General features: G+C 33.0%; 7 protein-coding genes, 1 long non-coding RNA gene, 1 other non-coding gene and 1 pseudogene across 16 annotated transcripts in view; 6 read left to right on the forward strand and 4 right to left on the reverse strand.

The window, feature by feature from the left end:
- Positions 1–5,502: 5,502 nt before the first annotated feature.
- Positions 5,503–10,244, forward strand: LOC129284585 (probable polyamine transporter At1g31830). Of its 3 annotated transcripts, XM_054920104.1 has the most exons (3): positions 5,575–5,713; positions 6,539–6,791; positions 8,343–10,244. In XM_054920104.1, the coding sequence occupies exons 2-3, from the start codon at positions 6,771–6,773 to the stop codon at positions 9,792–9,794; spliced, it is 1,473 nt and encodes a 490-aa protein (XP_054776079.1). In that variant the 5' UTR covers positions 5,575–5,713; positions 6,539–6,770; the 3' UTR covers positions 9,795–10,244. The 3 variants fall into 3 exon arrangements, with proteins under 3 accessions (XP_054776078.1, XP_054776079.1, XP_054776080.1); XM_054920103.1 differs by lacking the exon at positions 6,539–6,791 and having other exon boundaries at positions 5,503–5,713; XM_054920105.1 differs by lacking the exons at positions 5,575–5,713; positions 6,539–6,791 and adding an exon at positions 6,843–7,469.
- Positions 10,245–11,983: 1,739 nt separating this feature from the next.
- LOC129321614 (uncharacterized) lies at positions 11,984–14,455 on the forward strand. The gene is made up of 2 exons (XM_054967446.1): positions 11,984–12,313; positions 13,657–14,455. Exons 1-2 carry the CDS (start codon positions 12,177–12,179, stop codon positions 14,258–14,260), a joined length of 741 nt encoding a protein of 246 aa, XP_054823421.1. The 5' UTR covers positions 11,984–12,176; the 3' UTR covers positions 14,261–14,455.
- A 2,648-nt stretch (positions 14,456–17,103) lies between these two features.
- Positions 17,104–18,965, reverse strand: LOC129321329 (uncharacterized). The gene is made up of 2 exons (XR_008595978.1): positions 18,520–18,965; positions 17,104–17,385 (listed from the first exon to the last, which is right to left on the reverse strand). It is a non-coding gene; the product is annotated as an uncharacterized LOC129321329 (long non-coding RNA).
- On the reverse strand, positions 18,010–18,170 carry LOC129284708 (small nucleolar RNA snoR143). Its single transcript, XR_008586949.1, has one exon. It is a non-coding gene; the product is annotated as a small nucleolar RNA snoR143 (small nucleolar RNA).
- A 1,848-nt stretch (positions 18,966–20,813) lies between the features above and the next one.
- On the reverse strand, positions 20,814–25,313 carry LOC129321241 (protein NPG1-like). The gene is made up of 6 exons (XM_054966951.1): positions 24,947–25,313; positions 24,304–24,475; positions 23,852–24,104; positions 22,538–23,748; positions 21,852–21,999; positions 20,814–21,483 (listed from the first exon to the last, which is right to left on the reverse strand). Exons 2-6 carry the CDS (start codon positions 24,454–24,456, stop codon positions 21,164–21,166), a joined length of 2,085 nt encoding a protein of 694 aa, XP_054822926.1. The 5' UTR covers positions 24,457–24,475; positions 24,947–25,313; the 3' UTR covers positions 20,814–21,163.
- Positions 25,314–30,072: 4,759 nt separating this feature from the next.
- Positions 30,073–33,453, forward strand: LOC129323177 (ATP-dependent Clp protease proteolytic subunit 4, chloroplastic-like; annotated as a pseudogene).
- Positions 33,454–39,580: 6,127 nt separating this feature from the next.
- LOC129322311 (protein CYCLOPS-like) lies at positions 39,581–44,709 on the forward strand. Of its 2 annotated transcripts, XM_054968569.1 has the most exons (11): positions 39,586–40,237; positions 40,669–40,715; positions 40,951–41,091; positions 41,445–41,493; positions 41,584–41,636; positions 41,856–42,541; positions 42,698–42,741; positions 42,859–42,904; positions 43,229–43,277; positions 44,029–44,157; positions 44,361–44,709. In XM_054968569.1, exons 1-11 carry the CDS (start codon positions 40,052–40,054, stop codon positions 44,482–44,484), a joined length of 1,554 nt encoding a protein of 517 aa, XP_054824544.1. In that variant the 5' UTR covers positions 39,586–40,051; the 3' UTR covers positions 44,485–44,709. The 2 variants fall into 2 exon arrangements, 1 of the variants encoding a protein (XP_054824544.1); XR_008596248.1 differs by lacking the exon at positions 43,229–43,277 and having other exon boundaries at positions 39,581–40,237; positions 44,361–44,499.
- A 538-nt stretch (positions 44,710–45,247) lies between these two features.
- LOC129322312 (uncharacterized) lies at positions 45,248–49,805 on the reverse strand. Of its 3 annotated transcripts, none has more exons than XM_054968572.1 (5): positions 49,433–49,805; positions 47,407–47,537; positions 47,082–47,225; positions 46,796–46,923; positions 45,248–45,737 (listed from the first exon to the last, which is right to left on the reverse strand). In XM_054968572.1, the coding sequence occupies exons 1-5, from the start codon at positions 49,623–49,625 to the stop codon at positions 45,581–45,583; spliced, it is 753 nt and encodes a 250-aa protein (XP_054824547.1). In that variant the 5' UTR covers positions 49,626–49,805; the 3' UTR covers positions 45,248–45,580. The 3 variants fall into 3 exon arrangements, with proteins under 3 accessions (XP_054824547.1, XP_054824545.1, XP_054824546.1); XM_054968570.1 differs by having other exon boundaries at positions 49,415–49,803; XM_054968571.1 differs by having other exon boundaries at positions 47,082–47,207; positions 49,415–49,800.
- A 13,325-nt stretch (positions 49,806–63,130) lies between these two features.
- Positions 63,131–67,168, forward strand: LOC129321733 (replication protein A 70 kDa DNA-binding subunit A-like). Of its 2 annotated transcripts, XM_054967623.1 has the most exons (3): positions 63,563–63,606; positions 64,096–64,144; positions 64,398–67,168. In XM_054967623.1, the coding sequence occupies exon 3, from the start codon at positions 64,423–64,425 to the stop codon at positions 66,706–66,708; it is 2,286 nt and encodes a 761-aa protein (XP_054823598.1). In that variant the 5' UTR covers positions 63,563–63,606; positions 64,096–64,144; positions 64,398–64,422; the 3' UTR covers positions 66,709–67,168. The 2 variants fall into 2 exon arrangements, with proteins under 2 accessions (XP_054823597.1, XP_054823598.1); XM_054967622.1 differs by lacking the exon at positions 64,096–64,144 and having other exon boundaries at positions 63,131–63,606.
- Positions 67,169–69,157: 1,989 nt separating this feature from the next.
- Positions 69,158–70,272, forward strand: part of LOC129321634 (uncharacterized) — a 2,393-nt gene continuing 1,278 nt past the window's right edge. The window contains exons 1-3 of one of the 2 annotated variants that reach the window (XM_054967474.1): positions 69,158–69,314; positions 69,904–70,065; positions 70,164–70,272. The exon at positions 70,164–70,272 is cut by the window's right edge and continues 182 nt beyond it. In XM_054967474.1, coding sequence (XP_054823449.1) covers positions 69,928–70,065; positions 70,164–70,272 — 247 coding nt within the window. In that variant the 5' untranslated portion in view covers positions 69,158–69,314; positions 69,904–69,927. Of the gene's footprint in view, positions 69,315–69,357; positions 69,552–69,903; positions 70,066–70,163 lie in introns of those variants that run through there. The other variant, XM_054967475.1, reaches the window with a different exon arrangement.

The following is a 70,272-nucleotide window of genomic DNA, read 5'->3' on the forward strand; positions in this document are numbered from 1 at the left end:
GGCTATTTATTCTTACAAGGAAATGAAAAAATTGACATTTGTTTTAATTCTATTAATGTTGGTTTTACTTCCTTGATATATAGTTTATATCAATTGAATAATTGGTCACTTGAACTTTCTAATCTCCATATCAATGCTGCTATTGGGTATAAACGTCAAAGGCCTAACGATAATTCCTTTATGTTATGGCATTATCATTTGGGTCACATCTCTAGAGAGAGATTGGAGCGCATGACCAAGCAAGTTGTCTTACAAGACCTTGATTTCTCAGATTTTGAGTCTTGTGTTGATTGCATAAAGGGAAAATTTCTTGTTAGAGCTAAAATCAAAGGGGCAAAGAGGTCTGAAAACACTTTAGACCTAATCCATACTGTTATCTATGGACCTATCACACCTTTGGCTATGGGTGATTTTAGATATTTCATCACATTCATAGATGATTACTCTCATCATGGATGGATTGAACTCTTGTGTGAAAAGGCCAAGTCTCTTAATGCATTTAATACCTTTAAAGCAGCAGTCGAATTGAAATCTAGTAAGTTGATCAAATGTGTGAGATTTAATAGAGGAGGAGAATTTTATGGAAGATATACTGAGACTAGCAGGAACCCTGAGCCATTTGCTTTATACTTTCAAGAGCATGGCATTGAAGCTCAGTATATTATGCCTGACACCCCGCAGTAAAATAGGGTTGTAGAAAGGCAAAATCATACTCTCATGGATATGGTTAGAAGCATGATCAGTCACTCTTCACTGCCAAAATTCTTGCGGGGTGATGCACTTAAAACTGCTGTTTATATTTTATATCAAGTTCCTAGTAAGTCAATTCCAAAGACTCCGTACGAGTTGTATTTTGGAAGGACTCCTGCGCTGAAGCATATGCGAGTTTGGAGTTGTAAAACATAGGTAAAATCTTACAATCCATAATAGATGAAGCTTGATGCTAAAACTATTAATGGTTTCTTTATTGGCTATTGCATCGGATCTTATGGGTACAGATTCTATTGTCCAAATCATACTACTAAGGTAATTGAATCTTACCGAGCTTATTTCTTTAAAGATGCCTTAAAAGTGAGAGCTCTGTGCCAAGGCATATTACTTTACATGATGAAAGTAGCATTTTGCCTATGCCTATCTTGACAACCCCTCATATTAATAGAAATAATGCCGTAAATCAAGATGAAGTTGAAGATGAACCACCTTTAGAGGGTGATGGGAATCTGGTTGTTGAACCAAGACAGTCCTAAAGGGTTTGTAGGTCTGCTATTCCAGATGATTACATGATGTATTTGTAAGAATTTTATTCAGATGCTATTAATATTTTAGACCTAATATCTTACCAAGAGGCTATTTCTAGCTCGTATTCTTTTGAATGTTTGGAGGTTATGAGTGAAGAAATTACCTCTATGTACCATAATCATGTATGGGAGCTTATAAAGCTACCAAAATGTTTTAAACTAGAAGGGTTTTAAACCAGTGGGTTGCAAGTGGGTCTTTAAAATAAAACGAGGAGCTAGAGGTGAAATTGATAGATACAAAGCTAGACTTGTAGCTACAGGCTACAACCAAAAAGAAGGTATTGATTACACAGAAACCTTCTCTCCGGTATCCACTAAAGCTATTTTTAAAGTAGTAATGGCTTTAGTTGCACAGTTTGATCTTGATCTTCACTATATGGATGTTAAGACTGTGTTATTAAATGGCGGTTTGTATGAAAAAGTCTACTTGACACAACCTGATGGTTTTGTTAAATCTAGTAAAGAACATCTAGTGTGCAGATTGAAGAGATCCATTTATGGGCTAAAACAGGTCTCTAGGTAGTGGTATCTGAAGTTTGATGAAATTATCACCTCGCTCGGTTTTGTTGAGAATGTCTCATATCAGTATATCTATCAAAAGTTTGATGGAAATAATTTTTTCATTCTTGTTCTCTATGTTGATAATATCTTGTTAGCTAGCAATTCAATGAATTTTCTCAATGAGATAAAACATCTATTGTCTTGCTATTTTGACATAAAGGACATGGGTAAAGCCTCCTTCGTTCTTGGGATACAGATTTATCGTGATAGATCTCATGGTATTATCGGTTTATCATAGACCACCTATGTTAAGTGGGTACTTAAGAAATTAAGAATAGATTCATGTTCTCCCTCACTTGCTCCTGTACAAAAAGGTGAGCTATTGTCAAAGTTACAGTGTCCCAAGGATGATATGAAGAGGGCTGAAATGAGAAAGATACCATATACTTTCGCTGTTGGCAACCTTATGTATGTTTAAGTGTATACTCGACCAAATATAGCCTTTGCCATTAGAGTGCTAGGTCGATACTTAAACGATCCAGGTCCGGGTCATTGGAAGGCTGCTAAGAAAGTTGTGAGGTATCTTTAAGGTACGAAGAATTATATATTGATTTACAGAAGGTCAAATTATTTTGAGGTTGTTAGGTATTCTGATCATAACTTTAAAGGATCAGAAGATCTTGAAATTGTTGGCTTTTCAATTTAGATTTTGCCTCTTATCTGGATGATCGTAAATCCACGACCGGCTACATTTTCATGCTGTTTGGAGGAGCTGTTTCTTGAAAAAGTGTGAAACAGACACTTACAGTAGTTTCATCTATGGAAGCTAAGTATATTGCTTGTTTTAAGACTATATGTCATGTTACATGCTGAGGAAGTTGATATCTGACATGCGCCTAGTTAAGTCAATATCACGTCCTCTAACCATTTACTGTGATAACAAATCTGCAGTATACTATGCTAACAATCACAGAAATTCCAATCGTACAAAGTATTTTGATATCAAACTTATGTTTGTGAAAGAGAAAATTGTTGAGTTTTAAACCCGTGTGATACACATTCCTGGCATGCAGATGCTTGTAGATCCACTGACCAAGGGCTTACCTGTAAAAGTTTTTCAAAATCATATAACTTGTATAGGTATTGCGGATTCCTTTGATGCCTTGGTTTAGTGGGAGTTTGAGAATCTTTTATGTTGCAATTTCTCTTTAGGCTTTAGTTTTCTTCTGTGAGTTATGTTCAGTTCAGTTAGATGCGTCTATATCATTTGTATCCCCATAGGATTCAATGATTCTATTGTGGTACGCTATGTATGTCACTTGTTTTTCCATAGAAATTAGTGATTTATGTTGTTATTTTACTGAACAATGTTTGAAATAAAATTTCATATTTTGTTTAAATTATAAGACATTATATCACTTGTTTTCCTATAGGATTCAGTGATTTTGTGAAGTTTCATTTTTCAAATTTTGTTTGCGGCTTGTTTATACAACTTGCTTAATTAATGCAATCCGAGTAAAAGATTGTTGGAATATTATTTATGGATTAGCACTAATTAATAAGACCAAACAGATTGGTCTTTATGATCCTGTGTGGGCCATGATAAGTGGACAATACAAGTGAGTCCAATGGGCAAAGGCCCAACCCACAACCCAATACCTATCAGTTATTTCCTATCTCTTAACTAACTGAGTCAGAGATAACGTAATATAATTATTTTAATTATATAATAAGGCGGTTACAGATCTAATCCTTATAAGTTGATCAGTTGATAACTGCAAACGCACGACTTATTCTCTATTATTCCATTATCTCTGCACTCTCTGAAGACTCTAAGGTTTAGTGGGTTGTGCATATGTCTACACTCAAGATAATCGAGATTTCTCAAACGTTCATGGATTCTTTAGGTACGCATACATTCTTTACTTGTTCATATGAATTGAGATATTCAAATACAACATATAAAACATCTTTTAAAACTTTACTTAATTTAAAATTCAAGGTATTGAGTAATTTTTATAATTATATATATATATATGGTTTAAAGTTTGTAAGTAATTTTATTTACCTATCTCATTTACATTTTATCTATATTAAAAAATTTAATCTCCTACTTATTTTTATAAATTAAACTCACTAAAATCTTTTCCCCTCTTCATTCTATATTACAGCTGAAAGTAGTATAAAATCTAGTCCATAGTAAGTGAGTTCCAATAAGTCACTCCAATAATGTCAATGATAGTGTTTTTTATTTATAAAAGCATAACTAGACAAATTTTCTTATCCATTATATAAAGCTTGATTGATTTATTCAAATAAAAAATCATGAGCATTATGCATGATTTGCAAACGATATGATTTACTATAAAATAAATATTTTATGTTGCCTTTAAAATATTCAATGAAACATTTTATAAATCTCGAAATGCTCGTCCCGTGAAGAACAAGAATGACTCGAACCCCGATTACTTTGTGTATTTCAAACGTAAACACCCGGGAACACTGACGTGGTCTTTAACTACTTATGAAAGCCGTGCCAGCCGAAAAATATGGAAAAAAAAAAGTTTATAATTAGTTTTTATATATATAAAAAGGTTTATAATCACATATCTACATCTATACTTTCTATAATTTAGAAGTCAACAGGGTGAAAGTTTATTAGTTAGCTGGACATGAATAAGATGGACGACATGATCGAGCAGGATTTTCTTCAACATGTTCTAAAGGACAAGGGCTCTCCGTTAATTAGTGGGTACGTAAAAATAAACATCCTATTCAATAGTATCTTAAAGTGATTGTTGTCGGTGTAAATATTGATATCTATCAGTCAACCTGATAATTAGGCGGTCAAAAGAATTTAAAAAAAATTGATATATTGATACATTGATTAAAATGTTTAGCAGTGTTTTAAAATTCACATAGAATTGATCAATTCAATCAGTCAAACCAAAAATTGATCCTTAATCCGGTTTGATTAACTCCTCAAAATCAGTCAAAAATTGAAATAATTGGTTGAAAATATAACCGATTTCCTTAAAAATCAGTTTGAATTAATTAAAATTTTAAAAAATTAATTAAAACAAAAAATGGCCAAAAATAATTAATATTAATTATATATTCACCAATAATATATCATTTTATCAAGCATTTATTAATATTTTTTAAAAACATAAATATTTATATATTTTTTATTTAATTATAATTTATAAATTAAAAATATATCAATGTCAATTACCATTCAATTTGAACTAATAAACTGTGCATTAGTAGTTAATTTAATTTAGTGATTGGTCTAACTTTTAAAACGCTAATATTTAGCTAGCGGCGCCACAGTGATCACCTCGAGCCACGGTTTTTAATGGAGTCGGGAATGGTTTATTCATTAACTTTTAAATATGATTAAATATTAATATATTAATTTAAAATAATAATAATTGATTTGAAAAATATTATTTAAACCGACATTATAAGAATTACAAGATTAACAGAATATTTTATAAAATTAAAAAAATAAATTAAAATTTAATATAAAATTAAAAAATAAAAAATACACTATGGTTTTTTTTTTTTTAATTAAAGTGGACAACTATAGCTTGAGCCTTGAGTTAGTAAATGTTGAGCGCATGAAGTCATGATGTGGGGCCCGGTATGCAGATATAAATATAATATTCGTGGGATCATAAATGCATGATTGTGACGCCATGGAGGTTGGAAGCTGATTTATTCCCCATATTGCTCCTTCTCCTCCTGGGTTTGCAAGCTGCTCCATGGCCATCGAAGAGGTTGCCAGATCTCCAGGAGAAGGAACCGCCGCCGGAAACGGCGCTGACAACCTGATAGTTGCGGCGAACCAATCTCCTCCGGCTGCGAATAGCAGTCAGGCGCCACTCGAGGTTGATTCTAATAGCCTAGAGGTTAGCTTCCGCCATCTTTCGTCCCGCCTCTCAGTCTCTCTCGTACTCTCTCTAGATCTTCTGTTTATATCGTCCGGCAGTTAAGTTACCTTCTACGCCATTTTCGCCGAAGAATTGCTTCCGTTTCCTCTCTTCTTCTTCTTCTTTTTTTTTTATTTTTAAAAATCTTATCTTTTCTGCTTTTTGGCCAGAAAATATTTTTTATTCTACTTGCAATATTTCTTCTAATAGAGTTTGGGAGAAGTTCATGCACCCACGGCTCTTACGACATAAAGGTCAAACTTGCAATATCACACCTCAAGGAGACACTTTATTGTGTGGGGATTTTTTTTTTATAATTTTTTTGTTAAATTTAAATTATACTGCAAAATAGTATAATAGGACACGCAGTTCCTTGCAAATTATAATATTATTCAGGGGTGCATTTTTTGTGCTCATCATAATTTGCACCGCCAGGTTTGATAAAATCTTATTTTTTATATTTTTAATAAATTATCATTTTAATATATATAATTTTAAATAAAGTTAATTTTATAATAATGTAAAAAATAATTTTTATACAAAAAATTATTTATTAAAAATTTTAAATTGAAACCATTAAAATCAATTTTAGATAGTCCAGATCACATTATTGCAATGAGCATCGAAACCAAGCAGTAAATTTTATTTGATATTAACTAACTTATTTATTTCATATTTGGTGATCGAATTACACGGCATGGCATTTTCAAAACCTTTTTCGTGGCTATTTTACTTTTTAATTTTGCGTTTTTTTTTTCATAATTTATGGCCGATCATAATTTAATATTTTTTTCATTGCTTCAGATTCTCGATTTGCAGTGTTACGTCACCCAACATGATATTGGTATATTTTGTTAACGTGACTGACTAATTCACCAATACTGTTAAGTCTTAACTCCTTCATTACACCTTCTCTAGTTCTCTCTGTCAACCTTTCTTCTTGTGATTACGAGTGTGTTACATTCCATATATGATGAGAAGGGTTAATAGATTATGATATAGATCAGAACTTGAGAATGTCTTGAAGATAATCCAAATGACACGGATCACAAGACATGTGAGTCACTCATATTCAAATTGAATTTGAATTCTGTTCAGTATTTAGTTTATTTGAATAAAACTAGAATCACAAGTCTATTACACCCTTGTAGATATTATTAAGTTGAAAAATCAGAATGAACACATGAAAATTGGGGGATAGCTAGGCAGATTCAAAATCGATGAAGGCCATTTGTGCTATTGATCAACGAAGCAGGGATCCAGTTCAGGAGTTGACATTGTCCACGGCAGAGCTTCTTCCCTGCGCGTTGAACGATTCCGGCGGCGACGGTAATATCCGGTAAGGCTGGGTGGATTTGGACCGGGGCTTCCTCTTCCGAACAAAACAGAGCTTTCGAACCTCGTCTGTCCTGTGTTATGAATCCGTTCCGTCCACATTCCTTCGATGCCTCCGCCGCTAGCTTTGCCGACGGCGGACGTCTACCTAACTATTTCGATGCATTGGCCGTGGATCATTTTTGAGATGAAGGGGTATTTCGGTCCTTTTGCACATCTTACCTTTCATTCCACAGCCTCTTGTTCACCTACCAGGTGCTTTCTCCCTGTCTTCACATGACTGAAACGGGATGTCAGAGATACAATGGAAAGAGTAGCTCTATATTCTTCTCCATTGCATTTAATCTCTTCATTTATCTGATTCCATATCACGTATCGGGGTCATTTTCCACAATGGAAGGTATTTGCGCTCATCTTAAAAGGGATTGGTATATATCACGGTCTCTCTTCTTTCGGTCCTTTTTTCCGTTTCCGTTTCATTTACTTATTTTTGTATTTGTTGAGCTTTTCGCTTCTGATTTCTGTTGCCATGATTTATTATATTTCTCTTTCGTCAACCCAGAAGATCCCTCCCCAAAATCTGCACGCCTTCTATATTTGTTTGATTGCTCCTATGCAATCTAAAATGTTATCCTTCGGCAAAACCGTGGAAAGACCGTCTTTGCATTCCAAGATTTATTTTCATACGCTCGCTTAGACGGACCTCTTCTTTCTGGCAAATGAATGGATGACATGAACTTTTAAATTTTACTAAATTGTTGTAGTAATTGAGTGTGTGTCAAAAGAAGTCTCACATTGCCTAAATAAAGAGTTCTCCTAAGATATAAATATTAAGAAACGAAATGAGCTAATAAAATGAGTTGGGAAGAGAAGTGAGTTCGTGTGTACAAAATAGGCCAATTCGATGCAAATGCATTTGAAAACAACCAATTTGTCTCCCTGTGCATGAGTTCAAGAGGCATTGGAGGAGGAGAGCCTCCTTTGATTATGTTCCGTTTTGTGCTTCATCTGAGTTTGCTAGTGTTTGCTGTTTTGTTTCCTTGCGTTTGCAGGATATACTTGTTTAATCTTGGAAAATTGGCGGTATTTTTAAGAATAGTATCCTCTGACACGACTTAAGCAGTTCTCAGTTTCCTACCTGCCGCCAACAGCGATTACCTTTTTAATTGAAAAAACATTTCTTATATTGCTTACATAACTTGTTGATTAACTGGTGGCGCAAGTATTTTCTGTTCGATGCTTGCTAATTTTGAAAACCATCTTGTGGGTGCAGAAGCTTAGGACTGCACCAAACAGACGGCGCAATATTGAAATGAGGCGGTACGATAGGGATGACTACGTCACCGTTGATGGGTTACCCTCCCCCAGGGTAAATAACTTGAAGAAAGTTTCCGTTCTTCCTCTCATATTCATCATCTTCTATGAAGTTTCTGGGGGCCCTTTTGGCATCGAGGATACAGTGCAAGCCGCAGGTCCTCTGTTGGCCCTCCTTGGCTTCTTGGTTTTCCCATTCATATGGAGTGTCCCAGAAGCTTTAATTACTGCAGAAATGGGTACCATGTTCCCAGAAAACAGCGGTTATGTGGTTTGGGTTTCTTCCGCGTTGGGTCCCTATTGGGGGTTCCAGCAAGGCTGGATGAAGTGGCTCAGTGGGGTAATTGATAATGCCCTATACCCAGTTCTCTTTCTTGACTATCTGAAATCGGATATCCCTGTTTTAGCCAGTGGCTTTCCAAGAATTGCTGCGGCCTGGGGATTGACAATAGTTCTCACATTTTTGAATTATAGGGGTTTAACCATTGTGGGATGGATTGCTATTCTTTTAGGGGTTTTCTCACTCCTTCCTTTTGTGGTTATGGGCTTTATGGCAATTCCAGACCTGAAACCTTCAAGATGGTTGGTGGCGGATTTGAATGATATGGATTGGAATTTGTACCTGAATACTCTATTTTGGAATCTCAACTACTGGGATTCCATTAGTACTCTTGCTGGAGAAGTGGAGAACCCAAAGAGAACTCTTCCAAAGGCTTTATTCTATGCTTTGATCCTAGTAGTTTTAGGATACTTTTTCCCACTTCTAATTGGCACTGGTGCGGTTCCTCTCAAGCGTTCATTGTGGACTGATGGATACTTCTCTGATATTGCCAAGATCATTGGAGGAGTTTGGCTGAGTTATTGGCTTCAGGCAGCTGCTGCAGTGTCAAACATGGGGATGTTTGTTGCTGAAATGAGCAGCGATTCCTTTCAACTTTTAGGGATGGCTGAGAGGGGAATGTTGCCTGAGTGCTTTAGCAAGAGGTCTCAACATGGAACCCCACTTATAGGAATACTTTTCTCAGCCTCAGGCGTACTTTTACTGTCATGGCTGAGCTTTGACGAGATTGTAGCAGCTGAAAACTTCTTGTACTGCTTTGGAATGATTTTGGAGTTTATAGCATTCATATTGTTAAGGATCAGACGCCCCAATGCATCTCGGCCTTACAAGATACCAGGGGGAACAACTGGAGCAATTCTTTTATGTATACCTCCGACAATAACGATTGGTATTGTGTTAGTTTTGTCCTCTCTCAAAATCTTGGTCATAAGCCTCATTGCTGTGTTCATTGGCCTTGTACTGCAGCCTTTTCTCAAACTTGCAGAGAAAAATGGATGGCTGAGGTTCTCAATGAATTCTGAGCTCCCAGATTTTGACGATCAGGAGAACAGTCATTCTTTAATGAACTAAACTTTATCCTTGTTCAAAAGACTTCAGTTTTTTTGTGAAGTTAAGTTGCAAATACATAGGGAGATGCTCCAACCAAGATGGCATAATGGAGTGAGAACAGTATTGGTCATTTCACAGCATTTCTTGAATGCAACAACTGTACAATGGAAGATTTTGATTCCATCAGCTTCATCACAGGTGGTTTTTGCTCACATTTTTCAATGTAAAAATGGAAGCGGTTGTAATTAGAAACATGTAAACAAGTGTGTTTAGAATGCCATAGAAAATAAAGTTATGAAGTTACAGTACTTTTTATTGAGTGATTGCATTTGAAGGTTGAGTGGATAGTTTTGTTTCAATCTTATTGGCTTTCATGTGTCTCAACTGTTATCGAAATTGTAATATGAATGTGTGTGTGTGTGTGTGTGTGTGTGTTGGCAGAGTAGTATATATATGGTTGATTACAAATTAGCATCTGAATGAAATCCTTCACTTAGGCTTCACAGTGAGGTTAACGTGTTCTGGGCTTAGCCCAAGTGTAGCATAGTTTTTTGGTGAAGTTCAACCAAGCTTTCCCGTTTCTTTAGCCCATGAGTTCTTGAGTCCCAAATGAAAATTACTTGCATTTTCAACTACAAATAAAAATAGTAATAACCATTGCGCGCTTGGTAAAGTTAGCAAGAGCTACTATCAATATTTTTTAGGGTGAAGGTTCGAACTCTAGGGAGTGACGGACGTAATAATTAACGTGATCTCAAAGAGGCCATTCCATAGGTACCACGCTATCATTCTAAGATCTCTTCACAGGAGGTTTGGATTAGATTGGGACGAGTAATGAACCTGAGATATCGGATAGTTTATACTAAAAAAAAGTAATTTTTTTGTCTGAAAAATAATCATAAATTTGAAAACATGATTATAACAAAAAAGAAGAGAAAAAAATGATAATATATTAAAAATTAATAAATTTTTTTGTTTGAAAAAATAATCATAAATTAGAAAACATGAGTATGACAAAAAAGAAAAGAAAAATAAGAATAATAATATATTTTTTTATTATATATAAATATAATTCATTTGGTTGAGGAAAAACTGAGAAAAAGGACCTACTTAAAAAAGAAATTGTGCTTAAGGATCAAATTAAATTCAAGGACCAAACTAAATATTTTATTCATTAAAATATATGATCAAATGACCAAAATATTCCTTCATTTAAACAAATGAAATTGAATAAAAAAAAAGCTGCTTATTCAATACATATGCCCCAAGCTAAAAGCCTTGTATTCCAAATAAGAAGTTTTGCACCTCAAGCCACAAGCCTTACACTTTAAATCAAAAGCCTTGCATTGAAACCACAAGCTTTACATTGAAGCTAGAAGCCTTGCATCGAGCTATAAGCTTTACCCCTAAAGTCAAAAGCCTTGCATCCCAAGTCAAAAAGACTTGAACTCCTAGCTACTTGCACCCCAACTTAAAAGCCTTGCACCCAAATCAAAAGCCTTGCACCCATGATAATAAAAATTAAAACTTGGGTGTAAAGTTTTTGGCTCAAGATGCAAGGCTTTTGGTTGAAGGTGCAAGACTTCTGACTTGAGGTGTAAGACTTTTGACTTTAATGTAAGGCTTCTAGTTTAAGGTTCAAAGTTTCTAGCTTAGAGTGCATTTGTTGAATAAACAACTTTTTTTTTCAATTTTGTTTGTTTAAACAAAGGGGTATTTTGATCATTTGTTCATATTATTTAATGAATAAAATATTTAGTTTGGTTTTTGAATTCAACTTGACCCTTAGGTACAATTTTTCAACTAGATCTTTTTTACCAACTTTTCCTTTAATTTATTAAATTTTTAAATTCATGATCAAATTAAACCTTGGCCAATAAGTTGAACACCCTACTTAAAAGGAGCAAGGGATGAATTATTTGATTTTTTTTTAAAATAAAACATTAACACTAAGCTATTTAAGATAATTATATAAGACTAATACGTGGTATTCTAAAGTATAGAAATTTGTTTTGAAAAGAATAGGCTATAAGGATTGATTCATTATTTTTTCTGTTGGCAAGAAAAGATCAATGCCTTTTTTCTAACAATTATTTATCGTAAGGGGTAATTTAAATTATCAACAAACTAAATAAAACTAATAATATTAAGCATCTCGAGGGTGAAGAATAAAATTGTGTAACATGAAATGAGATAAAATGTATATTTTCGGTTTTTGGCTCCAAAAGAAAAAGAGTGAAAACTGGAAGTGAAAGGCAGAGGGAAGAGGATTTGTGTTAGAAGCTGGAAAGAGAGGGAGATGGGAAGAGTTGAATCTTGTTTTTGAAAACAAAGGGAGGTGAATTTGTGACTGAGGCAAACAGTTTCATCCTTCTTGAGTGGCAAGAGGCTGTGAGAAGGGAGATGGGTAATCCGCAGAACACGAGGGCAGGCGACGACCTTCATGCCTCCGCAAGATCCGGTGACCTCAACGCTGTTCAGTCAATTTTGAGGATAAACCCTTTGGCTGTCAATTCCAGAGATAGGCACTCTCGAACACCGTATCCTTCCTTTTATCATCATCATTTTACTTCTCTACCTGCCTTTTTTTTTTGGTCGACTGTTTGGAACCCTAAGATTACCTTAAAAAAATTGCTCGGTTGCAGTGAAAAGCTAAGCGTAATGTTTAAAGGGGGTTATTGTCTGTGCCGGTGTTGGTTTCAGCCGGCAGCATAAAAAACCTTGGCATCGGTATATCTGGAAAACCTTTCGATTTGGTGGTATGTTTAAAACATTGTTGTCTTAAATCCGTCTTAAAATTAAAAACATAATACGGAGCAGCTTCTATCAAGATTTATCTGTTTATCTTGATTATCGATGTTGGTTACCGAGTGTAAAATTGGTCTTGTCGCCTGTTGGTGTCTCCCATCTGCTTTTATTTCTCTGCAGACTTGAAATCCGAATTCTTTCCTGTTTCATGGTAACTTAATGATGATTATAAAGTTCTTACTGTAAGTATGAACAGTGTTCATATTGGATCCTGATCACGAAAGCAACCCCCTCTGGAGACTGATGCTGTGCTTTGGTTTTGGACAAAGCTTAGTAATTACTGATTAGAATAATTTGCTTATAATGAAGCATGCAATTCTTTTTTTCTAAAGAAAGCAAACCAGAATATGTGTGGTAGTGTCACCTGAAAATGTTGGATTTTAAGAAGGGCTGTGGTGAGAGAATACAAGGGGTGCAGAAGCATAGTTAACCTGAAGCTCTTAGCAAGTTTAATGTAAGGAAAGCAGTTATATTTGAAATTACAACACACTAGTCCTGAATAAGCATTTTCTAGTTCAGCACTGTAGATCGATGAACTTAGTTTATCTCCACCTTTTCCTGTTCTTTTCTTGTTCTTCTGCTGTGTCTACAGTTTTTTGGAACTAATCTCTACTGATATCAGCATTTCAAAATGGCGCTCATTGGCCAGCCTGGAGACATAAACGGATGATGTATTCCTGCATGCCTAATAGATTGGAAAAGCAAAGTTTTTGGTTGAGGAGACTTCAACGTGGAATTGAGAATTTAAAATTTTCTGGTATAAAAAAGTGATGTAGGCATGCATTTTTGTTCCTGCAGAAGTTTCACCCCCATTGTGCGATGATATTTATTGTTAAAATCATATATCCTTTTGTAGAAAAATAAATAAATAAAATAATAAATATTCCCTTTGTTCCTATTGATATGGCTTGTGAGTGTTTCCCTGCATTTCATCCTTTTATGCTGGGCATGCATAGTAATAATGACGTAAATATAATAAGCTGGGTAAGATGTGGTTTTCTTGTTATTTTGGGATCTTATTGTAGATTTCATGTGTTACTATCTGGTTTCCTTGACAAGAAACTTTGGAACGTAGACTTCATTTAGCAGCATGGTCTGGGCAAGCAGAGGTTGTCAACTATCTCTGCAAGAACAAGGCTGATGTTGGTGCTGCTGCCATGGATGACATGGGAGCATTACACTTCGCTGCACAAAAGGGACATTTAGACATTGTACGGGCCCTACTTTCAGCTGGGGCCTCTGTCAAAGCATCCACTCGCAAAGGCATGACCGCGCTTCATTATGCCGCCCAAGGGTCCCATCTTGAACTTGTCAAGTATTTGGTGAAGAAAGGGGCAAACCTTGGTTCCAAGACAAGGGTTGGAAAGACCCCTTTGGATCTTGCTGCCACCGAAGAAATCCGTTCGTTTCTGGAGGAACGTGAAAGGCTGGGCAAGAATGGAGAATCAAGCAAGAAAGAGAAAGCCGAAGGTGGTGATTTGAAACCGTCCACGTCTGGACCTGAAGATCATTCTGGTGCAGAATCTCCTGGTCCTGTCGTTGACGAAGAAAACAATGATGGAATTAAGAGGAAGGGTGATGAAGATGGTGCGAGAGAAGTCTCCCCACAGCCAAAAAAGGCAAGGGTTAAGCTAAGCCATCTTCAAAGTTCGGATGATGCCCAAGAAGAGGAGCTGTAGGTTGGCAGAAGCATGTGAGAGTGGAATCTTTGCCCTGTAATGGCATAATATCTGGAGTTCCTTTATACTAGGTTGATAGGTTTGACTATCTATTGTCTTTCTCAATTTTGCCATCTTTTCTTTCTGATATTAAATCATTCATATATTTCATCTCGTTGATTTATATATTAGATATGATATGGCCAGTTATTCATAGATTATTCGCTGGGTCTCCTTGGAACTACCCGGCGCTGTTGCGTCTAATGCTTGAACAAGTAGAAGATACCGCCTTGTGTTGTGTGTCCATGTTTTTGTTTTCACTCGAGCAAGGGCTTTGAGATTCACATACAGAAGTCAGAATCTTGTGATTAAGTTGTTTCTTTTTCATTAAGAAAGTACTAATTGCTTGAATCAAAACAAAAATACTCCAACTCCAATTTTGTTTTTGGTAAATATTACTACTTCCTTTCTTTTTTTCTTTTTTTTTTGGTAAACATTACAACTTCCTTTTTTTGGTAAGCATTCGAACTTCAATTTTATCCGTCAAGATGTGTCTAACCTTCACATTAGTGTCCATCTGAGAGCCAAGAGAACTCTCAAGCTCCTGGCTTGTTGTAGCAATCATCGTTCACATCTGCAGACTGGCTTCCTTCCATTTTTCTCCTTTCTATTTTTTCTCTACTTTTCATCTCAACCATTGAATTCATTTTTAGATAGTTGGGATCTAATGTTTCATAAAATTAAAATTAGATTTCAACCATTTAAAAATAAATTCAATAATTGTGATGGAAAGTGGAAAGAAAATGAAGAGAAACCAAGTCTTCGTATCCAAGTGTATAATTATATAATCAAAAGCAATGGTTATTAATAAAGAATACATACTATATATATGTGTGTGTCCAATACACAAAAACAATCTTGAAGTACCAAAAACAAGCATTTACAACAACCAACACAAAACAAGGAACATTTTTTTTCCCCATTTTTGTTTGCTATTGCAACAAGGGTGAACGCTGAACACGACCTGAAAAGCTTAGCAACATTTTAACAGCATCATATAACTTCTGAAACAACCGTCAGTATGAAAGTAATGAGATCATCATGAGCTTTAACATCCAACACAAATTGTCAAATCCATGATTGATAAATGGAACTTCAGAATGCTTTTTCTCACGTCTACGTATAATTTGAAACATTGAAACCATGGATCTTGCCTTTTCTTTTATTGCTTATAAATATTCTTCTACTACTCATAACATGGTCAGGTACTAAACGCTAAGAACCAAAATGGGTGTCGTGTCCATGTCGGACGTGTCCTGAACGCAGATGCGGCGTTTCCATGTCTTCAACTTTTTATCGATACAATCAGGAACGGGCAGGTAAGGGTGGATTCGGTAGGGCTACATAAAAAATAAGACGGCACTAGACTTTACCTTAACTCGAAGTCTGGTCTCTTCTATGAAAAAGATTGAATTAGGTAACCCGTAGTTTGATCTTGTCTGATGATAATCCAAAAATTAACAGGACCAGACTTGATCCATAGGATTGAAAGACTGATCCTATCAGTCCAGTATTCACTTAACTTTTTTTTTTATTCTATAAGAAGCAATAATTCATTTCAACATAATAAACTCAATTAAAATAATAAAAAAACTTATAATAATAATAAATCTATAATAATTTCTAACAATAAGAAAAAAATATTTCTGTCATAATTCAAATGATTTAAATTTATAACTTTAATAAAAATAGCACTCAATAAAATTCAACAACAACACATTACAACAACAATTTAAAAACAAATTTAACAAATCTTCATAAAATCATCTCCTTAGCATCAATTATACTTCAAACATTTGTCAAAAATAAATTAATTATAATTATAATAGAAAAATTAATAGGACTGGACTGGACCAAGTGGTTCAAATGTCTAGTCTCTTATCCAGTCTTATCCAGTCCAACCCGAAAAAATAATCTAATTTTTTTAATCTTTTTGGTCTTGAAGGATCAGTGTTTATACGGACCAAACAAAACAAAACTGAGATTATCTCAAGTTGGACTAGAACAGATAGAACTGAAAGATTTTTACACAGCCCTAAAATATGGGCTACATACGGCACAAGGCATTTTGGGGTTTTTTTTTTTTTTAACAAAACAAGATGCCCTACTTCATCAACCCTGAAACTTCTTTCATTCCCAAATCCCTCATCACCTCGCCTGACTCGTGCCACTCTGCAGCTACCGCAGCAGCTACATGTTCATGTCTTTGCCTTTGAATCTGATTTGAGAGCTTGGCGACCATTGCTCAAGCAATAGCACCAATCAACTCGCCGATGATAGTTCGACCTTCTCTACCCTACTTTGTCACCCTCGCTCGCCCTGTCAACTAGCGCAGTCACATCGCTCAGCTAGTCAACCATCGTCGCTCAGCCAATCTGACCTCCTCTCCTCTCCTCAGTTGGTCTGTCTCTCAGGTCTCGACTACTGCCAACTAACGTCACTCGCTCGCAAAACTCAATTTCTTTCCCCAGCAAGGATTACCTCATCATGCAATAATATAGCTTAATATTTATAAATTGTGACATCACACACGCAATAATATCAATTTCTAAGTGGCTGCCTTTTTTCTGTGTCAACATTTTGACAAAAAATATTTACAAATTTGCTAAGTCTCTCTTTATCAATATTATAGCCCACAACTTGTTTTAAATTTAGATAATATATACTTGTTTGCTTTAAATATTTATCTTTTGTTATCTAATATTGCTTAATTATATGTATGTATCAAAATATTTAATATTTAATTATTTATATAGTTATAGCTGTATCCTAAAATTTTTAAAAATTGCCATGTACACATATCATGCTATATCATATCTAATATTCATATCCATATCAATGCTTCATAGACTACATGTAAACAAATTTATTAACGAGAAATCAAAGTTTGATTTACCATGTTATAAAAAACTAGTTTCCTCTACCTCATCCAACCTCTGTTGGTACCATGGATCTTGCTTTTGCCAGCACATAAATAACTGAAAATGCCACTTCAAATTTGAGAAAAGGATTAGCACGCCTCAACTTTGCCCGTGATATATCTCCGCATACTTCCAGTTCCGAAATGGAACTCACCCGTGCTTGCACTAAAATAAAAGACAACATTTAGTTCATGTTTACCACAAGGGAACTAGTTGTGCATTGTCTAAAAGTCAAGACACCAAAAACCAGAACAGTTTAGACAATGATTCAATAGTTAAATGATCAAAACTATAGTCAAGCCGCAGTCAGATCTGCACCCAGCGTTCACTTTTCAATGCTAAGCTGAAAATACAAACTTCATTTGTTTCATTACGTAAATGTGTTGTGGGCTGTAATTAACTACATTAAAGTGATTTTAAGATTAAGCATCCGTTATCAAATTTGATGTTTGAATCTAGGTAATTTTCTTTTGGATTACTGAATTAGGATTGGTATTTCTCATTTTTTGATAGACCTTTATAAAGTTTTTGTCACTAACCTTTTTCTTCTGATTAATAAACATTGAGACATTTGAGAAAATTGAGTCAAGAGAATTTTTATTATTTCCCCTATATGTTATACAACAAATTTCAGATAAAATTATCCAGCTCTCTACAAGACTTGCAATATGAAATTTATTTACCATCCTGGTTGTCACTGAAGCATAAATTCCAAAAACAAAAGCAAAATAGTTCAAATAATACTACGGAGTACAATGGCTTTGGAATTTTAATTTTAAGTAATTAAAAAAATGTGAGATGGAATTAGTAGACAACAGCACTTTGAGCTGTTAATCTGTGGATCCATCTCAGCAGTTGTCTGGCTGCCTGCTGATTAAACAGCTTTCACTCTGTGCACTGAAGCTCATGGCGCCTCTACTGAGTCAGAGAGGCCAACGATGCAAGTGCAGCATCCCAAAGCCCCATACTTAAGCACTCCATGATATAAGAAGATAACATCATCATAATATAATGCCATGATTCCAATCTCTTCAGATAAAAGAGGTTCCAGAAGGTGATGATGGAATATGGATTCATGTATTACTGTAAATGGGTAAAGTGAAGCATTTTCTTGAACTATTATACAAACATCCAAAATTAAACATATTATACAACAGTTAGCATACCCTACATCTCAAAATAAGCAAGACAATATGCACGTCTCTGAGTGACTTGAGGAAAACACATGTTAATGAATTATATGAAAACAAGTCATGTGAGATGGAATTAGTAGGCAAGCAGCAGATAAAAGCTACTAACCTGTGGATCCATCGCCAACCATCAAACTAAAATGGCTGAACAAATTTCACTTTCTGCACCATGCTCAGGCCAAACTGTCAAATATCGAGAGAAGGCCCATGATTAAAGCGCAATGCCCATAAACCATTAATCCAAACCCCGGGTTAATCAACCAGTAGATTCAGCAAGACCGACACTCTTCAAAATGATGAATAAATAAAAAAAAATGGAGTACAAGATAAAGATGGACGATATATAATGGAATACTGACTTTTCAGTTGTCACAGATGGTGTATCATTCATAGCTAAGAACATGGGAGCAAAGTGTAAAAAAGAAACAGAATCACGTAGGTTAGGTAAGCGAGAGAAACCCAAATGCTGGTGTGATTTTAGAGACTGAAGCTCAATAAACTCCATGTTTGATGGTAATCTCTAACGCCAACGGAAAGATTCCGGAATTGATGCTCCGGCTGCTGTTGGTAGAATGAACTTCGAGGCTCTTGGTGATATATAAAGGAAGTACACGAGGAACCCTAATGCCTGGCCCACATCAATTCGGGTTGTGCACGACCCGAACCCAAATTTGTTTTACGCTGCGTTCAAGAACCAAGGTTTAGGTTATTTTATTTTTTCCCCAATTTTTGTTTGAGATTAATGGCTTATTTGAGCTGTTTTGGGACAGTTTTCCATTCTTTAAAATAAAAATAATAATATTTTTTTAAAAAGAATTTTTAAAAATCAAAAAATCAAATCAAAAAATAAAAATATCTTTTAAATGTTTTGGGATTATTGCTATGAAAAATAAAAAAAAATAAAAAATATTTACTTTTATTATTTTTTGTGCTTAAATTATATTTTACAAAACATTAATTCTCAAAATAATAAAATGAAAATAGTTTTAAATAAGTCTTAAATTTTTTATTTTTAATTCTTAATATAAACAATCTTTAAAATATTTTTTTTAAGAATAAGGAGTAAACCCTGCAAAAGAGAGTTTTTTTTTTTTTTGGGCTACGTACACTAAGATCGAAATTCTAATAACCATAGTACTTAAATGATTTTGTTTAAAAAAATCACTTATTTAAATGACAAAAATTTCTATCATCCATATCAATTTGAGTTGATCTTCAAAATGAATTGTTAGGTCTTTGGCCCAAAAAAAGGAATTTTTATGGACTCATGGTATTGCATTACATCTTTTTGGGCATAAACAAAATGTTGAGCATCTTCTAAATCCATAGCGTTTTTTTTTTTTTTTTTGGGGCGGAACCATCCATGTGGCTAAGATGTCAGATTCCACAAATTAACATTTTAATTTTCATATTTCATCTTCTTTTTTTTTTTTGCCGGCATGTCATATTTTACCTTTGCATCAATAATATATTCGACCGGCATATATTTTCTTCTTTTTTTTTTTGGGTAACCATCAACAATTAGGCCCGCTTTTTTCAATTAATAAATTAATAATCAAATAATAGAATAAAAACATAAAATTGAATGCATGAAAAAAGGTTTGGAAATGAGAAACAAAACCGTATAATAGCTTATGAAAATAGTTTGAAAAGTATACTCTTGAATTTTGACTCAACATGTTATTCTTTTACCCTTCCAATGAATTATACAAGCTTGAATGAATCATGAATAATTATCAAATGACATTGTATAAATTGCACCCCATCAAAATGGATGAAACATTGATTAAAAAGAATTTGAACAGAATAATTAACCAAAAATAAAACAAAAATCAAGAAACAAATCCCCAAGTTGTTCTCACCTAATCATGGCCACAATCATCATTGGTTAATTAAAGTTAAAAATCATTTTCAGCATTATGCACAAGTAAGAGAGTCAACTCAATTACCACCTTGGATACAATTAATTAACTATTAATTAATACTCCTCTAATCCTATTTATAAAATAAAAAAATTATTTTTATTTTATTTATAAAACACTTCAATATTTTTTATACTTATCTTTATATTTTTGCCCTTGTCAATGTTAAGAAAGATTGTTAAAAACAATTTTTTTTTTTGGTCTTTACTAGAGTGTATAGGTAAGAATTTATTAAATTTTAAGACATGATTAATGATGTTTAAAATTTTCCTTGATTTTAATAAAATATACTAAAAATGACTTATAAATAGCATCATATCGAATAACATGTAACATTTATCATATTATTTAAGCATTATCTTGTATTCATGCCCAACTTAAGAATACCTCTCCAAAAAAATTTAGCTTCTATTATATACTTGTATACATGAAGTCATGCTTGCCCTTAAAATGCCACTTCATGGCGTCAGTAGTAAACTAGTTAAGAAGAAAAATGAATCTCTTCTCAGTGGAAATTCTGTGTTCAGCAACATACATTTACAGGGCTGAGCAGCAATTAAACAAATATAAGAATCACAGTCTAAGCTCTTTATACATCGACCCTACAACTACGATGGCATCGATCCCTTTCTTTTCTCTCTCCTTATTCATTCAACAGTGTTTGAAGCAATTTTTCTCTCTTCATTCTTCAACCCTAGTTTATGCCGACTACAAGAAATACAATGAAAAGCAAAAACGACACCTGCACTGCATTCCAAAACTGTCTTGGGCATGTTTTTTTTTTTTTTTTCCAGAACACTTTGAAGATGGATCACCCATTTACACTTGGGGTCAAATAACAGAGCTGAAACTTTCAATCGGATCCGATTCTTCAAGCATGGAAGCTGCCTGGAAGCAGTCAGCAGCATCACTCATCCGACCATCCTCTTTGTGAACAACACCCATATAATACCAAGCCTTGCAATTAGTGGGGTCTACTCTCAGAGCTTCAGAAAGTAAGCTTCTAGCCACAGGCAATCCCTTTGAACCGATTTTTAGCATTAGAGAACCTAACAAGATCTTGCTTGGAACATAGCTTGGATCCAGGATGAATGCGCTAAAGAAGGCACCAAGAGCAGCTTGATCTTCTTCACATCCTTCAAATATTACACCTGTTGGAAGAACCACACAGAAAAGTATAAGTTTTCTAAACCTAGAATAGGCCCCGTCAAAAAAATCTCAGTTCTTTGCTTCACGCCAACTCATGATGAATGTATGCTCTGCTTTCTCATCTTTGGGAATTGATTGTCACTTGACAATCTTAATGTTTTAAATTCATCATACGTGAATTCAAGCCACAGGTCTATGGCCTAGATCAAAAGTAATTTCCCAACAGGACAGAATTGCAGGCCAGGAATTAAATCCCAAGTACTGCCTCCCATATGACAAATTCTCAACTAGATTAAAAATGGAACCAAAAGAAGAAAAGTCCCAGTGCCAAAATAAAAAGGTTTGAATAGGTTAAAGGTTCTGTTCTTGCCTTTGGTGTGCATCAATGCAGCAGAATATGGCTTCAACACTTTGGCCTTTCGCAAACATATTTCAGCATCCTTCCAATGAGAAAGACTGGCATATAAATTTGCCAGACCATGCCAAATCTCAAATTCATTTACTTTACCATCATCAACCTAAAGGAAGTTAATAAAAGGAAAATAAAGAATTCATGGATCAACATTTAATTTAGGATGAGTCCCACTGAATAATGAACATATAAAGCCCTTCCGGTTTTCTTCCTTTTGATATGAAAGCTTTATTTCTTCAATACTAAAACAAAGAGGAAACAAGCCTTTGCTTCAATATAAAAATATTGGGACTACAGATAGCAGATAAGCTCTAAGACAAGAGAAACCAAAACAAGGCAATAGAATCATCAAATTAGATGTATAAAAACTCCATGGCTAAGACGATCATTCTCCTGAAAGGAGGGAGACATCTTTGTACAATTCAATTCAACAGGAACAGCAATCCCCTACAGATAAACTCAGTCTTAGCAGTACCATCTAATGCATATATGTGCATAAGCATTTTAGAACATCACAAAACTAATTTATGAAAAGAAAAAGTTATCCAACACTCCCATCAAGGTGACATGTTTGGCTACCATTAAAATGAAAAAAAAAAAAATCTGAAACAAGCAGAGAATGTAGCTAACTGATTAAACGGTACCTGCGGACAAGTAAAGAGTGAGCCAAAGGATTTTCTCTGGGCTTGAACCAATGCAAGGAGGTACCGATATGTTTCAATAGCATCCATGTGTCGTGATTGGGAGATCTTAAGCTTTGCTTTCAGCCTAAGCAGCGGGCCCTGTTCCCATTTTGTAGTTTGATCTAGAGCTGCATCTGTTACCACCTCAGCCTCTGAAATTTTTTGTTGAGCAGACAAAACCAGGGCAAGCATTCTCCAACTTTTTAATATAGATCCACCTGTTTCATCAAAGAACTTCTTTGCATAGGACAAAGCAGTGGTCAAATTCCGGTGCTCTGCATATTTAATTGCCAGCTCAAGGGTTATATCAGAATTTTTTGGCTCCACTCCAGCTGCCTCCTCCAATGATTTCAAAGCTTTGGACTGAAGGCAAGACCTCTCAAAGTCAGAGGAAGCAGCCTTAGCTTGCTTTCCCAGACAAAGTCCCAACATTCGGAGACCCACACCTTTAAGATGCTCATTTGGTCCCTGAGCATTTGCGATTGCCCTTTGTGCATACCCTACTCCCTCAGGAGCAAGTTGAGGATCCTCACAGCAGATCCTGGCAGCCAACAGCAGTGACATAACCTCATCTGGTCGATCATGATTACGCAAAGACTTCCGCAGAAGATTCAAAGCACTTTTGTTATGTCTAGCTCCACTCTGACATAAAGCTAAATAATTCCAACGGTCAGTCCGACTGTAAACCCCAGGCATTAGCTCTTCAAGTTGCTTAGCCAATACAGATGTTTGGCCACATACAGAAAGTGCAAAAGTCAGGTGTTCCATCACTGATGGATCCCATTTGGTCTGACCAAAGCAAAACTTTCTAATGAGAATCATAAGAAGCAGAATTGCCTCTTCCAAATTATTTTTAGGTACATATGACCCATCAATCTGAACCGCTAAACTGGGTGGGCTAGCCTCTACCCCACTGTACAACAAAAATACAACAAAACTTTTCTGAATTCTTGCACAGCAATCATTAGCAAGGTTCCATTGACTGAGAAGGGCACGCCTATAGGCAGATATTGCCTCATGATAGCAACCAGCCTGTGTCCAAAGCTCTGGAAGGAGCTCTACAGCATGGCTCACTATCTCTTGCAATCTATTGTCCACATGAATATCAGGTATTCCCTGATAAAATATCTTTTCAACGGCATCAAGCACACTTTTGCATTCATTTGCAGCTTCTGCGGAATATTCAGGGCAGATATTTGATTCTCATTCAGGAAGAAAACAGGAATAGGAAAGAGAACAACATGTGTGCAATAACTTTAAAATATAATTAGATACCAGTTAATCTCCCTAGAGTTTGTAGAGAACGTGCTTTTAAGTAGATGGCTTCAAGTACCAAACTAGCAGCATGCTGAGAGACCGAAGGAGGTGGCTCAGTACGAATCCGCCCCTTCTTAGTTAATGGTTTTTCCGGAATGGAAGGTTGCAATCGCTGTATGGCAGCTTGGAGATCAATCCCATCAAACACACGAAGAGCGCCTTCCACATTCCCTCTCTGATACTCCAACTTCCCCAGAAGTGCCCTTGCTTCCTGTTAAAGTTTATCAGTAATCAAGTGACCAAAGAGCATAACTCAAGTACATGATCAGCTAATCTCCCAGGTGCTGCCCCAATACGCCAAATTTCCATGACCACCATACATCTAATGGGTAGTTTGTGATAAATTTACAGCAATGGTTTAGCTCTAATTGCTATTTTCATCAACAGTTTTCGCTTGTAGGGAAACTGACCTCAAAATTGAGTGATAAGCCTTCACGCAATGAAGATTCTGCCTCTTGAATATCTCCTTCATCAAGCTTTGCTTCAACTTCTGCTGTTCCCATGCAACTCCCATTTTCACAGACTTCTCGAACTGTCATGCCCTCATGCTCGCTGAACTCCATGGATCATTTCCCCCCTCACCTACATACACATCCACATATTCGCTCTTAAGTTGCAATTTCGTTACTTTATGACATGCTGATGACATTGTACATAAGGTATTTCGCAATTGAAACAGCTTAAACAAAAACCCAGATAAATCTTTTGGAAGTTTCACAATAACAATAAATAAACACAAACAGCAATGATCGAAGGCAAGAAAGCCCATCTGAAATGGCGACATTCTAGGATTTTTCCCGACCAAAAACATCATGTCACACGGCATTGCTTGGGGACAGATCCAAACAATGCGTACACGACTTAACGCCGGTCAAGATTTATACAGTCTCTTGTCGGTTAAAGCCATTACTCGTCAAACGGGAAAAAAGAAATAAACTTTCGCAGAAAATCTCGAAATTGAAATTTAAAAAATGCCGAATAAAACAGTTTCAGATCCAGAATCCCAGTCCAAAAATGGTAGAATGACAGAGAAAACACGATCTGACAACTTACCAAGCTCCGGAACTACGGTGAGAGATTCAAAAGTGAACCGAAATTGTGATCTTTCAGACCATCATTTTCAGCGAAGGATCTTCCTCCAAGTGTTTTGATCTCGAGATTGTGATTAGCATTGTGTAGCAACCCACCCAGGCAGTAAGATGCCGATCCGGCAGATCAGTGGATTTGTTTGTCTTTTGTGAGGAAAATAAAAACAAGGAAGGGAGCGAGGTCAAACACTAGACTACAAAATACTCATGAACGTGCAGTGACAGGCAGTTTCGTGGTGGATTGGGGTTACGAAGCGCGATATCAGGAGGATGGGTCTTCTTTGTTTCCGGTCTAACCTGTGAGTCTAGTGTATGAAATTAGAACTGTGAAAGCCGACTTTGTGGTGGACCAATTGAGTTCACTCTTAACCACTGTTGCCTCACTCTTTTTGTTTAGCTCTTAGCTGTTACTAACCTAAGTTTGACCTTCTCTAATTCCCTGCTTACTTGTCTCTCTAGTATCGTTATTTATCATTTATTACGCAATTAATAGTCAATAATAATATCAATCAATTTCATTAATAACATCAAAAATATTTTTTCCAAAATTTTAATTTTCTATTTATATTTTTTCAATGTTTTTTTATAGTAGTGTATAATATTACTGTGTCAAATTAAAGTATTAGAATTTGAATAATAAAATATATATATATATATATATATATAAGAGTATTAAGTTGGGGGAAAATCTCAAGTTAGGTGGATTCATCAAAGCTGTATCCTGTTGGTTTATGATTCATCAAGTAGAAGTGACTTAGTAAAAGTTTTTTTACAAGCACAATATAAGATGAGATTTTGTTCTAAAAGTTAAAATTTTCTATGTAATACTACTTAAATTTGAAATTTGGAAAGTTGTGAAGTAAAAACTTAAGATGAAGAGTTTTTTTTTAAAAAAAAAAGGAAGAAGAAGATAGTTTCTCTTAAATCTCCCAACTTAATACTATTCGCAGTAAACAAAATTGAAAATATTTTAAAGGATTTTAAAATTAAAATTTTTATTATGAGATTCTATTTCAAAATCTTTCAATATCAGGGGAAGTGGTATTGGTTAAATTGTCTAGTTAATTAAATGCCTAATAACTTGTAAATGCTTAATCAATAACAACATAACTTGGATCAAGGGATTCTCCAATAAATTTAGCCATCTACCTATTACATTCACTAAATCCATTTTAAAGGGCAGCAACAAATCTAGAATTTAATTGCTTGGAGCCAAATGGAAAATAAAATAAAGAATCAGGGAGCCAAAATCCATTTTAAATTGGTTTACAAATAAAAAACATAGGTTTTAGCAAAAGGCATATGACATATGGGAGGCAAGAACTCCTCCTTGTCTCCTTAGATTTGTCGCTGATGGAGGAATTCACCATCAATTTAAAACCTTGTTAGGTTTGATGCGACTAAATAATTTAAATATATAGCAATTTCATGGAAGTTTTGAAAGTTACTTGAAATAATTTCTCCACTTATGCCACATTTAGTTTCAAGAATTTTGACTTATGAAATAATAATCATATCTCTATTCCAATTTTACTTATATTTGCTTGCTTATAAGAGACATGAAATAACCTTTTTCAAAAATATTGATTACCATATTTTTAGAAATAGGCTAACCTTTAAAAAATGAGAGAAATCATATCACCCGCCTTAAATTCAACATGTTTTTATCAAGATATCCTTGTTAACTTTTCATATCTAGCCCATTTTTCTTGATTATTTTTTTCATTTTTGCCAATAGTCAATTTTCTATATTTTCAAGTTAATTTTTCTTAAAATTAAATTTATTAAAATTTTTAGTTTTAATTTTATTTATTATTTTCTCTTTAGAATATTTTTAATATTATAAGAAATATTTTTTAAAATAAGTTTTTGAAATTAGTCAAATTTTAAATTTGATTCCTTGTGTATGGTATTTTATATATCTTTCTCAATGTTTTTCTCTTACAAAGTAAAATTTAAATTTAAAATATATTTTTTAAGAATATTATGCATGTGCGTATGAATTTAAGCTAAAAGCCTCTAGAAACTTTTGAATGAAAAGAAAAGAAGTAAGAAATAATATAGTTTTGATCTTTTTATTTTAATTTATATTTAAAAATAATATAAATAAACTTCATTCCCACCTACTTAAGCATTTTAAAATCCATAGTCATGATTATTCTATCCCTTTATATTTCCTACGATTCGATTCATTTCCACAACCTTGCTTTTCATTGATCAAACATGATCTTAGTTTTGCATTGTTGCGTGACTAACGCAATTAGAGATATTAGATATCTAATTATGGAAAATTAGTCTATTTATTTTGACTAGATACATAAGTAGAAGTTACGTACTAGATTTCTTATTAAATTTATTATATAGACCTTAATTTTATGGTTAAAGAAAACCCATCTCCGGATACATGACAATCTCTAGCTTGTTGATTTGTGTGATAAGCATCTTGCTTTTGGCTAATTTTTCCTATGAAGATTGATTCCATAATCTCTACTTAAAAAAAAAAAAAAAATCCATATACATTGCAGAATCAATAATTTGGGAAGAAGCGAGAGGATGAGGGGTTCATGGTCGTACCTTATTGGAAAAAGTGATAATTAAGGCCTTCATAATAATATTAATGATAATTATAGACTTTAAATCATTAAAATTTCAACATCAAACTGTGATTTTTACTTATAATAAATTACTTCTTATTGATTAACTTAAGATTCGTAATAAACTTTTATAAATTGCTATAAAGATTCATACATATTTTTTTATTGATTTCCTAAGTGATAGCAAAAAAAAAAAAAATGATTAGCCTGTGATTTACAATTGGCATTACATACAATTCCAATTATACTTTGTAAGTTTTTCACTTGATTTATTTATATATTGACAATGAATATTTACAAGTGATTAGCTTGCAATTTATAACTCACTTTTATAAATCTCAAAATAATATTATAAATAATCACAAATGTGTTTTCTTGATTTTTTAAGTGATTTACGTATATATTGATAGTAAAAAATTAAAATTTATAACTGACTTTCATAAATTATCAACTAAAGTTATAATAATCCTAAGTATATTTTATTAATTTTTCAACTGATTATTCATATTTTTTAATTATAAATAAAAATCATGGCTTGTTATTAGAATTTTAATAGTTTAGGTTTGCAATTATCAAAGATGTTATTATGAGGCCTCTAATTGTCATCTTCCTTTACTTTTTTTGACCAGTTTTATAGCCTTATCTTACCGTCACTACTAACTACTAAATTCATTTAATAAAATCTATAATTCACAATTTAGACATGCATTTCATTTAGACTTCATTGCATCCTAAATTTATTTGTTTAAACTCTCTACCATTATATCTCTTATCCTAATTTATATTTTTTTACTTCCATTCTTTTTTAAAAAAAATCCTCCAACTGACCAAACAAGTCCAAGAAAAGAAATTCCTCCCGTGGAAAAAACAGTACAATTCTATAAATTTGAAAAATTTTATTATATACTTCCTCTGTTTAAAAATATAAAGTATTTTTTAAAGAGTTAGATGTTCAAAAATATAAGATATTTTTATTCTTTTGAAGTGTAATCATTGTCTTTTTTTTTAAAGTGCCCCTATTGATAGTGACTTTATATTTATTATAAATTATTTAATAAGAATAAATATAAAAATATAGGGTTAATTTGAAAGTAAGTAATTATTTTATTGAGGAATGAAATTCGATTAAAAATATTTTATATTTTTTAATGAAAGAAGTGTATGTATATATATATATATATATATAAACAATCCACATTGTTATTATTATTATTTTTGGGAAGCTTGCCATCAATAGTATCCTGTTAATATAATGATTCTTAAATTGACACCCTGATATGTACTTGATTTTGATGGAGGAAAAACAAAAAATAGAGGAAAAAATAGGATGTTGAGAAAATAAAGGAAATAATAATAATTTGTAAATTTTAAAAGTTTTTCTTCTATTTTTTTAAAAACAAATTTGTAGGAGGGATGAATCCACTAAGGGTCATCAAACATATGGTTTAGTTTGATTTTAATCAAAACATGAACCAAACTGAATCAATTAGTTTTTACAAAAAATGACACTTAATTGATTTTTTATTGAGCTTGGTTTAGTTCAGTTTTTAGGTGGTTTGGTCTATATATGGATTAATTTTTTATATTTTTTAAATATATAAAACATATTCCCTTCATTAAAATATGTAATGTATTTTTTGAGGGGTTAAGTGTTAAAAAATATAAAATATTTTTAATTTTTTAAGATATAATTATTGTCTTTTTTAAGAGTGCTTTTATTGAATAAATTATTTTATATTTATTTTATGATAAAACACATGTTAAATGGGGGTAAATATGAAAAGATAAAGTTATTTTATAAAAAATAACTATTTTATTAGAGGTAAAATCTGGTTAAAAATATCTTATACTTTTAGATAGAGAAAGTATATTAGGGTGAAACATAATTTTTTACTCTCTCTTTTCTTTCATATTCTAACTTTAAATCACTTTTTTTACTTTATTATTTATGAATAGAAATGAACATCATATTTAAAATAAAAATATTCAAATTTCATTATTAATAAACATTAGAATATATATATTTATAAATAACATGAGGTAAATTTCATTATAAATTGCTTTGATGTTTATTATGAAAAGTAACTAGTTTAAAATAAAAAAAAGAAATTACATGTCTAAAATTATGTAGAAAATCATTTGTGGCATGACACTGGCACATGCATTTTACTCTTTAATAGTAAAATTGAGAATGAAAAAGGTAAGGATTATATTAAAGTATCTTAGGTTTGGGCTTGACTTCAATTTAAATTAAAATTTTGAAAATAAATACTACTAATTTAATATTAATTATAAAAAATGTATTTAAAAGATATGATTCAGGTTTGATCAATGTTTTTGAAAAATTGAAATATAAACCACACCATTCGAATTTCAATTTATAAAACCAAAAGAAACATTGCTAATAATCGGTTTTATTCAATTTTTATTAATGTGGTTAATTTTATTCTGTTCCGCTCCCGCTCACAGTCCATTCCCATAACCAGGAAACAAGAGTACTAGCTGCGCCTCCAGAGTCTATCTCTTCCAGTCACAGTGTCACTAGCACACTTCCATGGATTTTCTCTCACTCTCTCACTCTCATCCTGCAATGTCACTTCCCTCTCGTACCCTCTTACATTCTCTTTCAAGCCCTTCTTCCCCATCTGTCTTCAATAGCCTAATTTCCATGCCCTCTCGTTCCCTTCCTTTCAGAACATCGCTCAGGTGCTTGCTGTTTGCGGCTTCAACAAAATCACCTGAAAACGCAAGCTTTGGGCATGGACCTCAAAAATCTAATGCCTCTTTTCAATTTCTGCACCTCAGGCACCTGCCACAGCCGTGAGAGGCGCCGAAGGTGATGCCATGGGGCTGTTGCTGAGGGGGAGGATTGTGTTCTTACGGAACAGTATCGATGACTTTGTGGCTGATGCAATTATCAGTCAATTGTTGCTTTTGGATGCCCAGGATTCCACTAAGGATATCAGACTTTTCATCAATTCCCCTGGTGGCTCTCTTAGGTATGATTTTTCTGACCTGCTTGTGTATTGTCTGGTTGATGAGAAATGCTGGAGCTTCAGAAATGCTGTAGCGTATGATTTTTTAGGTGATTTTTGGAACTTCAGAATTTTGATTTTCATGTACTTGGAAGTTCTTTTTAATTGATATTTGGTTATGGGGTATGTAAAAGATTTGAAATTTAAGACTATGCCAGAACAAAAATGTAAAAGCATACGCTAACTTCTGATAAGGGGAACTGGTTATATGATGGAAGAAAGTGGACCTTTGCAGCCATATACATTGCTGTCATTAGAATTTTTCAAAAAACATATGGATAACATGTGAAAGATTGGTGTGAACTACTCTGGTTTACTCAATTTTCTTGGTTTGATTTATTTGTGGACCTTTTTTCCGCCAATGGAATTGTTTTCGGACTTGCTTATATTTTATATGCAATAAAAAGTGGCTGGCTGACTTGCTTACCTGTTCATACCGCATGAAACTCTGCACAAAGTGTCATAAAAATTTGGAAGGGCTCATGCAAGATCTCTGTTCCTCCCATTGTTATGTCCAATTTTAAGATGATCTTTATTTTGTTACTTGATGGATTCCTTTTCCCCACTTGGTCTCATGTTGCTTATGGATTCAGGAAAATATTTTCTTGCACGTCACCTCTTCCTTCGAGTGTCGAGGATAAAAAATGATCTATTTGTCTCCTACTATTTTTATTGTATGTATGATTTCTAACCAAACATTTCTTCTAATTGAAAGAAGTGCCTCTATGTTGTCATTTCTAGTGCATTATTTTCTCTTTCCTTTTTCATTTATAATTTGACTCAAATACACGGATCTTTAGATACAAATCCTTGTCCTTCTAGTAAGTTACAAAATGTTTGGCAGCCACAAGTCATTGCTTCATTTATCTGCCAGTTACAGCTCAACTTGCCCAAACTATATTGCTGCCTTTCCTTCAATGTTTCAAGGCATTTTAAAATATCATTAGCCGTACTTTAACTATTACATTAGCACTTTCTTGAGACTTGGTTGATTCCTGAGTGTAATGCCTTTGTCTACCTAGATTGACCTATTTAAGGGTGAAAATCTCAAGGTGTTCAGAAAATGGAGCCAATCCGTTGGGTTGAGTTGATATGGTCAGAAGGCCGCTGACTTGGGTAATTGTCAAACTGTGGATCTCTCAAAGACACACCAAACATTCATCATTATTTAGTTTAGTTGGTTAGACCTTTAAACAAGATTAGTAGTTCCTCCATGAAATTTTGGTCCCTGAAGTTTTAATATCCTTGTCTCCTCATTTCTGATGAAATTCTGTCTTTCACTAACCTCGTGATTATGCACTTTCAAGAATGGCAAATAGATTTCTATGCTCCTTGGGTTGTAAGTGCCAACAACTGTTATTGTTTGATGATATATACATCTGGGTAATTGAAACCTCAAGTGTTATAGTTATCTGACACTACAGGATTTGATTTGAAATTGCTCCGTTACTAGGGATTTTTTAGACCAGAGTTGCACCTAATATGTAGATTCAACCAGAAAACTGAGGCATAAGTTGCAAAGAAATTTTTACATAGATGGAACATGAGAGACAAAAATCTACTAGCTTGACTATAGCCGGTAAAATACACAACTGTAATTTTCTTCCTAAATGTAGGCAATCCATACACCAGAATGATTGGCTGATTCTTCTTTCTTTCCTTACATGGTCATTTGATCTTCATCATATTATATGCTTAGATTGAGATAAACCTCTTCTCTTTTATGTGTAGTTAGTCAACTTTTTAGTCCTGAATGCTGCTAAATACACGAAACAGAAGAATGGTTATGCTAACTCTAGTGTCATTTCTTCAGTTACAGCTCTTTCATGCATGCTTTGTATTTTTTTACGTGTTCTTTATTTATTATATAGCTAATTTCATTTGCCTTTGGTGTTATTTCTCAGTGCTACAATGGCTATTTTTGACACTGTACAGCTTGTAAGAGCTGACGTTTCCACAGTGGCACTTGGCATTGCTGCATCAACAGCTTCCATTATTCTTGGAGGTGGCACCAAAGGTAAGCGTCTTGCCATGCCTAATACACGGATTATGATTCATCAGCCTCTTGGAGGTGCAAGCGGACAAGCTATCGATGTTGAAATTCAAGCTCAAGAGGTTATGCACAACAAGAACAATGTCACCAGAATCATATCGAGTTTCAGCGGTCGTTCCTTCGAGCAAGTCCAGAAGGATATTGACAGGGACAGATACATGTCTCCGATTGAAGCAGTTGAATATGGAATCATTGATGGTGTGATTGATAGAGACAGCATTATTCCTCTCATGCCAGTACTGGAAAGAGTGAAGTCCCCACTAAATTATGAAGAAATAAGTAAAGACACCAGGGAATTCTTGACCCCAGATGTTCCTGATGATGACATATACTAGATTTTCATTATTGACAGTGGTACATCCTTTCTTGTTTCCCTTATGGAGCTAGCAGAGTACAAGGTTGTAAGCCAGAAACTTCTGTAGTGAAGTAAGGAAGATGTAGGCTTTGTGTTAGATTTGCGTTACCTTTTTTCCTTGGGCTGAAGTGTAAACCTGCACCCTTGGTATGCATGAGGAGAAAATTAGGGAGGAAAGAGTACTAAGAGGGAAAGCGGCAAAAATAGTAAAACAATTTATTATTTTTAGCAGTTTTCCTTCGTAGTATTCCTTTGTTCTTTATCTTTCTTCTACTTTTCCCTCCATGTGGACCAAGTGAGGAAACGTAGTTGTGTATTTGGATTGTTTCCTGTAGTTCTTTGTATATGTGATCAAGTCGAACCTCATGTTTGCCCCAAATGGCAAAGTCTCGTTGCATGAATCCAAAAATAAGAATATCACACCCTTGGGTTAAATATTTGTTGGTTTTTGGAGTAATTATTTTTACGATGGAAGATATCATTAATATATCAAATTCCTTTTTAACTAAAATATTATATTTATATGCTACTCCCTTCATTCAAAAATATAAGATATTTTTGGAGGAGTTAAATGTGAAAAAATGTAAGGTATTTTTAGTCTTTTAAGATATAATCATTATTTTTTTTTAAGTACTCATATTGATATGATTTTATTATTATAGGGTGTTTAATAGGAGTAAATATAAAAATATAAAATTAATTTAAAAATAGGTAATTATTTTATTGAAAGGTGAAATTTAGTTAAAAATATTTTATATTTTTTTAATGGAGGGAGTATATATTTTTTTAAAGCTTAATGGACGATATAATATGAAAATTTCAATAACATTGTCACATTATTTTGTTTTTCTTGCAGGATGAAAACAAAAGGCCAATATCTGTCTGCAAGTACAGTGTTCACTTTCTCACATCATTGTCAGTAATGAAGACTGCACATAACATAATTGGAACTAAGAAGCAGACAGCAAAATTGGGCCATTCATGTGATGTTTTAGATGTGAGTGGTGGCCAAATTTTGACATTTACCGAATTATCATATTTCAATAAACTCAATTCTAATTGGTGGAATGTAATATTGTTGATCAAAGCTATGTCTGGTTTTTACATTTTAAAATATCTTAGTATGCATTTTTAGTGTGGAGTTAACTAGTTACTTTTCTAATAAAAAAGGTAATTTTGCAACTTTTGAAAGTAAAATAACAGATAATGCAATTTTTAATCTTTTATATTTGGAGAGTTATCGACTTATTTTCTCAAATTTAATTTCTATTATTTTAATCATTAACATTTTATAAACTCCTTTAAGTAGTCTTTAATTTTATGAGAAAAATTAACACCATTAAATTGTACTACCATGACTTGTGAAAATATGAAATGATAATGTGACAGCCATATAAATTATATTAACGATGTGAAAAGCATGAATGCTGACTTGAACAAGGAAAAAAAACAACATATTCAAAAAAATTGTAAATCAAGAAATATAATTTGGATCAAATTAGGAATTATTCAATAGTAAAATCAATATCACACTGGCAATAAAGACTAGGAGATTTGGCTTTTATATGTTAATTAATTCATGTCTATATTCTGCATTAACAACTTAATTTTGAAAACTCACAGGAAGCACCCAATATTGTCTACTTTCTTTTATGTAGTTTAATTTTTTCTTTGTAAAAAAATGGTAAATTTGATTTCGTTATCCATGTTTTATATGATTTGAAATTTTGTCCTGTGTATGAGATCTTGGTTTTGTCTCCATACTAACCCGATATTTAAAATAAAAATGTTAAAAATTGAAATGATAAAAATTAAATTTAAATAATTAAATTAGTAACTTCACCAAATATAAGGGAATGAAAGTTGCCTTAACCCTAACATTACTCGTGGCATTTACTTTTTTTTTTTTGGGAATAAAAGTGGCAAGCTTAAAGCCTGGGGAGAATTATATAAAAGTAGAGTTCTATAATACAATCACAAAAGAAAACCACCAATTAATTGATAATATTTGTTTCTTTCTTGATTAAAATTCTGCATTCATTAGGAACGACTGAAATCAGCTGCATCATCATCTCCCCTTCATCCACACTCTTCATTAGGCAATCTGCAACTTTGAAAGCTCCTCTATAGGCATGATTTAGGCTCACTTTCCAGTCATCAAAAATAATATTTTTAGTATCCTCCAAAATATTTTTATATCTGTGTCCATCATCGCCACTCTTTGCATTTACTTTGATCAAAAGTAAATACCACATTTTGACAGAATTTAGCTGCTTTTCCCACACGAACAAAGCCAACAAATTCAAAGTGTTACAGAGTTCGCACTATCAACAGTCAACACGACAAACACACACCAATCTAACGTTGAAGCTGTAATGCTGCCGCCCCGCAACAGTTCAAGTCAACCTTTGTTTTGTTATTGCATCCCCACTTTGCCCCTAAAATTATCATTTTTCTTTTTTCTTTTTTTTAAAATTCAGATTGCTTTTTTTATTAAAAAACAAGTCATTTGGATCCAAAAAAAATATCAAGTCGTGCATATAGTGTGTTTCTTTTTTTTAAAAAAATATTTAATTATTTTGTGTGTTGGTGTTTCATATTAATTTAATTATATTTACTCATATATTAATAATAAAATGAAAACCATTTTTTTTATAAAAAATGAGTTCTTTTTTTTTATAACAATACAAGTCAAAATCACAAAAAGGTATTGAATGTAATTTAACTCAATTTGAAAACTATAATTTATTCAAAAAAAAATGGTGATTGCCGAATGAACGAGACTATTGATACAGAGAATAATGCCGTTTCAAAGGTTGACTCTAATATTAAAAGACTTACATATGCATCGTATCATGCAAACAAGAAATTGATTCCAAAACCAAACTGAATGTCACCCATTTCTGATTAATTTGTTGACTTTTATGCCTGCATTATTCATTAATAATATTCTAAAGAACCCCATTTTTGGTGGTCAAGCAGCACAGATCCATTGTGAGTTATTTAAAATCTGTAGCAAAGAATCTGCGCACTTCTCTTGTGTTTCCATCTGTTTTTTTTTTTTTTCTTTTCAAAACCATGTACAATAAATAGCACTCAACAAGAGATAGATCTAGCAAGAAGTGGTACGCTACGAGTACATTCCAAAACGAAAATTACCATAAAGTCTCTCATAAATATTCTAATTATTCAAAAATCCCGCCAAACATAGAAATAATGGTTCTAAAGACTTAATTGTGAATAAAATTAGACACACAATGATCAATTTGTTATGATTGAGTTAAAGAAGATAGAGACCCCCTTTTCAAATCATGGGCATTTTAGTCAATTAAAAAATGATGTCATTGAGTTTGGGCAATTTACTAGCACCAATATAAAAAATAGAAGGAATAAAGTTGTGAAATTTTTAAGCATGTCCCTTAATAAAAAATCTAAAAAATAATGTCATATTATCTTTTTTCTTTCATTAAAAGTAATTTTAAAAATATTTTTTTAAATATTATTTAAAAAATCACACTATAACTTATAAATAAAATTAAATGAATTTTTTAAAATGTGTTATATAAATAAGACTAGATAGTAAAATATATTTAATAAATTTTATTAATATGTGTGATTTTATCAAAAAAAAATCTTATAAATTAAATCAAAAGCAGTATAGCGCAAACATTTTTTATTATGCTAATGAATGGGAAACATGAACTCATTAATCATTAACATTAATTAATAGAACTAGGTAAATTATTGTGCAAGCAATGAGTACATGATTGCAACAGCGTTCATAAAAATAAAAATATTCTCTAATATTCAATAGTAATCACGTCAAAACCGGCGTGTACAATACTTTTGGGTTGTGATATCATAATTCTTCCTTTTTTTTATGTCAAAATTTTGGTATGATATTCTTAACTTTTAACTCACGTGTCACTTTCAATTGCAAACAACTTGCAACCACAGTTCCATTTATAAAAACTATTAGTTTATAGAACAGTTGGCCCTACGATGAGTCAGAAAAGGTCATGAAAGCGGCCTTTTTCCCTATATTTAAAAAAAAAATATCAATTGGTTACCTAAACAAAAAATTCGATTGCCAGTTCTTTATTTTCTTTTCCAACTTAACAGCTTATAAATTGAATTTAATTAAGAGAAGCCAAAACCCATATTTTCCCATACACAGCGCAAAGTATGAAAATGTTATGTTCGCCCCAATATGTTAATAATACACTTCTTCAGTTTATAAATATAAAATATTTTTAATCAAATCTTATCTTTTAATAAAGTAGTTACTTACTTTTCAACTAACCCTATTTTTTTATATTTACTCTTATTAAATACCTTATAATAAATATAAAGTCATTATCAATAAAAATACTTAAAAAAAATAATGATTGCACCTCAAAAAGTTAAAAGTACCTTATATTTTTAAACAGAAGAAATAATTTATTATCAACATTGGTTAATTATGATCACCTAAGTATGAGATCTCAAGTTATTGCACATGCAAAAAAATAGATTTGAAAAGTTTTTATATATATATATATATATATGGTTCTTGATCTAATTGTGTAGTATTCAAACATTGACAAGTCCAATTTAGTGTTTATCTTCTAAAAAATTTATATTTACACGGACTTTGAAACACATTCAAAAAGGCTTTTTTTTATAGCCATATGATGGTATCGAATTTTGGCAAAAAAAAAGAGTTAAATTTAAGTATTGTTGAGTCTAATTAAATATAACTCTTTCAGTTTCGTTCAAAATATATATATATATATATATATATATATTTTTTTCAGAACTTTTTTTTACATTCATACAAGCTTAAATTTAAAATCTTATATTTAAACAGTTGTAACCGATTCCATTACAAACAAACGCTTGCTCATTGGTAGATAGTTGTTTTTAGTTGAGTATGACAATACTCAAATATGATTTTTTATTGCATATGAAATAATAATATAAAAATGCATGATTAAAAATCATTAAAGGTCATGGTAATATTTAATTGAAACATCCATTTATATATATGCACTTCCCTGCGGTAAGATTTTTGAAAAATGATCAAAAATCTATATTTAAGTTGTGTGTTTTTTTTTAATATAATCAAATGGGTGTTCACTTGAAACAATGGAAGCAGCGTTCAGTGACGAAAGCAAAAGAATCTGCGTTCATGGATCAAAACGACCGTCGTGGCTTCCATGCTCAGGCAACAACGAAAGCGCCCTCTCAACGGCCACCAATATTTTAAAAGGTTAAATTATACTCCCTCTATTAATTTAAGTGGTTAGATGTTAAAAAAAAGTAAGATATTTTTAATATTTTAAAGTATAATTATTATTTTTTATAAAAAATAATTTTATTAAATAAATTATTTTATATTTATTTTAAAATAAAAATTCTATTAAATAGTACTAAATATGAAAAAAAAAGTTAATTTAAAAATAAATGACTACTTTATTAGGAGTAATATTCGATTAAAAATACCTTACATTCTTATGGAGGGAGTATTTTTTCCTATATCTTTTTTTAAACAAATGTTGGATACTCTATATTAGTAAATGAGGTATTTTTTCTTTTAAATTATTTTTTAGAAGAACAAAAATTCTCCTTTATTAATGATTCATTAACTTTGTAATTTTTTTTTGTCATGTAACTTTGCCATTTTTTATTAATATGGCATGTCTTTTGATATTAATTTATCCCTAAATTTTTTTTGAGAAACATTGGGCACGTTAAAATTTTATCAAAATAAAATTTAATAAATAATTTTAAAATATTTAATTTTAAATATTATTATTTATAAATATTTATAAAAAATTTTAAATTATTTTTTAAATATTAATAATCTAAACTATTTTTTTAAAATTTTATAGATGATGTGTAAATTATATGTGGAGATTTGTAAATAATAGTAACAACAATAATTTTTTCAAATAAATTATAGAAAATATCAAACAAGTGATACTTCAATTTTAAATATTTGTTAATTTAATTATTAGTTGATAAAAAAATTACAAAGGATGACCAAGAAAATTTTATTGACTTAATTAATATTAATTTTCTTAAAAGGTTAATCTCTTAATAAATATTAAATATGTTACTAATATTTATTAAATTTTATTTTAGTAAAATTGTAGGGTACCATCAGTATTAAAAAAAGAATTCAGAAATAAATTAATACTAAAGAACATGACACCTCAGTAAAAAATTAATAGAGTTAATAGATTACTAATGAAAAAATGTTTTTATTTTTCAGGTGCTCAGCATTTAAAAAAAAAAAGGTATTATAGAAAAAAAAATACCTTAACCCTTTTTTAAGTCCAATATCTCAATTAATTGTTGCTCGACGTCCCTTTCGTTCTGTGATCATCCTATTATCTTATTTCTCAATTAAAAATGGGTTCCTTTGCTCCGTTGAAAAGCTAAAATCTTTTTTTTTTTTTTTTCTGTCAGTTTTACAGACCACGCGGCTTCTAACTGTTGAACACTTCGAATTACCGCCGCACGAGTTTCATTTTCATTCTAAACAAGAGACAAAAGAAAACTACACAGAATCTTTAGCATAACCTTTCAGTTTCACTCATACCTAGATGCCACCATTCTGTGTCTCCTTGTTATGCCTCCTTGTTAACCATAGTCAAACTCAGAACTTTCTGAAGTTTCACGGCCAGTTTAAACGCTTCACGATAAAATAGTTCATATCTGTAGCTAGCTGATTAATTTCAAGTTCCCTTTTTTAATATTAACGGAGAATATGCCAGGTTGACTGAATTCAATGACGCAGGCTTATGGCCTTGTGGAGTTGAGTTTCACAAATAATATAGCCATGAAACGGTGATCTTTATGTCTGAAGAAAAGAGTATTGAGTATTCATTCCTTTGGTTTTGGAAAGGTTTGCCGTATGGTTGATGGCACTGATTTCAGCTTACAATTTCTATTTTGAAATCCGAAAGTGCTGATTTAAACTTGAGTTTCGAACAGTCAAGCAGCTTGAAGCAGTTGAGTTGAGAGGGGAGATCAGAGGCAGAAGGAGATGGAAGGAAGGGGCTTTTCTGGGTTATATAAGAACACAAGTGAAGAGCTGTTTCTGAAAACAGTGATGGAGAGTCCTATTGGAATGCCAGCACCAACCATGGAGATGTTGGGTTTCAAGGCTGTTTCCCAAAGTTTTCGCACAGATAGCGAGGAGCTCTTCAAACGCTGGCTAACAAATGCAGAGGCAAGCCTATTACTCTAGATCATATCACAGCTTTTGCTTTCAAGCTCTCACAAACCCTGAGTTTTCTCTCTGATTTCTATATATATATATATATATTCAACCGCATATGCTAGTTGACCTTCTAGCATTTTAATCTTCGACTAAAGCAATAGTCTTTGGATTTTTATTCAGAATATCATCTCTCTAGTTTTTAAGATAAACTTTTTCGATAGAGCTCAGATCTCCTTCAAGTTTATATGCATTAAACCGCATATGCTACTTCACTTCCAGTATTAAATTCTCGGACAAAAAGAATGAACTTTGAGTTTTTGTTCAGAATATCATCTTGCAAGTTTTCAAGATGAACTTTTTCTGAAGATCTGAGCTCCATGAAGTTTCTACCTCTAACAAATCCGACTCCTCAATTGATGTATCTTTGTTTCTTTAATCAGGGTTACAATTCAACAAGCATAGGACATAATAGTCGATTGTCACAGAGGTGAGTCTGTCATTGAAACACACACTTTAGAAACGTGTCAATTGGGTGCGCTTCAAAAGTTATATTAATAATTTATTATTGTTCTCACAGTCTTATTATCTGACACTTTACCTTCCCTCAAATTTTTACTTGGTTGTTTGTCAGTTTTCCTCATTAAGATTTCATGTAGTCCCACCTGAAGCTTCCTTCCTGATTTCTGTCCAATCCTGATATCATGATTCTGTTGTAACTGCAGGATATCCACTGAACTAGCTAGTTTGTCTAATCCACAACATGCTGGTGTCATTTCAGAGGGAAAAGGCAATGATAAATTATATACACAAAATAACCTTATGGTCAATGATGCTTCTAATGATTTTAGTCAAGCTCCTATCAGGTATATGCAATATTTTTTTTCTTGGAATTTCCCTCCAATTTATTGCTGATTCTTAATTATCTTTATTGTAACTCGTTTGATCAAAAAACAGTTATTGTGATTCAGAATGCAATATATATTATTCATCAAGTCTAGAGATAATATATACAGGTTTGGGAATAAATGGGATCCCACGATCAAGCCTAGGATATCAGTGGAAACATAAAAATAATGATCCTAATATCTTTGACTATTCTACCAGATATTCTCTCATAAATGACACTAAATATTTACAATAATTACAATTCTATCCACAGTTATGCTTTAGATTAGAAAGTACTTTTGTAATTGGGTTTACTGTCAATTTTCATCAGAGATCCTGCTGATACAGAACTGCAAGCTGGTAACTTATTCTTGGCAAAGGTTTGTTTATATCAATAGTATATTCATTTTTCCTTTTTTTTTTTTTGACAAAAGTATTCATGTTTACTTAATCTGCCCTTACGAATTCAGGCTTGGTTTCTTAGTGATCAAAGAATGACAAGAAGCCGATCCTCTGAATTGAGGTACTGTTATCATCTTGCATATGTTCATCCAACTCTCACGGTCTAGCAGTTAAAGCCTAAATTGTTTTTTTGTTATATATTTTTCACTTTCATACAATGGTCATACATGATACCATGAGATATTAATTTTTGTTACCGTCTGTCTCACAATTGGATTTACTTTTGATTGTTCAGAAAAATTAAAGTTTTGTACTTTCATTAATATGAGTTCTTTGTCAGGCGAAGGTATGTTGAAATGCAAAATGCTCAAGCAACACAAGGCATGGAATCCATACACGTGGCCCCTCAGGATGGCAGTGCTGACACATTGAAACAAGAAGTTTCAAACATAAATGGTTTTGGTTATCTTTCTCCATGTGAGCTTCCCAACCAGAAGGCTACATTCATGTCTCCATCAAACTCATCTTCATCTACCTTCAATACACCACAAATGGGTGATGCAGATAAAGTTTCATCTTATGTGAGCATGCTAAAAGGTACATTAGAACGTAAGAGACTCAGCAACCATATAGAGAAAGAAGCTGCAGAGGATAGCTCCAATGGTATCTTTGGTGCTCAGGGTGATTTTGCCAAAACTGGTTTTATGGCAGGACAAGAAAACTGGATCTATCAGAAGCCAATAAGTTTTCAAGGTGCATCTAATGGTCAAGTTAAGGACCATGGAGTCCCACAAACACTTGAAGAATCTATGAACCTTGACATGGATGGTTTTGCTAATCAGACAAACCCAATATATGTTGGAGCAGCTTCGCGAGAACCATCTCAAAGCGAATCTTCTGCTGCTGCACCAGTAGTTTCCTCTGGTTTAGATGCAACTGAAGGTCCAAGCATCTCAAGTCAAACGCCTTGTGAAAGCTCATGGAAACAAGTGGGAGTGAGCAAAAGTTCAGAAAATAGAGCCAAAGGTATAAATATGATATGATGACAAATTTGCATGAATGCTGCCCAAACTCTTTTTCTGACAAATAATTATCATTTAGGTCAGGAAAACAGAAGATTTGTCCCTATTTTATTTCATTTTCAAACTTTGTCCATCTAATATAGACTTCTTGGACTTGTAGGTGTCAGAGAACAGATAATGGATAATCTGAAAGATGATCGGAAGGTATATCCTTTACTTAGACCAAATGGAACTTGTGCTCTATAATTATGGAGTGATCACGGAGATTTTTGCTTGTGACAGTTTTTTCCTATAATAATGTTTCAAATCTTAATTATGCAGAGGAGAAGTCTAGAAAGATATGGATCTGTAACATCAGCTGCACCAGGTAACGATCCATCTCTTAATACAGTTCCCATTCTCTAAGCATACACTACAAATTAGATTACCCTCATTACTTGAACTATTCTGATGCTTTTGATTGTACTTTCAAATACCTTGGATTCTCTTTCATAGTGCTGCTACTGTGATTAGAGATATAACATTATCATCAAAACATTTCTTAACCTATATCATAGACCCAAATAAAACCAAAAAGTTCCATCATCTTGCAATCAGAGTTGTTCGTGAGGTTTATTACATATTCCAGATGTTATATTCACTTATAGATGCATAGCATACACTAAAGCAAAGGTTCAAAATAATTATGCAGAGGACAAGGGAGATGCAACAAAAAAGCGTCGAGTGGAGCGCTCAAGGAAGTATGTGAAACTATAAATATACGGACGATCTCTCTTCCTATATAATACTGTTTTTAGTTTTTGTTACAACAGTGATTCCTAATATCTCCATTCTGACTCGTTAGTGTCAGTAAGCAAAAATTCATTCCTTTTGTAGTAATTTAAAGGGATAATGAAATATTTGCTCTTTTAAGTTTGTCTCAGATATCAATTTAGTCCCCGAAGCTTAATCTTTATCAATCAAGTTCTTAAAGTTTCATAATCATACAAAATGACATCCCATGTGTATTTAGGATTATCTATCTTCAACCTAAACATTAAAGCGTCAGTCACCCTGCTTACAAGTATCTTTCATTCACGCCCTAACCCATCCTACATCTCTTTCAAGCCATAGGGACTAATTGTGTATAGATGTGTAACTTTAAGAACTTGATTAATAAAAATTAAACTTGAAGGACCAAATCAATAATCAAAGCATACTTGAATGATTAAAAGTTTCATTATCCCTAATTTACAATTGTCACTTGCTCATTTGCTTTCCTGCTTCCTGTTCTTGCACACTCCTCCTTCACCTTCTGGAACTTGAAGGCTTTTACAATTATGTTAAACAGCTTGCATAATTCCTGATGGACCATTTACTGCGTATGTTGAATCATATCAGAATTAAAAGTTAAACTTTATTTAAGAGGCTCACCATGCATCTGAAATTTTTTTGTAAATGCAGCAAAGTGCACAAAATTTTAACCAATTTAATCATGACCTGGTCATGCAGAATGGCTGAGGCTAAGGAAAGGAATTCAACACCACCAGTTCCATCGGATATGCAAGCTGTCTTGAAGCGATGTGAAAACCTTGAGAAGGAAGTTAGATCCCTAAAACTCAACCTGTCCTTCATGAATAGGTAATATAAATAAATTACGATTATGTGATTAAGATAGTATTTGTATTACAGAATCACATGCAAGAAGAAGTCATCTTATCTCAGTGGGTGGGATCTTATTACAGAATCACATATAACTAATTAACTATAATTGCCTTCCCTGAGTCCCTTTGAGCACAGAGAATCATGAATTAATGTTAAGGACTTGTACTTTGAATTTTCAGGAAGGATTCTGAGCAAACAAAGCAGATAGAGGAACTTCAGAAGCAAAATGAAGAATTAGCAGATGAAAAGGAACGCCTTTTAGAGGAAATTGAAAGGATTGTATCAGAGACTGGCACGATTTAATCTTTGTTTTACTTCTCAGTAATCTTTTATCTTCCTCATAAACATGTGGCTTAGACACGCTACGCCAAAAAATTTCACCATGAAGTCAGAGTTTTCGCAACCTGATTGCTGGTGAACCTCCGGAGTCTCCGTGCATGTGCTTATCACTGAATGTCTCTCTGAGTTGGCCATGTAATAGTAAAATACTAAATCTAACAGTAATTAATGTTGATTGTGATTTTGGAAGCTCGGTCTAGGACAAGATTCCAAATATTTTTAGCAAAGTCAGTCCCTTAGCATGAGATAATGACGTATGCAAGAAAATTATCATGACACTTCAACAAAACCTAAAATATTCGACATGTTCGACACCTATTTCTTTAAAATTTAAGGCAAAGGGAGGATTCTACAGGTGTTTCTATAAAGCATTATCAACAAATACGTGAAAAAAAGTAAAAAATAAATTATTTTCGAACATCAGAGTATTGTAATTGTCTATTAAAAAACTTGATGACAAAAGCAATAAAAATCAAACAACTTTGTCATTTAATTTTTCATTAAGAGATGCTAAAAGCCACATGTAGGAGTGGAATTGGATAGTCATCATGTTCAATATCTTTCCCCATTATCAGCAATAGTTGGAAAAAAATGTAGGCAAAATACAATGGTTGATGACTCTTGCCAAAAGACAAGGTGATTGAATATAACTGATTTGAGATCGTTTGGAAGCCAACACATAAGCAAACATCACAGTACAAACAGATTTTGAAATGCAGCCATTACATTTCATTAATCAAGATTTGATTCAATTTTAAACTCTATAAGACAGTCGTTTGAACTATACAAACTTCTTTCTACGCTGCTCGTTTACAAACAAGTCTATGAAGCCACCAGTAACACAATAATGCTATCAGCTGCAGCTATAATGTTACAACTTACAAGGTAATTAAATGAAGGGGCATGGCACTTCAATAAAACAAGTGCCACAACTTATGAAATCCTAAAACCTGAATATATCCATGAGCCCGACACTCTTCCAATGCTGAAGCCGACCAAAGCAGAAGCAGTTGATGAGAACGCCATTGTCAGGTTGAGGAAATCAATATGTGGCAGAAACTCAATGCGATGAAGAAAGCAGCCGCTGAATGAACCTAAGAAAGGCTATGGAGATCAAAGAAGTTGAAAACCCAGTTACCACCCCAGCTATCATTTCCCACTTCAAAATCTTAACCCTTGCCTTGCCGGTAAACCAGGAATTCACCATCTCTATGGTCCTGATGGGTGATCCAGACAACAATTAGAAAAGAAAAGGAAACTTTATTTATATGATATGCTATTCAAGCATATCCACAGATCAATCAAACTATTTTTCCAATAAAGTTAAGTTCATGAATCAGACATAGCCCCAAAATTTATCGTTTTGTACACGCGTTGGAATATAAAAACATATTTGTCCAGTTTTTTATTCAATACGTAAGATTGAAGAGGAAAAATAAGAGGTAGAATTCCAATATAACAAGCAACCCACTATTTCACTTTTACGTAGGGTTGGTATGGCTCTCAGTCTCCCACACAAGGACAGGCAATGCATGTGAATTGGTTATACTTGCTCCTCCCTTCCCCATTTTTCAATCCAATCCAAGAACTCTTCAAATGAATAGAATATGAGAACCATCATTCTTCTGGTACAATATTTAATAAAGTTAAGAATTTTTTTTTGATCCAATTGCAACCATAAAATTTATGACAGAAATACATCTGAGGTAAACATAAAAGGGGGCACAGCTAACTGCAACTGATGAGAAACTTTTATGAACATTTGGAGGTTCATACTTTTTTTTCCATTTTCCATCACCATAGAATGTGTTGAGTCACACATTTAGAGGACATTTCATTTCAATATTAAGAAGTACAATAGCCTACAGTGATATAGGAAAACATGAGAGATAAAAAACACCCCCTGCTGCACAGAAAAATCGAGATGCATTTTCTCCTCGTCTTCTTTGAAGTTCTCCGATGACAATTTAGTTCATGTATAGCACACCAACCAAATCGCCAAAGGTCATTCTAGATGCATTTTCTTCGTCACAAAGATCATCCATCCTAGGAATCTGATCCAGCCTTTATTTGAACAATTGACAGATGTGTTTAAATTGAAAACAACCTTTGATCCAGCTCTTATTTGAACGGAATGATACAATGTTAAGAATGTTTACTCAAGACCCTATATTCTGAGGCGGCATTTTATAAACCATTTAGGTAGCGTCCTGTGATAACTGGCAAACGAGCAAGTAATGCAATAATTGGTATGCAAGGGATAACAAGTACTCACAGAGTGAAATATTGTCTAATTGTGTCCATGGTAGATTTCTCATCGGCATGGCAACTAAAAAGATCATCTGGATCTAATCGCACTTTGGGGACACCAGATGTGTACCAGCAGTTATAAGTCTCATTGACCTGTCCAAGAACAAAGAGAAAAGTTCTTTAAAAATACCAATACTGAAGACCTAAACTAGTAATGATCATTATAAATGACATCATAAAGAATTAAGACATATTCGATGAAGTCAGGTCTACAAACATAAATTAATCGAGACCAAAAGTTGTTACCATACCTTGAATTTATATTGGGTCAGCCATGCAGCACCAAAATTGGGCCTGCAATAAAGAGGAAGGGGTTCATTTGGAGCCTCTGCGAATGCATGCATTGTCTGACCAGAAAGGACATCTTTATATTCCACCTGAAAAGGAGTTGAAAACTGAATTGTGTTAAGCCAAAGAAAACATGGATTGCAATGCACATAAGCATCTGTATACAGAAAAACGAAATTTGAACTATCAAAAGAAAAACGTGCATGACATTAGAATAAAAGGCACCAAAAAGCAGAAAAATTAAAACTTGCCAATATTAGCAACAACTAAACCGATATGCTCTAATACCTTGAATATGGAAGCCCAATAATAGTCATAATAACAGCGAAATTTGCTTCTTTGAAGAGGATGGGATATATACTTTGCTTTATAATTTGATAAACCAAAATTACAATTCTTGGATGACCTTATATCAACACCTGTAAAAGAATACAATGTAGAAAAAGTAAGTTCTACAAATAATAAATCAATGTGAATTTGACTTTATAGAGTAAATGAATATTATCAATTCGAATAAAAGTCAGACTGAAAAATCTAAATCAAATCAATCATTAAATTATTAAAGCAGTGAACAAGTTTAAAACATGTAAAGGGCGTGAAGCTTCACAGCAACATTTTTGTTTCACACCTCCTAACTCTAATAATGCCGGATCTGACAAACCTCGTAATCTAAATGTGTTCATTGCAATAAAAAGTTTATGCAGCCCATGTCTCCAACTCTGCAGTTAGGGCACCCCCAAAGTTAAACTTAACAATAAACACCTTCTACACCAATAGAAAACAATAAATCTAACTACCTACCAATTTTTTTTCAAGTGAAGTTTCTTTTGACACATTAGGGCCATTGTAAGAAAAATTCCAAACTAATGCAAATAACATAACCCTTTCAAATTTTAATTTGCCCCATTCAAACCTTATCTAAAATCTTGCTAGTCATATTGCATGGAGTAGGTTTCACCATGCCTCTCTGGTGGGATTTTTGTTCAGATTCCATAGATATCCCATTTTTCACCAGCTTCACCATAAACTCTGGCCTCTCCATTATTGACAATGATGACAACGACAACAAATCTTATCCTACTAGGTAGGGTCAGCTAAATGGATTGCACCATTGTGCTCTATTATCAATCAAGCTTTTAAGAATATTGTTAACTAGAAGTCTCATTCAACAACTTCCATAAATGTTTTGGTTTGCCTCTACCCCTCTTTACAAAGCTCAAGATTATCTATTCCACTCTCCTCACCGCTACCTCCCACAACCTTCTCTGTACATATTTAAATCATGCCAAACGTTTTTTCTACCATTTTTCCTTCAATATATCCACATCCACTTTTTCTCATACATCCTTATTTCGAATTTTATCTTCTTGTGTACGCCCGCATGCCTATCTCAACATTCTTATCTTTGCTACTCCAACTTTATACTTTTCCTGTCCTTTTAAAGTCCAACATTCACTGTCATATGACATAATTGGTCTTAAAGTAGTTTGAAAAAACTTCCCTTAACTCCTTTAGCCTTTCTCTAATTAAATCACTAAGCTTTCCATTATTGAATTCTCTGAAAATTCGTGTAACTACCTTAAAATTTATAAAAAGATATTTTTAACCATATGAAACTTTTGAGGCGTCACCACAGGGTTGAAAGGTGGATTTCTCCATATTTAAAACCTTTAAAGGGAGATACCAGCATCTCATTAACAACAACTCTTGCAAGTCTTTCAGCAAACTACATGCATACTTGTGAATTTTCTTCAGAGAGAGAGAGAGAAGTAGAATCAGGGACAGAACCAGGGATTCTGACTTAGCTGCCCCGCTAAAAGTATTTCACCGGTCCAACATGAGTTCTTATTTGGATAACTCACTGGTCCAATATAAATTAGTATTGACGAAAGCGATGAGTAGCTAGGATTGTGTAGATGGGTGCACTACAATCCGTCGCTGAGTAGAAATACAATATTTGGAATTATTCACAATTAGGGATTACTTTCTTAATTTACTGAAAATAACATCTAGTAGGGTGTAAGACCAGACCGCATTATAACCGGACGAGAGTAGGGAAATAAACGACGAACAGGCCAATAGGTTTTAGTTTTAGCTAGGCTCTTCCCAAACTACTTTTCTGAGCTGGGTTCAGCAATAAAAACTTAAAAATTCTAATTCTCAAGCGATGCCACGCAGAACAGTACGTTCGCTGTATTTTCACGCTAATTATCAGAAAAAGCAAAATAAAACACTTCCAGATCCAATGAAGCTTAACTATAAACTAGACATTTTAACGAAGGAAGAAAAAGCTTACCGCTAGATAAGATCTTACATTTGGAAGGAAGAGAAATAGGGTTGGAAATTGATAAATTCGTGCTCAGGACAGCTGTAAAACCAACCAGAAAGGGAAGAGATAAGAAGAATATGATGGGAAGTAGAAGGCCGACAATCCACCGAAGTGTGACAATCGAGAAATCCTCCTTCTTGTGCCCTTCCGATTCCGGGACCTCCTGGGTGGAATCCATTTTTCTAAGAAAACTAGGAACTTGTCTACCCGCCGGCCACCGGAACCATTTATCCGGTGATCGGAGTTTTGCACACGTAGATGAGAGCGTTGATCTATGCGGCCATATGCAATCGATGCATATTTACCATTTCGAAAAAAGAAAATGAAAGGGTTTGACATGGAAATGGCCAGATGGGGTTCGATTCCCATGCATCAAGTCAAAGTCGCTTATATTTAATAACTTATTTTTTATTTTTTAATCCATGTATATACGATCAAAAAAACCCTAAAAGTTTAATCGTAACGATTTATCATAAATATTGATAGTGATGATTGATTATGCCGAAGCGTTTAACCAATCTCATCGAAGTTGGAATGTGCTTGCATAAATGCACAGCATTTGAAGTGCTCCCTCTACAGTATTCAATACCATAAGATAATTTATAGAACCTTTGCCTAATTTTTAATATAAGATTCTTTAAAGCATTGATAATTAATAAGTTGTTCTCGAAAATACCCACATGTCTGATATCTAGTTGATTGATTTATTGGGATGGCATTTTTAACTCATAAATTTCACTCCAAAATGTATAAAATCCCTTAAATATTTCAAATTAACCTCCTAAAATTAAAAAAAAATAACGTTAGGAGGTTAATTTTAAACATTTAAGAGTAAAAAAATTACATTAATTACTATTTTAATTAAATTTAAATATGTCATTTTTTGGATTAATTTTATTTTTCAAAGCCCCACAATTAATTACTATTTTATAACAAAGTTTTTCATGTTAAATTAAGAAAAGTTACATAAAAACTTACATTGTATTTTATGTAAACAAATAATAAATGTATGAAAATTCTATTATTTCTTAAACATTTGCTTTTGTACTAGTTTTATCCATATTTTTTTAATGGTATATAATTTTCTTTTATTAAATGCTATTTTTTTTATATAATTCTTATGAGTGATAGCTTTTAGATAGTAATTTTTTCAATTATTTAATATAAAATATTATTTTAATTGATAAAAAATAATAAAATTATAATTTTTCTCTTAAATTATATTAACAGCGAATAATTAAAACAATGTCACTCAATCAAAAAAAAAAATGAGAGCGCGTCATGTGTGTGTTAAAAGGACAAATTGTAGTTTTTGTATTAAAAATTTGATAACAATGTTTCCCATGACATATGACATATGTATTTCATTAATCTAACATGACAAGTTCTATTAATAATATAACAGAGTTAATTAATAATAGATGATTTTGAAAAGTAAAATTAAATATTAAAGGAGTTAATTTTAAATGTTTAAAGATAGGGATCATATATAGTTGCATTATGCATTTTAAGCTAAATTTAAAATCAAAGTTAATAATTTTAATTAATGATATTTTAAAAGTGATCGTGTTTCTTAACTATATGAGTTAATTAAAAGTATCTTATGAATATAATAAAGGAGTAAGGCAAAAGACATTCACCTCAGTCTACACAGTGGGCAATTTTAATTGATTATGTGTTGAATAAGTCAATTAATAATCTTTAAAATTACACTACATCCTTATTATATATATATATATATATATACACTTATTTTAGAGGTATCTCAATTAAAAATATTATTAATATTAATTACATTCTTAATTAAAGATATTTTTTAAAAAATCTTATTAATTACATGTTAAAAATCCAAAATATTTTATATTTTTAACATAATGTTTAAAAAAATGTTTTTATAATATCAAATGAAACGAGTATCTCTCCCTTAATATGTCCTTTATTTAAGAAGGAATAAAACATATCAAGACACGAGAGTTCAACCCTGCAGACACGTCTTACTATTCGTTAGGCACTTAGGGTCCACCTACTATTGTTTGTTTATTTATTTATTTGCCAAACGCTCTTATTTATTTATTGATGATTGATGATTCTGAAAGATGACAGTGTACAAATGGCAGCTATGCATAGGGAGGTCGTAGGCAGGTGTGGCTTGTTTCTCTTTGCCGCGTGAGTTTTTTATAACATCTCAATTTAAATTTTAATAATTAATTTAAGTTAATAAAAAAAAAAATAATATTTAGAGATAAAAAAATTAATAAAAGATTATTATTAAATCCAATTTAAGATATAATTCTAAAAAATTTAAAAAAAAAAAAAATAATTAAAAAATATTATTAAATTATTATTATAATAAAAAAAGGAAAACGTATTTAAAAAAAAAGGAGAAGAAGAGAGAGGAAAGAGTAAATAAAAAAAAATGTGGGACCCACTGAATTTTTATAAAAACTCACCCGTTTCCTTTCGTTTCTTCATTCTTCGTGTGCTTGAGCTGAGACTGAAAGAGCGTCTAGTTTCACCGGTGCGGAGATCTGAGTTTTTAAGGTAAGAGTTTTTAATAGGATATTTAGGGTGTGATTTTAAGCTTTTCAAGACTAAGTAAGTGTTCTAAAATTTTTTCTTAGTCATCCTTTTTCTTTGGTTTCTGAGTTTGTAGTGGTAGAAAATTTAAGATCTGGAAGAGGGATGAATTTATGTTGAATAAATATGATTTTTGAGGTTGTCAGTAGTATAATAAATGTTCTAGAGTATAAATTTATTGATGATCTTTGAATCTGTGGCTTATGGATCAAATTCTAAACTAGATCTGAAAATATATGTTGATTTATTGAGGTTTAGATGATTATTTGGGACGAGAAATGAATTATTATAGTTATAGGATTATGATTCTAAGCTAGAGATTCAATTTTTAATTTTTGGGTATTTTAGGTACGAATTTATGAAATAAAAAGAAAATTTTGACAATAGAAATTAGTTTAGAAGTTGATTTTTAGATTATTAATGTTTATTGATAATTAAAAGAGGAGTTAAAAATTTTACTTAATAGTATTAACTATAGATTTGTATTAAGATTGAAATTAGGAATTATATTATATTTTTAATTCTATTATTAGAATTATTTTATTAGTTTCAAAAATTGAAACTAATATTTATAAATAATATGTTATTTGTAGATTGTATTACTGGTGAAGATTGTGGTGAGAGAGAAATTTTAAGGAATAATTTATTGAAAAAGCCACAAGGTAACCATGCTTTTAATTTGTGATTAGTGTTACTTCATGTTAATTGGGTGATTATTGAGAAAATTATGAATTTTGTAATATTGTATAATGGCATGTGGGAGGTAAAAATTTATCTGAAATGCTATAGTGTGTGAGTTGAAGCCAATTATAAAATATTTTATATTGAAATTATTGATATAAAAATGTGTTGGGTGACTGTAACCCAACTATGGTTGAGTTAAATTATTTAAAAAATTTTTTGGTGTGTTACAATTTTGGTATCAGAGCTACATGTTTCAAATTCTTATAAATTATGAAATTGTTATACATTAACCTAGTTTATTGGCAATATACATTATTAAATCATAATACTTCTCCATTATTTTCTTGTCTTGAGATTAGTGTTAACTTAACTATGTGACTTCCATCCTTTAGGAGGGGAGAGATGGTGTCCAAAACTAGGAGAGGTGGCGAAATTGCTGGTGATTCTATAGAGCCAATAGGAAATGACATACCTTCACTGCCACAACCGGAGCCCACACAGCAACAAATGGGGCAGGGCGAGCCTATACAGTCACAACTAAGGCAGGATGAGCCAACCATGAGGCAAATGATGGATCTACTATATAATCTTAGTGACCGCATGAAGAGACAAGAAGAAGAGTTGGCCGCTTTAAGACAATATAAGAGAATTCCAACCAAGAGGGAAATGGCCAACAAGAAGGAAGCCATACCAAGGTATTTAATGCGAGCCAATCTGCTGATGTAGGCTCACCTTCCTATTCTCATCATGAGACTAGTCCGAAGAATGTGAGTCTCCACTCTGAGCAATAGACATCCACGATCACAAAGATCTGAAGTACTTTTCGTAAGTTTAATCCTCCTACTTTCGATAGAAATCTTAAGCCAGCGGTGGTTGAAGAATGGATAGATCAATTGGAGAGTATTTTTCGTATAGTTGTGTGCACTTCTAATCAAAAGGTGCAGCTGGCAATATTCCTACTACAGAAGAGTGCTAAGAAATGGTGGGAAACATCAGGACCGAAGGATGATTCCTCTCTTACTTGGGAAGATTTTAAAGCCATATTGTTCGAGAATTATTTTCCTACTGCACTGAGAGCAGAAAAGGAGGCTGAGTTTCATGCATTCCGCCAGGGTGATCTAGATGAGGATGAATTTATTGAACAATTCTCAAAATTATCTAAACACTCTACTTACCTTCAGAAACATGAAGACACGGAGTGGATGGCTAAACGATTACTAGAGAAGGCGAGGCCTGATCTAAGGGAACAGTTAGCCCCTTTTGAGATCAAGACATTCAGTGAGATGTGCAATAAGCTTTGAATAGTTTCTCGGAGGAAAAGAGAGGCTAGATTAGAAGCTGACAGAGAGAGGAGGAAAGAACCTCATGGGAAGCCCCCTATCCACACCAGACCCATTGGTAGAGTAGAGAAGAGGAGCAGTCAAATCTTTAGAGGCTTTAGAAATCAGAAGAAGAAGGGCTACTACCATAAGGGCCAAAGCTACAGAGGGAGTCAGAGTGGGAGTCAGGGGTCCTACAGGAGCCCAGCAACCTCTACTCCTACTTCCGGTGCTGCTAGTAATCAAGCATGCAATAAGTGTGGGAAGTTTCATTCTGGTGATTGTTGGGTTTGTTACATCTGTCAGAAGCCTGGTCATATTGCTCGATTCTGCTATCAGAATCAAAATAGGGGTAATGATCAGAGACCTACAGTACCAACACGAGTGTATGCCCTCTCTGGGCCAGAGGCTGCTAACAACCCTAATGCTATCAGAGGTATAATCCGAATCCTTGATAATGATGTTTGTGCTTTGTTTGATTCGGGTGCTACACACTCTTTTGTGTCTAATGAATGTATGAAAAGATGTAAATTGCCTGTGTGTACCTTACCTTTTGATGTGAAGATTTCTACTCCTGCTGGTTTGACTGTAAGGACTGTTAAGGCATGTCTAAATGTAGAGGTTGAGTATGAGGGTCGAAAGACCACCATAGACCTCATTTGTTTGTCTTTGTCTGGGATTGATGTTATTGTAGGGATGGATTGGTTGTCTGCAAATGGAGCTGTACTTGATTGTCAGAAAAAGAGTGTGTCACTCTCAACTCTTACTGTAACCCCTGTAAAGTCCCATAGTCCTATGTTGTTGTCTGCAGCTCAAGTAGAATAGTGTATAAGAAAGGGTTGTCAAGCTTTTATGATTTTCTTCTCAATCAAGGCAGAGATTGAAGAAGGTGTAGATCAGATTCCAGTAGTGAGAAAATTCCCTGACGTCTTTCCTACTGAAGTGATCGGTTTACCTCCAGAATGAGAGGTTGAGTTCTCGATTGAACTCGTACCTGGTACGGGGCCTATTTCTAAGGCACCCTATAGGATGTCTCCATCAGAGTTAGCTGAGTTGAAGAGACAAATTGAAGAGTTGTTAGAGAAGGGGTTTATCAGACTGAGTGTATCATCATGGGGGTTACCGGTACTGTTTGTGAAAAAGAAAGATGGAAGCCTTAGATTGTGTATTGATTATAGACAATTGAATAAGGTAACCATCAAGAACAAGTACCCCTTACCTCGAATTGATGATTTGTTAGACCAATTAGTCAATTCAGCAGTGTTTTCTAAGATTGATCTAAGATCAGGGTATCATCAATTGAGGGTTAGAGCAGAGGATATCCCTAAAACTACTTTTAGGACTAGATATGGGCACTATGAGTTTCTAGTGATGTCGTTTGGGTTAACAAATGCCCCAGCTGTCTTCATGGATTATATGAATTGAATCTTCAGGCCTTATCTCGATGAATTTGTTGTAGTCTTTATTGATGACATACTTATTTATTCTCGAGATAAGGTGGACCATGCTAGACATCTTAAAATTGTTTTGGAGATATTAAGAGAGCACAAGCTCTATGCCAAGTTGAGCAAATGTGATTTTTGGCTTAAAGAAGGTAAATTCTTAGGCCATGTTGTTTCAGAAGAAGGGGTAGCAGTGGACCCTAGTAAGATAGATGCAGTGATGAAATGGGAGCAACCTCGAAGTGTGACAGAGATTAGGAGTTTCTTGGGTCTTGCAGGCTACTATCGTCGTTTCATTAAGGGTTTTTCACAAATTGCAATGCCCTTGACTAAGTTGACCAGGAAAGATGCTCCATTTATTTGGACGAACAAGTGTGAAATTGCATTCCAGGAGCTGAAAAAGAGGTTGACCACCACACCGATGCTCATCTTACCTGTTCCAACTGCTCCTTATACCTTGTATACTGATGCTTTTAAGAAAGGTTTAGGTTGTGTATTGATGCAGGAGGATCGAGTAGTGGCTTATGCCTCTCGACAGTTGAGACCTCATGAGGAAAATTACCCTACTCATGACTTGGAGCTTGCTGTTGTGGTATTTGCCTTGAAGATTTGGAGGCACTATCTTTATGGTTCTTCTTTTGAAGTCTTCAATGATCATAAAAGTTTAAAATATTTGTTTGATCAAAAGGAGCTCAACATGAGACAGCGCAGATGGATTGAGTTTTTGAAGGATTATGATTTTGAGTTGAAGTATCATCCAGGGAAAGCTAATGTAGTCGCCGACGCTCTGAGCAGGAAGCTTGTACATACTGCTCACATGATAGTCAGAGAACATGAATTATGGAGTAGTTTCCATGCAGTAAATGTAGAAGTAGTCGAGAATCATTTGGCTGCTCTACACATTACTGAATTTGAGAATAATTTTTGGGAAGAAATCAGAATTGCGCAACAGAAGGATGATTATTTGAATAAGATTAGGGTAGAGATTGGGATTGAAAAGGCTGAACATTTTGATGTGACCGATGATGATGTCGTAAGATATAAAGGTAGAGTGTGTGTGCCTAATGATACTCGATTGAAAAATATCCTACTTGAGGAGGCTAATCAGAGTAAATATAACATTCACCCAGGAGCAACTAAGATGTATCATGACTTAAGACGTGGTTGGTGGTGGCCAAGGATGAAGAGAGATGTAACTGAACATGTAACTCGTTGTTTGACTTGCCAGAAAGTCAAAATTAAGCATCAGAAACCAGCCAGGATGCTACAGTCTCTTGATATTCCAGAGTGGAAATGGGACAGTATTTCTATGGACTTCATTACAGGATTGCCTAGAACATCTTCTGGTCATGACACTATATGGGTAATCGTAGATCGACTCACCAAATCAGCTCATTTTCTTGCTACTAATATCAAGTATTCTCTTGAAAAATTAACTGAAATCTACATAAGAGAAGTAGTGAGATTGCATGGAGTGCCGACAAATATCGTATCTGATCGTGATCCGAGATTCACATCAAACTTTTGGAAGTCATTACAGGAAGCCATGGGTACTCGTCTGAGTTTTAGCACCGCTTACCACCCCCAGACCGATGGGCAAACGGAACGAACCATACAAACTCTTGAAGATATGTTAAGAGCTTGTGCCATTGAGCTTAGAGGTAATTGGGATAGTCACTTACCATTAGCTGAATTTGCCTACAATAATAGTTTTCATTTTAGCATTCAGATGGCACCTTATGAGGCATTGTATGGAAGAAAATGTAGATCGCCACTGTGTTGGACAGAATTAAGTGAGAGAACTATTTTGGGGCCGGACATTGTTGATGAGACTACCCAAAAGATTGCTTTAATCAAGCAAAAATTACTCACAGCTCAAAGTAGACAAAAGAGTTATGCGGATAAGAGGAGAAGACCGCTTGAGTTTGAAGTAGGTGACCATGTATTTTTGAAAATCTCTTCGGTAACTGGTGTTGGAAAGCTATTAAGGCTAAGAAGTTGACACCAAGGTTTATGGGGCCTTTTGAGATCTTAAAACGAGTTGGACCAGTAGCATACCAAGTAGCATTACCACCCCAAATTGCTGGTATACACAATGTATTCCATGTGTCACAACTGAAAAAGTATCAACCAGATCCTTCCCATATAATTGAACCCGAGGAAATTGAACTCAGGGAGAATTTGACATTCAGAGCTGAACTAGAAAGGATTATGGATTATAAGGACAAGCAATTAAGAAATAAGACCATTAGATTGGTTAAAGTAATCTGGAAGAGCACAACTCCAGGTAATGCTACGTGGGAGACCGAGGACAGTATGCGACGTGATTATCCTCGTCTTTTTGATTAAGTAAGTAGTTAATAGTTACTAACTTTAAATTTTAAGGACAAAATTTCTAAAAGGAGGGGAGAATTGTAACATCCCAATTTAAATTTTAATAGTTAATTTGGATTAATAGAAATAAAAAAAATAATATTTAGAAGTAAGAAAATTAGTAAGAGATGATTATTAAATCTAACTTAGGATATAATTCTAAAAAAAAATTTAAAAAATAATTAAAAAATAAAAAAATATTATTAAATTATTATTATAATAAAAAAAGGGAAAACGTATTAAAAAAAAAGAAGAAGAAGAGAGAGAAAGAGTAAATAAAAAAATGTGTGGGACCCACTGAATTTTTATAAAAACTCACCCGTTTCCTTTCGTTTCTTCATTCTTCGTGTGCGTGAGCTGAGACTGAAAGAGCGTCTAGTTTCACCGGTGCGGGAGATCTGAGTTTTTAAGGTAAGAGTTTTTAATAGGATATTTAGGGTGTGATTTTAAGCTTTTCAAGACTAAGTAAGTGTTCTAAAATTTTTTCTTAGTCATCCTTTTTCTTTGGTTTCTGAGTTTGTAGTGGTAGAAAATTTAAGATCTGGAAGAGGGATGAATTTATGTTGAATAAATATGATTTTTGAGGTTGTCAGTAGTATAATAAATGTTCTAGAGTATAAATTTATTGATGATCTTTGAATCTGTGGCTTATGGATCAAATTCTAAACTAGATCTGAAAATATATGTTGATTTATTGAGGTTTAGATGATTATTTGGGACGAGAAATGAATTATTATAGTTATAGGATTATGATTCTAAGCTAGAGATTCAATTTTTAATTTTTGGGTATTTTAGGTACGAATTTATGAAATAAAAAGAAAATTTTGACAATAGAAATTAGTTTAGAAGTTGATTTTTAGATTATTAATGTTTATTGATAATTAAAAGAGGAGTTAAAAATTTTACTTAATAGTATTAACTATAGATTTGTATTAAGATTGAAATTAGGAATTATATTATATTTTTAATTCTATTATTAGAATTATTTTATTAGTTTCAAAAATTGAAACTAATATTTATAAATAATATGTTATTTGTAGATTGTATTACTGGTGAAGATTGTGGTGGGAGAGAAATTTTAAGGAATAATTTATTGAAAAAGCCACAAGGTAACCATGCTTTTAATTTGTGATTAGTGTTACTTCATGTTAATTGGGTGATTATTGAGAAAATTATGAATTTTGTAATATTGTATAATTGTGCAATATTATTATGAATTTGTTTAATTATTGTGGGAGGTGTTGGGAGACTTGCTATTATTGTTGTATTTATGTGCCACATGGTACGCCCCTATTGGAGCTCAATAGGTGGCTTGTAAGGGCTCGAGCTAATCTACCTTTGGCCGGGTAATTTAGCACCGAGTGAGGGCTACGGCTCGAGGTTAATGGAGGGATATAAGAATGGTTATTTGTGTATATTGTAATATTTCTTATATTTGTTAGAATTATATTATTTTTATTCTCACTTAGTAAGCACACACTTAACTGTTTGTATACACTATCATAAATTGACTTTGGTTACTGGGACTTTTGAGTCTCATTATGTGGTTAACAATTTTCAGGAGAAGAGCCACGAGTGACACGTGGAGGAGTCCCAGAGGCTTAGTGGTATAAATCCACTGTCTCTTTTGGGTATTTAATTTATGATTTATAATGTGTTATATTGCCAATATTAGGACTTTTTTTTGTTTATTGTCAATTATATGAATATATAAATGTAATCATGCCTTTCAAACTATTTCTATTTTTGGTACAATTTAGATGACTGTAATTTTAATATTTGGTTTACTTTGGATTGGTTAAAATGGCATGATTATAAGGCCAAATAACTGGCTTGTATTGAAAATTTATTAAATTGCTTATTTTACTTGTTGGGAGTATAAGGATGGACAAATGTGATTTAACCTAATGGCATGTGGGAGGTAAAAATTTATCTGAAATGCTATAGTGTGTGAGTTGAAGCCAATTATAAAATATTTTATATTGAAATTATTGATATAAAAATGTGTGGGTGACTGTAACCCAACTATGGTTGAGTTAAATTATTTAAAAAAAAAAATTTGGTGTGTTATAAGTTTCAATTCGTGAATCCTGTAAAGTAGCGTGGACATAAATTACATGATGTTTATTAAAAAATCTCCTATGCAAACTCATGTAAAGTTCATACTAAATGTAAATTTAATTAAAGTCGTGAGTAAATTTTTAAAATTTATTGTGTTTATATTTTTTACTTATAAAATTATATTAATTCATTTAAAAATTTAAACTAAATAAATACAAACTCAATTAAATCTTGTAAGTAACTCAATTAAACTTGTTAAACTCTTTTATTTTTTATTAAGCTGAGCTATTTAAGTATATATTGTGTAGACTAATTCATAAAAGCAACAAGACCAATTCAAAAAAAAACTCAAAAACAAAAATTAATATTAATAAAAAATAAAAAATATCAAAAATAAGTTGTCATGATTTGAATTTTTCATGTTGAACGTGATACTTTATCAATGTAGATGTATTTAATTTTAATAATTTAATTTTAAAATTTATTTAAATCAAATTACAGTCACATGTTTAATGGCTATATATGCATCTTTCTATTAAAAGAAATATTATTTGAATCATAGTTAGACATTAAATATAAATGCATTTTTTAATTTAATGAGAATTTGAAGTTTAATCCATATCTCCTTAGAGATATTAACCTCCATCCGTTGGTGTTAAAATTCCAAACCCCCTTCACTCAACCCTCGATGTTAATGCTTGATAGCATTGACTTGTCCCTCCATTTTCTAACATTTTTAGAATTAATTTTAATTTTTATTATTTTAAGAAGCTGGGCTTGGCCTCACGCAAATTATCGTTATTATCGCGCAAAGTGTGAACAATTACATACAAATATAGAGCTCGTAAGGATCCTAAAGAAAAAAAATATAAAGATTATATTTTAGTTTTTTTTATGTGTAGTTAATGAGTTTTTTTAAAATTAGCATTAATGTATTCAACCACTTGGGAAGAATGGCACCCAGGCTCCAATTCAAATAAATTTACACTAATGGCCCAATACAATATGAATTTATTTTATTAGCCCAAAATCTTAGATGCAGATATTTTTTCTAATAAAAAGACCCATTTACCCATCATTTTAAATGTATAAGCTTCTCACGCATACATATAACAAAATGTTTATATACAACACGATAAGGTTCACATGTTAATAATATAATATTCATTCATTATACATAGTTTATATAGTTTATTTGAACAATAATGTATTAGTTCCTTAGGTGCATGAACAGAATGTCTGTATATAATATGACACAGTTTATATATTAATAACATAATATCTGTTCATTATACATGGTTTGTGTGATTCATGTGAACAATAATATAAAGGTTTCCTACATGTATGGTGGACAGAATATCTATATATAACATGACAATGTCCATACATTGACAACAAAATATTTATTTATTATATATAGTCTCTATAGTTTAGTTGAAAAATAATATATAAATTTCTCGGATGCATGAACAATATAGTACTTATATTTAATGCGGTAATATCCATGTATTAACAATAAAATGTTGCGTGCATAATATTATTTTTTCAAATGAGGGGTAAATAAGTTTTTTTTTCTTTTTGATAAAAATATCAACTATAATTAAAAAGGTAAAAAGATAATTTACAACAACATAGGTCCCTGAGTTAGGCCCGAAAAACATTTTTTACTAAAAGCAAATAAGTATTTTCACTAGAAAATAAGTTTATGTATAAGGGCTTTGGACTTGAAGAATAAATTCAAAGTGCATCGAGCCTTGTATGCTAATTTCGTTTATCTAAGGTCCTTAAGTATCATTCTCTCAACTATTTAACTTGTAACATTTAAGTAAAATATTTTATTAAATAAAAGCAAATGTGACAAGATGGTATTTTTTTAAAAAGATGGCTTGAATTCCTTTTTTTTTTTTGCTTGGTATCTTGAAAATCTCTATGATAAGCTGATTCAATTCATTTAATAAGTTGAATCAAGCACCTCTCATCATTATGGTCGGAATTCCAACACAACAATTTATTATATTTGGTGTTATTATTTATTATTTACCATTGATTGAATGTGAGATTATAAAGTTACATGTTGTTTCTTACAATTTTAAGGATAATTAACATTGTTATTTGGTTTCTTGGATCTGTTTGTACTTGATCTACTTTCACTTGTTTATCTACGCACGTGCATGATAATAGTTTGGATAGTTTTCTCTATAAAAAAAACATCACTACCTGATCTTCATCGGGTTTAAAAGATTCAGTAACTAGTTCATCCAACTAGACTATCAAACTTTCAAGGCTCAACTTTCAAGACAATAAATTTATCACTAGATTTTGATTGGTGAGATCATTTATCACTAGATTCATGGTTTTCCTTTTTATCCTTTCATTGCCTTTTATAATTTATGAGCTGTGACTTTTATTGATTTTCATTTCATCGTTGGACCTCTTATTTCAAAAAAAAAAAAAAGTTAATTTGACTTCATATCAGAGATATGAGAGTAATTTACTTGTTTATCAACCGAGGGGAGCGTACTTAATAAGATACTCCATCACATGACAACGTGCTATAAAATTCATATTTTGTATTTATCGATTGATATAAATAATATTGATAATATGAATATGAGTATTTATTATTACAAAATTAAAGAAGGAAATTTCCACGCTTTTTCTCAACCTGCATGTACAGCGGTGGAGATAGGAATGGATGCCCTAATTTAATGCATGAACTTATTGAAAGGACGTTTCATTATATATAATTTAAATAATTTTTAATTTGTTAAATTAATTTTTTAAAAAATATATTTAAATATAAATTTTATTACAACAATTAATTTTTATCAAGATAGTTTTTGTTAAATGAATTTTTAATAAATTAATTTCTCACCAATAAAAAATCAAACACACATTAAATATTTATGAATTATTATTAATAAAATCACACAAAAGTTTTTTTGCTTCTGTTAATTTTTTTTCATTTCAAATTTTAAATTCAAAATTTGCCTCTTATTTTTTATTTTTTATTTGATCCAATCCTCTAATTTTAAGCATAATTTCCAATGTAGAAATTAAATCGTCAATATCAATCAATATCAATGATTTTGACCGATGAATCCCGGCCCAAGGAGAATACAGTGATAGAAAAAAAAAAAAAGAATTCACATTCGGTGCTTTTAGAAACTCTGATACCCTTTAGAGGAAATTCAAATTTCTTGCAAAATTCGTGGTTCCCTCCCAACTGAAATTATGGCGCTCACTGGACCTTTGACCTGCCTCTAGGGTTTTTAAACTTTCCCTTTCCCTACTCTTCCTCTTTGAGCTCCCGACGGTTTCTCTCTCAACACCGATCATCTTCTTAGTTTCCTCTTCGTTTGTCCACATCCAATTCATTGGCCCTTATAAGTTTTTAGGGTTGCGATCTCAGAATTTCGACAATGGCTGCAAATCTCACTGGCGGGGCGATAATAACAATGTGCAGAGACGATTTCTCTTGCGAGGACCTGAAGCCTGTGCTTCAAGTAATTGACCTGAAGTTGGTGCAGTCGCAGCAGCATAACAACACGGAGAGGTATAGGCTTGTGCTTTCAGACGGTTCCCATTATCAGCAAGGGATGCTCGCTACTCAGAAGAACGAGTTGGTCCATGCTGGGCGGTTGCAGAAGGGCTCTGTTGTTAAGTTGACTCAGTTTATTTGTAATGTTGTACAGAGTCGCAAGTAAGTCGCTTTTTTGGGCATCTCTAGTCTTCTGTTCCCACGCGTTAGATTTTATACCCACGAGCCATTTTCATTGCTTGTGTTTAAGTTATGATTTTGAATAGCGATTGATCGTCTTGATTTCTGTTTCAATTGGTATTTATGATGAATGGAGATGAAGAAACTAGTGAAGTCTCTGAGTCGGGATGTTTTGAATATGGTTGCTGTGAAGGTTCTACAATAGTTTCGAAATATTGTTCCTTCTCTTTATTTTTGTCTACAGATTGGTTCTTCCTGTTGAAAGGAACGAAAGAAATGGTTAAATTTGAATGTTCCATAAGGATATTGGTTATGAGCAGATAGGTCGTTATTAGAATCAAATAGATTTTAGGCCAGCAAGAGTCTTCATTGGTGAATGCTTCATTCTCACTGCATAGACTGGCTGTTTTTCTATTCACACAATGGTTAATTATTAGTAGTTTTAGAAATGACTGACTTCTGGAAGTTTAGGTGGGATCAATCAACTAACCTTCAAGCTTTCACTGGGCTAGGAAATCAGGTATTAGGGATACTTTTGTCTCTTGTTTCCTGCTCTCTTATAGCTGTGGTTATGTGTTTCCATGTCCTTAACTGTGTTTGGTGGTTATGTCTTATTGGAAAAATCCGTGATGAGACTAATTGTTTTGTATTTTCCCATAAATTGAATGCTTGCTTGCCTAGTAGGAGTTTATGCTCCAAGTAGACTTTTGCACTTTTTTTATCCATGTTTAAGGATCATTTAATGATATGTTTGTTTCATTCACCAAAAACAGGATTATTATCATCATTGAGCTGGATATGGTACTTGACAGATGTGATCTGATTGGAGAACCTGTTGCTGCGCCAAGAGCTGCACCTGCATCATCTTCCACTGATCAGTCTGGAGCTAACACAGGAAATCCTCAGTCTTTAACCAGTACTTCACCTGCAGGTGGCAACATTGCTAGACCGAATGTGACTGGGCCATCTCTAGATCATTCACAAATCAATCACAATAACAATGGTGCAAGATATGGTGCTGCAAATGCCCCTCCTTCATTGCCTAAAACAGAGCCTAGAGCTACACCTACTTTACCAAAATCAGGGCCATCAAGTGGGTCCTATGGTGAACATAACATGGGATTTTGCAATCCTCGACCGGAAACTCCAAGACCCCCACAAAATGCCTATATTCATCCACCACAGCCTATGCATAGACAGCCATCTCCAATTTACAATAACAGGGGACCAATATCCAGAAATGAAGCTTTGCCAAGGATAATTCCAATAGCTGCATTGAACCCATACCAAAACATGTGGACAATTAAGGCTAGAGTTACATCAAAGGCAAGCCTCAGGCAGTACAACAATGCCAGAGGTGATGGCAAAGTGTTTTCTTTTGATCTTCTTGACTCTGATGGTGGAGAAATTCGTGCAACTTGCTTTAATGCAGTGGCTGAACAGTTCTATCGTCTAGTTGAAGTTGGTAAAGTATATCTGATTTCCAGGGGGAGTATAAAGCCGGCTCAAAAAAATTTTAATCATCTTCCTAATGATCAAGAACTGACCCTTGATCTGACATCCATCATACAGCCATGCCTTGATGATGACAAATCAATTCCAATGCGTCTTTTTAATTTTCGTCCAATTAGTGATGTTGAAAGCATGGAAATTTCGAGTGTTGTGGATGTGATTGGTGTGGTATTTTCTGTCAGTCCTACAACCTCAATCATGAGAAAAAATGGTACTGAAACTCAGAAGAGAGCCCTCCAGTTGAAGGACATGTCTGGCTGTAGTGTTGAATTAACCCTATGGGGAGATTTTTGTAGTGCAGAAGGACAACGGTTGCAGAATACTTGTGACTCAGGTGCATTTCCAGTTTTGGCTGTGAAAGCTGCCAGGGTAAATGAATTCAATGGGAAGGCCCTTGGGACCATAGTCAATAGTCAGCTATTTATAGATCCTGATTTTCCTGAGGCTTACAGGTTGAAAGAATGGTTTGACAAGGAAGGGAGGAACGTACCAACTATTTCTATTTCCAGAGAATCATTCAATGCTGGTAAGAATGATATGAGGAAGACTATATCTCAGATTAAAGATGAGAAGTTAGGGACTTCAGAGAAGCCTGATTGGATTAGCATCTGTGCAAGTGTTTCATTCATTAAGGCCGACTCATTCTGCTATACAGCCTGTCCCATCATGATAGGTGATAGGAAATGTAGCAAAAAGGTGTCCAATAATGGAGACGGAAAGTGGAGGTGTGATAGATGTGACCAGTATGTTGATGCATGTGAATATAGGTATATACTGCAACTCCAAATACAGGACCACACTGGGCTAACATGGGTAACTGCATTTCAGGAGTGTGGTGAGGAGATAATGGGCTTACCTGCCAAAGATCTTTATTATATGAAATATGAAGATCAGGACGATGAAAGATTTGCACAAGTCATCCGTAAGGTTCTTTTTACTAAATACATATTCAAGTTAAAAGTTAAGGAAGAGACATTTGGTGATGAACAACGTGTGAAGTCAACAGTGGTGAAAGCAGAGAAGGTTAACTTTTCATCTGAATCAAGATTTCTTTTGGATTTGATTGATAAGCTTAAAGCTGAAAAGGTAGAAGGTATCAATCCTCATTCTCTAATCAGTAATACTGGACATCAGAGTGTTGGAACTGGCCTGGCAATGCCACCAGCTTATAATCCTATAAATAGCAACAGTGGTGCGAGTAGAGAATATGGGATGCCAGCAAATCAAGTGGGTCAGTATGAGCACCAATATAGGAGTTCTTTTGCTTCAGCTGGGTCTTCTAGTTCATTTATGCCTTGCAGCAATTGTGGAGGCTCTGGCCATAGCTCTATGCATTGCCCGAACATTGCAAGTTTGCCTCGACAGTCCATGGGAGGAGGGGCCTTTGCAAATAGGGTATCTTCTGGGGCAGGTGTTAGTGTTGCAACTGGTGAATGCTTTAAATGTCATCAAACTGGTCACTGGGCACGAGACTGTCCTGGTCTCAACGTAGCAGCCCCTTCAGCTTATGGAAGTAGTGTTGTTCATGGAGGACATGGGTTTGTTCAAAGGCAACAGCTTGGCGGATTTTGAAGTTCTATTGAAAATGAGAGATGCTTTAGTAACATTATGATGGATTTTGGCATTGATTCATTGACTGCTTTTTTATGGTTGAGTAATCTGTACAGCTTGGTTTGTGGAAGCCATTTTTGATGGCATCAAGCTTCAAAAGTCATGGATTTCACTTTCCTTATCATTCTGTTGAACATTGAGCGGCTTGCTGCTCTGTCTTGGTTCTTCTGTATAGACACGGTTTATGAAGCAATGATTGGCACCTTTATATCGGATTGGATTTTGTTAGTACGCATAAAACTTCAAGCATGACTCATGCGCTCTGAGAGAAATTTCTGTTTCTTAAGCCTCCCTGTGACTTTTGTAATGTATCAAGATGGTTTATGTTAGTTAACTTAGAAGGCCGTACTGCAGATTCTCACTGAAAACTCCCTTTGTTTATGGGATCATCAGAATAACTGTTACTATGTGATTGCTTCAACCCGACTTAGTTCTTAGACCCAACTTTTTTTATGCAATTCTATTCCATGTATTTTAGATATTATTACTTTTTACAAAACTAATCCGCATATCGTTCTAAATATTGTTACTTACCTTTCAATTTATAAAATATTTTTAGAAAAGATTCAGTGTATTAAAATACAAAACACTTTGATAATAATAAAATTTTATTAATTATGTTTTTCTAATACTATTTTTTTCTTTTATTTTCTTTTTAATTTTTTTATGAATGAAATACTAAATAAAAGGTATTTTAAAAAATTTATGTTTTTGCTTTAAAAAATAAAATTATAAAGTATCTTTAATGAAATTTATTAGTATACTAATTTTATTTAAAAATATCTTATAAATTGAGATGCATAGAGTATTACTTTTTGTAGAATTATTACACTAATATTATTCTGAATTTAATTTTTATAAGTTTGATTTAACGGTCTATTTTGTTGAAGTTGCATGGCAGGGAGTGATTTTGTTGAAGTTGCAATGAGTTTGATTTAAAAAAAAAAAGGAAAAATAAGGTAAATTTATTAAAATAAATTTTTATTTATATTTTAAATTTGTACAAAGATAAAAAAAATCTTAAAATAAAATAAGTGGTTATTTATGCACATGGACAAATGTTATGGACTGGTTGTTGAACCAGTCTATTGGTTTATGATTCAATAATTGAATTGTGTTTTGAATCATGGTTCAATCGATCATAAATAAATTAATATTTTAAATATTATATGTTTAAAGTATAAATACATAATTATATATAATAAGAAAAATGAATATTTAAATTTCAAACAAAATAATATACAATAAAAAAGATAGTATCCATCAATATTACATTGTTTTCATCCAAAATATATACACACATATATAATTCATGCAGATTTCTTGCATTTTTTTTATTTCATAACACTTATTAGATATAAATATGAATACATTATAATTTAAAAATATGAATTAAAAATAAAAAAGTAACATGTTCAGTTCAAGCGGCTTGTTGTTAGTTTTATCAATTTTAGCTGATTCGACTGGTTCATGGACAGTTCACAGAATGAGCTGTTTTTTTGTTGCAATCGGATTGGACTTATTATCGATTCTCGATTTAGCAAGTCAGATTGGTTGGGCCGATTTAATTCTAATATCACTAGTTTGAAGTAATAAATTTTAAAACTTAACATGTTTAAATTTTAATTTATCTAGTGATCAGAATGGTTCATCGAACAAAAAAATGATCACCAAATGATAAATTAATAATTTTTATAATTTTAATATTTGTAAAATAAGAAATTCTAAAATAAACTATATGAAAACAAAAGAAGAAATTATTTATATTTTTAATATGTACTCCATTTGTTTAAAAATATAAAACATTTTTAACTGAATTTCACTTATAATAAAGTAGTTATCTACTTTCAAATTAACCCTATTTTTTTATATTTATCTCTATTAAATACCTTATAATAAATATAAGGGTACTATCACATTTTTTTAAAAAAAGACAATGATTACTTTAAAAAACTAAAAATATCTTACATTTTTTAATATCAAATTTTTTAAAAAATGTTTTATATTTTTTAATGGAGGAAGTACTCATTAGTTGAAAAATATAGCAAATTCTTTTAAGGGTTAAATATTAAAAAATATAAAATATTTTTAGTATTTCAAAGTATGATAATCACATTTTTTATAAAAGTGCTGAATAAATAACTTTATGATTATTTTAAAGTAAAATATCTTACTAAATAAAAATAAATATAAAAAAAACATTAATTTAAAGATATGTAATTATTTTATTAAAAAATAAAATTAGTTTTAAAATATTTTATTTTTTTCAAACTGAACGGAGGATTAGAGCTCGCAGTTTTCACTTTCCACCATAAAAATATTATAATCTTATTTATCTATTTTTTAAAGTTAAATTTATTAAAATCGTCCCCGCATCTCCTACGAGGAAAACATTGATTATTGCGATTTCTGCGCCACAAAAAATTGTCTCTTAAGCCCCACCGGTTTCAAGCAGTAAAGTAAAACACGTGACAATATCCTGTGTTGTCGTGCTCTCGCATCTGTGGCAGCCACACGTCCTTCCCGCTCTCGGGTTAATCAATCACCGTCCGGCGACGATTACTCCGGTTTGGTTTCCCTTTCCAGACTCCTTCGCCGTTTCCAATTTCAGTATTGATCACTTTCTCATCGGAGTTCAGTTCATTTGGTTTTCGAGTCGTCGTCGAAGATGGATATATGGGCTTTTTAGGGTTCATATGGATCTATCTTCTGGCCTAATACGGCCTAGAATCTTGGATTTTTTGCTGGCGTCTTGGAACACCAACGGTTTTCAATAATTGGACTCTGTTTTAAACTCTTGAACCGTCTGTTTACTTAATTCCCTTTTCTTGATGCTTCCTGATATTGTAGACCTGTAGTCGCGCGTTGTTTAGTCCTTTTAGTTCAATTCATGGTGTTAAATTTTTAATAACTGTCTCGCCAAGTCGCCAATGACATAATAGCTTCTCCTGAAGGCTTAGGTGCTGATTTTACTACCTCAATTAGTTTAGTAGAACTGGGAACTATTCATATTTTGCGTTGGAAACGATGAATACGAATGTTTCTATGTCAATTGCCGATCGAGACGTTGACCCTTTTGATTTGTAATGCGCGAATTAACTTAGGGACAGTTTTACTCGCATCTATATATTCTCACAATTTTTTTCTTTGTTTTAGGAGTTGCTTTGATAATAGGAGTTAATGGACTTACTAAAGGGAATGGGTGAAGATGGATCTGAATGCTCCTTTGACGTGAAAGACATCCAAAGGTGCCCATTTTTGAGAAATATCAACAAACCTACAAACTTCTGCTTTTCTTCATCAAGTATTAACATTCCTGTAAGTTGTCTTTGCAGTTTCGTTGAAACTTGTTTCTGAATGTTGAAATTCAATCCGGTTCAGTATTCTAACCTAGTGCTTTAATTCTAATTATTCAGGTGCCGGGAGCCAAGGGTCCTATATTTGAAGATGGTCCTAATTTTGGCATGGCATTTAAGCTCTTCCATGGGAAAGACGGAATTATTCCCCTCTCTGAGAAATCTGACT

This window comes from Prosopis cineraria, unplaced genomic scaffold, assembly GCF_029017545.1.
Source record: "Prosopis cineraria cultivar Desert tree isolate PC_DT_omini unplaced genomic scaffold, ASM2901754v1 PC10, whole genome shotgun sequence".
Taxonomy (NCBI): domain Eukaryota; kingdom Viridiplantae; phylum Streptophyta; class Magnoliopsida; order Fabales; family Fabaceae; genus Prosopis; species Prosopis cineraria.

What these genes read in the sequence shown, in the direction of transcription:
- LOC129321733 (XM_054967622.1), top strand. Translation starts at nt 63,326, where the DNA reads ATGGCTGCAAATCTCACTGGCGGGGCGATAATAACAATGTGCAGAGAC. An exon ending in AATGTTGTACAGAGTCGCAA is followed by an intron (nt 63,607 to 64,397) that starts GTAAGTCGCTTT and finishes CACCAAAAACAG; the next exon opens with GATTATTATCATCATTGAGC.
- LOC129321614 (XM_054967446.1), top strand. Translation starts at nt 12,177, where the DNA reads ATGGGTAATCCGCAGAACACGAGGGCAGGCGACGACCTTCATGCCTCC. An exon ending in GATAGGCACTCTCGAACACC is followed by an intron (nt 12,314 to 13,656) that starts GTATCCTTCCTT and finishes TTTGGAACGTAG; the next exon opens with ACTTCATTTAGCAGCATGGT.
- LOC129284585 (XM_054920103.1), top strand. Translation starts at nt 5,567, where the DNA reads ATGGCCATCGAAGAGGTTGCCAGATCTCCAGGAGAAGGAACCGCCGCC. An exon ending in TTGATTCTAATAGCCTAGAG is followed by an intron (nt 5,714 to 8,342) that starts GTTAGCTTCCGC and finishes TTGTGGGTGCAG; the next exon opens with AAGCTTAGGACTGCACCAAA.
- LOC129321241 (XM_054966951.1), bottom strand. Translation starts at nt 24,456, where the DNA reads ATGGAGTTCAGCGAGCATGAGGGCATGACAGTTCGAGAAGTCTGTGAA. An exon ending in GCTTATCACTCAATTTTGAG is followed by an intron (nt 24,105 to 24,303) that starts GTCAGTTTCCCT and finishes AAACTTTAACAG; the next exon opens with GAAGCAAGGGCACTTCTGGG. An exon ending in TGCATTGATGCACACCAAAG is followed by an intron (nt 21,484 to 21,851) that starts GCAAGAACAGAA and finishes TTCTTCCAACAG; the next exon opens with GTGTAATATTTGAAGGATGT.
- LOC129322312 (XM_054968570.1), bottom strand. Translation starts at nt 49,625, where the DNA reads ATGGATTCCACCCAGGAGGTCCCGGAATCGGAAGGGCACAAGAAGGAG. An exon ending in TGACCCAATATAAATTCAAG is followed by an intron (nt 46,924 to 47,081) that starts GTATGGTAACAA and finishes GTTCTTGGACAG; the next exon opens with GTCAATGAGACTTATAACTG. An exon ending in ATTAGACAATATTTCACTCT is followed by an intron (nt 45,738 to 46,795) that starts GTGAGTACTTGT and finishes ATCACCCATCAG; the next exon opens with GACCATAGAGATGGTGAATT.
- LOC129322311 (XM_054968569.1), top strand. Translation starts at nt 40,052, where the DNA reads ATGGAAGGAAGGGGCTTTTCTGGGTTATATAAGAACACAAGTGAAGAG. An exon ending in AGCCGATCCTCTGAATTGAG is followed by an intron (nt 41,637 to 41,855) that starts GTACTGTTATCA and finishes GTTCTTTGTCAG; the next exon opens with GCGAAGGTATGTTGAAATGC. An exon ending in AACCTGTCCTTCATGAATAG is followed by an intron (nt 44,158 to 44,360) that starts GTAATATAAATA and finishes TTGAATTTTCAG; the next exon opens with GAAGGATTCTGAGCAAACAA.